General features: G+C 41.5%; 4 protein-coding genes across 6 annotated transcripts in view; 2 read left to right on the top strand and 2 right to left on the bottom strand.

Moving 5' to 3' along the window:
- The window catches only part of WARS (tryptophanyl-tRNA synthetase), a 24,054-nt gene extending 6,651 nt beyond the window's left edge, over positions 1-17,403 (top strand). For both annotated transcript variants that reach the window (XM_027673967.1, XM_027673968.1), the window contains 8 exons: positions 6,443-6,551; positions 7,018-7,137; positions 7,736-7,918; positions 9,240-9,340; positions 10,585-10,697; positions 11,777-11,950; positions 15,114-15,254; positions 16,939-17,403. In XM_027673967.1, the coding sequence (XP_027529768.1) occupies positions 6,443-6,551; positions 7,018-7,137; positions 7,736-7,918; positions 9,240-9,340; positions 10,585-10,697; positions 11,777-11,950; positions 15,114-15,254; positions 16,939-17,097 (1,100 nt within the window). In that variant the 3' untranslated portion in view covers positions 17,098-17,403. The remainder of the gene's footprint in view (positions 1-6,442; positions 6,552-7,017; positions 7,138-7,735; positions 7,919-9,239; positions 9,341-10,584; positions 10,698-11,776; positions 11,951-15,113; positions 15,255-16,938) is intronic.
- A 1,129-nt stretch (positions 17,404-18,532) lies between these two features.
- On the bottom strand, positions 18,533-32,192 carry SLC25A47 (solute carrier family 25 member 47). The gene is made up of 6 exons (XM_027673973.1): positions 31,996-32,192; positions 26,215-26,258; positions 25,865-25,936; positions 25,369-25,551; positions 23,999-24,269; positions 18,533-23,204 (listed from the first exon to the last, which is right to left on the bottom strand). Exons 1-6 carry the CDS (start codon positions 32,021-32,023, stop codon positions 22,918-22,920), a joined length of 885 nt encoding a protein of 294 aa, XP_027529774.1. The 5' UTR covers positions 32,024-32,192; the 3' UTR covers positions 18,533-22,917.
- A 15,044-nt stretch (positions 32,193-47,236) lies between these two features.
- SLC25A29 (solute carrier family 25 member 29) lies at positions 47,237-56,691 on the top strand. 2 transcript variants are annotated; one of them, XM_027673971.1, is made up of 5 exons: positions 47,279-47,330; positions 48,947-48,990; positions 51,030-51,064; positions 53,607-53,690; positions 54,338-56,691. In XM_027673971.1, the coding sequence occupies exon 5, from the start codon at positions 54,371-54,373 to the stop codon at positions 55,085-55,087; it is 717 nt and encodes a 238-aa protein (XP_027529772.1). In that variant the 5' UTR covers positions 47,279-47,330; positions 48,947-48,990; positions 51,030-51,064; positions 53,607-53,690; positions 54,338-54,370; the 3' UTR covers positions 55,088-56,691. The 2 variants fall into 2 exon arrangements, with proteins under 2 accessions (XP_027529771.1, XP_027529772.1); XM_027673970.1 differs by lacking the exon at positions 51,030-51,064 and having other exon boundaries at positions 47,237-47,330.
- Positions 56,692-64,786: 8,095 nt separating this feature from the next.
- YY1 (YY1 transcription factor) overlaps positions 64,787-71,032 on the bottom strand; it is a 25,261-nt gene continuing 19,015 nt past the window's right edge. The window contains exons 3-5 of the mRNA XM_027673969.1: positions 70,445-70,505; positions 67,830-67,988; positions 64,787-66,693 (exon numbers count right to left, since the gene is read on the bottom strand). Of these exons, the coding sequence (XP_027529770.1) occupies positions 66,511-66,693; positions 67,830-67,988; positions 70,445-70,505 (403 nt within the window). The 3' untranslated portion in view covers positions 64,787-66,510. The remainder of the gene's footprint in view (positions 66,694-67,829; positions 67,989-70,444; positions 70,506-71,032) is intronic.

Here is a 71,032-nt window from a genome sequence, read left to right as displayed (position 1 = left end):
GGCACAATCTCACGATCTTCCTGCAAATGGCCAACATGACTTCACTGTAAATCAGTTCATGCCCTTTTTTAACTGTGTATGTGTGTATGTATTTTGATATTCCCTAGAATGGTGGGTTAGCCTAAAGAGTTTTTACTGATTTTTTGCTTATTTGGGGAATTTGGTGGATGAGTCATTTAGCTTCTTCTAAGTGATGTGTTGGAAATTTTTCAGAGTAGAATGCTAGCCTAGCCACTTCATGAAGTGAAGCAGTTGCTGCTTGTTATTCATAAAGTTCCTCCTCTTCTTTCCCCATTTTAAAAATAATAATAAAAAAGTCTTGTCCAAGAACTCAACATCTCATAGTTCCTACTGTAAAGGAAACTTTTGTGCAACCTACAATCTGTTTATTTACTAGTGGTGCCAGACAAGTTGCCAGTGTGCTTGTGTTTAATCAAAATAGAAGAAGGGAAAGTGCTAAAAGCACTGTTTTAATTACTATTTGATTAATTAACTACTATTTAATTAATAACTCCTCAAATGATTGTTAAATGTATGGTAACACAACAAAAGACCCTGAAGATATTCTGGGAAGAAAGGTTCTGTTAGCTGAGTACTAGACGTGAACATCCCCAGAAACTTGTCTTTTTTTTAGTGAGCAAAGAGCAGAAGGATGAGTGAAAAAGAGCTTTGCATGCTAACCGTGCTGATAATCCAGTGAGCTGAACATTGCCAAGTGATACAAAATGGTTGAAGTTGGTGGACATTTTTGCAAATCATGTAGTCGGCCCCCTCCTCAAAGCGTAGTCAGCTAGAGCAGGTTGCTCAGGACCTTGTCCAGTAGGATTTTTTTATCTCCAAGGATGGAGGTCACATGACCTTGCTGGGCAGCACATTCCAATATTTGACCAGGTGCACACTACGAAGGTTTTTTGCATATTTAAATGGAATTTCCTCTTTTTTCCGAGTTGTGCTCATTGCCTCTTGTCCTTTCACTGGGCATCAGTGAGAAAAGTCTGGTGTTGTCTTTTTTATTTCTCCTTCACCTTCCCTAATCACATGTTTATATACATTGATAGGATCCCGCCTGAGCCTTCTCTTCCCGAAGCTCAGCAATCCCAGCTCTCTCATCCTCTCCTCCTATGACAGGTGCTCTAAGCCCTTCATCTTTGTGGCCCTCTGCTGAATTCAGACATATGTCCATGTCCTTGTCATGCTGGAGCCCAGGACTTGACCCAATATTCCTCAGTGTGTAATAAAGGGAAAGGATCACCTCCCTTGACATTCCGGCAGCACTCTTCCTTGTTCAACCCATAAGACCTTTGACCTTCCAATGCCACAAAAGTACATTACAGGCTTATAATCAATTCCTTGTCTGTCAGGACCCTGGGACACCGAGGTCCTTCTGCTTTCCTGCCAGTTGGCCCCCTGCCTGTACCAGCGTACAGAGTTATTCCTCCCTAGATTCAGGACTTTGCATTCTCTTTTGTTGAACTTCATGAGATTCTTGTCAGCCTATTTCTCCAGCCTGCAGAGATCCCCCTGAATAGCACCACAGCCATCTGTTGTCTCAGCCACCCCTCCCAGGATTGTTTCAGTTGTGAACATGCTGAGGCTGTACTTTGGGCTCCAGCTGGACTTTGTGCTGTTGATCACAGCCCTTTGAGCTTGGCAGTTCAGCCAGTTTTCAGTTCACCTTGCTGTCTACTTATCCAGTCCAGACTTCATCAATTATCACAGAATCACAGAATATGCCAAGTTGGAAGGGACACACAAGGATCATCGAGTCCAACCCTTAGCCCTGCACAGGACCATCCCCAAGAGTCGCATCATGTGCCCAAGAGAATCATCCAAACGCCTCTTGAACTCTGTCAGGCTTAGTCCTGTGACTATTTCCCTGGGAAGCCTGTTCCAGCACCCAGCCACCCTCTGGGGGAAGAACCTTTTTCTAATATCCAACCTAAACCTCCCCTGACATAACTTGAGGTCATTCCCTTAGTTTCTGTCACTGGTCACCACAGAGAAGAGATCAGTGCCTGCCCCTCCTCTTCCCCTCACAAGGAAGTTGTAGACTGCAATGAGGTTTCCCCTCAGTCTCCTCTTTTCCAGGCAGAACAGACCAAGTGCCCTCAGCTGCTCCTCATACAGCTTCCCCTCAAGCCCTTCACCATCTTTGTTGCCCTCCTTTGGACACTCTCTAATAGTTTAATATCTTTCCTGTATTGTGGTGCCCAAAGCTGCCACAATATTCAAGGTGAGGCCGCTGCAAAGCAGAGCAGGACAATCCCCTCCCTCAACTGGCTGGTGACGCTTTGCCTGATGCCCCCCAGGACATAGCTGGCCCTCCTGGCTGCCAGGGTACTGCTGACTCATATTCAACTTGCCATTGACCAGGACCCCCAGGTCCTTTTCCATGGCACTGCTTTCCAGCATCTCATTCCCCAGTCTGTATGAACATCCAGGGTTGCCCCATCCCAGGTGCAGAATCTGGCACTTTCCCTTGTTAAACTTCATATGTTTGGTGATTGCCCAGTTCTCTGGTTTGTCAAGGTCTCTCTGCAGGGCCTCCCTGCCTTTGAGGGAGTCAACAGCTCCTCCCACTTTTGTGTCATCTGCAAACTTGCTCAGTATCCCTTCCAGTCCTGTATCCAAATAATTTATGAAGATGTTGCAGAGCACAGGGCCTAAGGTGGAGCCCTGTGGAACTCCACTACTGACAGGTCACCAGTCTGATGTTCCCCCATTCACTATTACCCCCTGTGCTCAACCCATGAGCCAATTGCTCACTAACCACATGATGTATTTACCCTGTGAGAGACAGTATCGAAAGCTTTACTGAAATCCAGAAAGATTACATCTGTTGGCTTCCCTTGATCAACTAGGTGGGTTACCTTGTCATGAAAGGAAATCAGGTTTGATAAGCAGGACTTTCCTCTCATGAAGCTGTGGTGGCTGTGACCAGTGACTGTGTTGTCTTTCAGGTGTTTTTCAGTACTTTCCAGAATAATCTTCTCCATAACTTTACCAGGCACTGAAGTGAGACTGACAGGCCTGTAGTTTCTAGGGCCCTCCTTCTTGCCCTTCTTGAAAATTGGGACAACATTCACCAGCTTCCAGTCAGTGGGACCTCTCTGGATTCCCAAGACCACTCAAAAATCATCGAGGAAGTTTTGTGATGACATCAGCTTACCTATGAGATGAGATGGGAGACAGTGTCAAAATCTTTCCTAAAACCTTCCATTCTTGCCTCAGTCATATCATCATAATCCATAATTCCGTCTTCTAGCCTTTCTTCAAGGTAGGATTGGCATTTGCTTTCTTCCAGCCTCCAAGAACCTTTCCCAGTTATCATAACTGGCCTGGGTATTCATTTTCTGTGTGCAAAAAGAACATGCCAATGGCAAAGAGGAAAAATACACAATGAATTTTCAGCAAATGCAAATATGCTTTTGAAAATGGCAGTTCTCAGTGCTTCTTATGTACAGTGAGTTGAAAGCTGTCTTTTGGTAAAAGTTGGAACACCAGAGATGAAAAGCACACTAGGAAATTCTTAAAAGCTTGTTAGGGAGTGGAGATTGTGTCCTTGTCAGAAGCTGTTTAGGAAGGCAGATTCTTTGTGAATAGAGAGCCTAAAATGTTTTGAACATTCAAATAGGAGGAAATAGGTCGGGGAAAACTACCCATTTTCTTAACAGGAAAAAGGAAGATGGGCAAAGAAAAGGGAGTTGTGCAATCTGGGAATGTTTAATAAAGTTATTTAGGCATTTCCAGTTAAGTGTTCTATATATCAGAGAGCTTTTAATCGCTCTTTACAACAGTACGCAAAGATTTCTGGGATGGCTAGTCCCAGTTAATCTGGGATATTCTTGTTTTTCTGTTTCTGTAAGATTAGCCTCTTAGCACAGTTGCTATTGTGCTGAATCAAACATTTTCATGCTCATTTGGTCTCTTTTTAGCATTCATTCAGATTATAATTATTTTTTCCATTTTTGTAATGCATTTTATTTGATTGGAAGAACCATTCAGTAATTAAGGCTTACTTAGGAGAAACACTCGGAAAACATAGGGATTAAAATTGTCTTTGCTGAATCGTGTATCAACATTTATGTTTTTTAGTGACATTTATTTTAATGGCTCCATGGATGAGCCAGTGCTTCCCTTTTATGATGTCCTGCTTGATTCACCTGGAGTGAATGAAAAGCTGTAAGCAGGAACTTGTTTCCCATTGCATAATAGTGTAGACACCATGATGAGTGGTATGGTTGACACACCTGAGGGACAGGATGCTATCCAGAGGAGGCTGGACAAATTTGAGAAGTGGGTCCATGTGAACCTTATGAGGTTCAATGCAGCCAAGTGTAAGGCCCTTGCACCTGAGTCAGGGCAATCCCAAGCACAAATACAGGCTGGGTAAAGAATAGATTGAGAGCAGTCCTGAGGAAAAGGATTTGAGGGTGTTGGTAGATGAAAAGCTGGACATGACCTGGCACTGTGCACTCACAGCCTAGAAAGCCCAACAGCATCCTGGGCTACATCAAAACCAGCGTGGCCAGGAGGTTGAGGGAGGTGACTCTGCCCCTCTGCTCCTTGTGAGACTCCACCTGGGGTACTACATCCACCTCTGGAGCCCTCAGCATAAGAAAGACATGGACCTGTTGGAGCAGGGCTGATCAGAGGACTGGAGCACCACTTCTGTGAAGACAGGCTGAGAGAGTTGGGGTTGTTCAGCCTGGAGGAGGCTCCAAGGAGACCTTATAGCCCCTTCCAGTACCAAAAAGGGCTACAAGAGAGATGGAGAGGGACTGTTTACAAGAGCTTAGAGTAACAGGACAAAGGGAAATGGTTTCAAACTGAAAAAGGTTAGATATTGGGAAGAAATGCATTACTGTGGGGGTGGTGAGGCACTGGCACAGGTTGCCCAAAGAAGCTGTGGGTGCCCCATCTGTGGAAGTGTTCAAAGCCAGGCTGGATGGGGCTTTGCACAACCTGATCTAGTGAAAGGTTGAAGGTTGGACTAGATGACATTCAAAGGTCATACAATCACAGAATGGTTTGTGTTGGAAGGGACCTTAAAGATCATTTCTAGCCTCCCTGACATGGGCAGGGACACCTTCCACTAGACCAGGTTGCTCAAAGCCCCATCCAACCTGGGCTTGAAGGCTTCCAGGAATGGGGCATCCACAACTTCTCTGGTCCATTCCAACACAAACCATTCAGTGGTTCTATGATAATATGCCCAATTTTACCTCGCATTTAGTAATTAATTCCTACTAACTTCAAGTTTAATGACTATATACAAAGCCTTGTAATAACAAGCACTTCTCAAATAAATTGAAACGGGCATAGAGGGTCTGGAACAGCAGAAATGCTTATGTCCAAGTTGATCTTCAAATTAGATGCATCACCACTCCTCTGTCAAGACTGAGCCAGTCTTTCAGTGTGGGTTTCGGTTTTTTGTTTGTGAAAGGCTGCAGTGAATAGTTTAAATAACAAAACAAAAACCGGTTCACATAACAAATATAAACACACATCCCCATTTTCAGCCAGAGTCTAGGAGAGGAACTGCTTCTTCCATGAAGATATGTGTCTTATAACCATGAAATTTGCCAGTGTAATCTGTCTTTAATAAGGTAGTTGGAATAGATGGATCTGGGTATTCGTCTTTATGTCCAGAGTCTCTGTTTTGTTCTCTTGAATACTTTGGCATTTCCAATAATTATTAGTGCAATGTTGAATAGAGCAGAATAGTAGCAAAGAGTAGATTTTTGTATGGATTTTTTTGAACAAGTCTAAGTCATAGAGCATTGACCCGCTTATTAGGGTCCAGGAATTATGGAGAATAGGAAAAATACTGCTATTTCACTCTATCACAACCTTTCCTCAACCACCAAGTTGTCTTACTTCATTGCCATGAAGAGCATTATTGCAAGCCTCTTGAGGGGACCAGTGTCTGTAATCATATACATATTAAAGAAGAATTGAGTTTGCAGAAGGGTTTGGGGTTAGGAAGTGAAAGACCATGTGGTCTGAGCAGAAAATTTAGACATCAAGAGAAAAATATTCAGAGCCTCAAAGGCATTTTCATCCCATGGCTTAGAGAGGCCAAGTTATTGACCTAAATGTGTTTCTTTAGCACAGTTTTTTGCTTGGAATATCAATACTTCTGCTGTAAGGACACTACAGTTGCAATAATGCATGGATGGAGCAATATTACATGTGAATGGACTGGGCCTCCTAGCATAGAGTTAGTACTGGAGATGTCTGTTGGGACTTCAGGCAAGAGTCAGGAAAATCTAGCCATTACCTGAGGCTTGAAGAAGGAGATGTGTTTTTAGCCATTACCTGAGACTTGAAGAAGGAGATGTGTTTTTAACTTAACCTGCATTGGTGTGCCCTTGGTAATCCAAAATCTGTAGCTATGCTGTGCTTATTTTTTTTTTTTTTTAACATTTTATGATTATAGTTCGGTTTGGCAGCAGTAAAATCAACACAGATCTGATCAATCGAATAGAAAGAGCTACTGGGCAAAAACCTCACCATTTTCTACGTAGAGGAATCTTTTTTTCTCACAGGTAAGTTTTTCTTGTATTAAAATTGTGGCCTGTGGCAGGTAGCACATTTCAGATAAGTGCATGAGCATGGTTTGGGGCACAGCCTCCACCAGAGGTCAGCCAAGTTGGTTGTTTGGACCTATCTGGGAAATGATTCCTAGCTGTTTTACTAGGCCTTAGAGGTTATTATCCAATGAAGTGATTTTAAAACTTGCACAATTTTCGTTTTAATTTCCAAAATTAAATTTTAATTTTTAATTTAATTTTTCTTTGAGGACTTTTTCCCCCGTGGGGACTGAAGGAGACAATGCTTTTCTGAAATTAAAAATGAGGAAACTTGAACTTTATTTCTAGGACACTTAACATACTATATTTTATTTATAAAAGTGTTTGGCTTTGAAAGCACTCAGATTTTGAGTAGAAGCTTTTTGCTGTGGGTGTTTTCTTCCTAAACAGTTGAATCATGTTTTCTCTATTCCTTCTTTAGAGATATGGACCAAATACTCGATGCTTATGAAAATAAGAAGTCCTTTTACCTCTATACAGGCAGAGGACCATCATCTCAGGCAATGCATGTTGGTCATCTTATCCCATTTATGTTCACAAAGTAAGCCATTTCTACCATTTGTATTAATCAAAGTATTTTTTTCCGAAGGAAACACTGAACATGGTTTAGGAAACTGCCAATAGGATACATTGCAAGGAGTTCTGATTATGTGAGGTGAATATTAATAAACTTAATTCAGTCTTACTCTTTCACTAAAATGATCATAATCCCTGCATCACCATGCAGCCCCTTTCCTTGTTCCATTAGCCCCGTGGCACTCCTTAGAATTTTTGTTGTTCTCAAAAACAAGATGAGACTCAGTAACATTACTCTGTAATGTGGTGCCTGCAGCAGCAGGACACAGAGAGTGGGGCTCAAAAAGCTAAAGCCTCTTTGAATTCTGGTTCCATGACAACTGGTGACTGCTGTCATATGTACAGGAAACAATAAGTGCGAGGCTTTTTTCCAGGTAAAATGTAATTATAATCTCTATAAAATGTTATATCTGCTCACATAAACATAATTGCATATGCATACAAAGGAAAGAGAAGCAGATCTCTTCATATATTTTTATTTAAATACATAAAAATGTTTTATCTGTGTGACTTACATCTTCATATTAACTTATTTTGAGATAAAATCTCTCTTCTTCTATTAGGTGGCTGCAAGAAGTATTTGATGTTCCCTTAGTTATACAGTTAACTGATGATGAGAAATACCTTTGGAAGGACATGACAGTTGAGAAGGCATATGAATATGCTAAAGAAAATGCAAAAGACATCATTGCATGTGGTTTTGACATCAATAAAACCTTTATATTTTCGGATTTAGACTATTTAGGGTAAGTATAAATTTCTTTAGGATATTTTTATGAAAACAAAGGTGTCTGGATTTTCTCTCCAATTCTGACAGCTGACAATGTTTTAATGAATGTATCTAAATTTGAAAGCTTCAAGACAAGTCTTATAACACTTAAAATAGAAACATATTACTTTTTCTGCTGTCTTAACTTTTTAAATGTACTATTGTCATTCTCCTGAATAACATATGAACAAATACTTGTGTGTGCAGTGCTTAAATTATGAAAAATATATTAAACCAGTTAAAGTGAAAATACCTAAACAACCAAGAAACTTCCAGATTGTTGTTTGGTTGGGGTTTTTTTTTAAGATGGCATCAAAATCTTTCAGGTGCATTTACACTTTGTCTGCATTAACAGAAGGCATTGCAGAAACTTGTTGTGGTCAGTTATTTTAATAATACAGCATAAGAATTATTCAGTTAAGTTTAAAGAAGACTTAAGAAAAATAAATTGTTATTGAAAACTGCCATCTCAGAAGGAAGAAGTTTTATGGCAGAGTTCAGAACTGAATCTGTGGGCTTTGCTCTTCCATGTGGGGTGATGAGCTTCCTTAAAGACTTGGATGAGAGAATATATGTTTTAGAGACAAACAGTGTAATGTACAGCACCAGAACATGGAGCCTACAAAACAGTTTTGCATCTTTTCACCCCCCTGAGTTTCCTGTCTTAGCAAAGTTGTGTTAACACTGACCCAGTGGCTGAAGGAGGGCAGGTGAGAACTCCTGTTTCTTTTGCTTCAGCTCCTCAACAGAAGTTAAAAAGGAAGAAGTTGCAGAGCTACTTTTGATTTGGAAATGCTGCTGCTGTGTTTAGTGACAGAGAAAGTCCAACTAGGGAACTTATCCTGTAGAAAATTAGAATCTGGAAGATTTGAGCTACCATTCCTTCAGGAAACAGCAGTGTCCTGTGTGGGATACACACTGAGGATACCAAGCAACACAGAAGACATGATCTCCTTCAGTTGCCTGAGTTCACAGAGAAAAATAAGTAAACTTCAGGCTCCATGAGGCATTTTGGCACCATTTCCAAATATAAATATTTCTGGATTTAGACAGTTACTCATGAAAAAAAATATTTGTAGTAAATGTTGGGGAAAGGGAAGAACAAATTAAACTTTCAAGGGTTAAAATTCCTGTTTGTAAAAAATTCTCTAATTATTATCTTAATGGGCCACGAGAAGTCTGAAACTATGAGATTTAATCCTGTAGTGTTTTTGACATTCTCATCTTTTGTAGTCAAAGTTTCTACATCCACTTTTTTGCTCTTCTCATTTGATTTTTCCACTTTTTTTTCCTCATAGGGCAAGTCCTGGATTCTACAAAAACATTGTCAAGGTTCAGAAGCATGTTACCTTTAACCAAGTAAAAGGAATCTTTGGCTTTACAGACAGTGATTGCATTGGTAGGAAATCAAATGAATTACGAGAAGCAATGCTTACTTTCACTTTTGATGGAGCTATTTTAAGTAATAGTTTAAGGAGATTAGTACTGCATTCATGGAACAGGCAGAAAAAGCAAGAAGATCATGTTTCTAGGCTGATTCTGATTCTATGATATTATTGTGGTTCCTTCAGAATAGAAAATCTTTACAGTGAAATTTCTAGCATGATATTTACCTTTTTGGCCTTAGCAACAGCAAAGTACAAAACACTGATGTCGAAGGGTTTGAAATAGAGAGCTACTTTTTCTTTTTTGTTTTTTTTTCTTACAGTGACTGCAGCTATAGTCAGTTATGTCTCCTAGAAATTTCTATGCCAAATTTTCAGAAAAAGTTTCATTAATACACATAGGCATTTACACAGATGAAAAAGTGTTAGGGAGCACTGAAAAGCCTAATTATCAAGGTGCTGGGTAACTACTGTCTTCCATTTACTTCACTACAATTACAGATTTCTGTCACATTGGCAAAAAAAAAGATTCTATGTAAAGATGTCATTAAATCCTTGGTGTTCCTGAGCACTAACATCATTTTTGTCCAGTAGTTATGCCAGTGACAGCTTTTCAGCCTTCCCTGTAACCAAGGATCAGATTTCTACTTGTTTTAACAGTTCTCATAAAAGTCAGTATTGTGATAATGACTTCATTACATGCTTGCAAAGTCTACTATTTGCTCTCTCTTCTGACAGGATTTTGTTCAGGGAAGGATATTGGCCATCCTGTGATTAAGCACTATATAAAAAAGAAAACTAGACACATCTGAGATGCTTCCTGAGTCCAATGTGAACATAGCAATGATTCTAAGGTCTTAGAGGGAAGCTTGCCTGATAAATGACTCTGTAACCATTCTCTCACAAAGAGGAAAAAAAGCAGGTCTGAGTGATGACATAGTCAATTGTATTTCTGGAAAGGGTAGATAGTTCAATGATGAAGAGAGTATGCAGTGAGGAACTATTTCTGAAATCTTTGTGGTCACATCTTGCCTTTTGTCATTGGTTTCTATGTCAGTTGAAGGTTTGTTGACATCACAAAAGGTAAAGAGGAGAAAGTTTCCTCATGTAAGGCAACATTGCTTGATAAAGATAGATCTTGGTCATGAAGTGAGTATGCAGATGGTTCACTTGTGCATTTTAGATGTTTCAAAAAGCTCTCTCTATTTATCACAACTTACGTTGGCTGATTAGCTTTTCCAAACATGCTGTTTTCTAGGTAAGATCAGCTTTCCTGCTATTCAAGCTGCCCCATCCTTCAGTTCATCATTTCCACAGATCTTCAATGGCAAGGAGAACATTCAGTGTCTTATCCCATGTGCTATTGATCAGGTAAGAAAACCATATTACTTTTTTAGGTTTTCATGGATTTGGTTTTGTAATGTACCATTCAAGCTTCGTGGTGATATCTCAAAGCATCTGTAAAACATTCCTGCAAGCACCTTTCTGGGATAGAAACTGGAAGACCTAAAAGATGAGAAGACAAAGGCTTAACCCAACATTCATGTATTCATGCATTACTACTTTTTGCCACTCTTGGATCTCTCAATCTCTACTCAATTCACACTGAGCTGACATCTATGAAAGCAAAGACAGTAACATCTATGCAAAAACATACTAACATGGTGGTAGGAAGAAACTTTTGTTTCCTAGTCTCCATGGTAACTAGGACAAGATGGAATGAGCTCAACTGGCAGCATAAGAGATTTCTGTTGAACCATGGGGGAAAAACCTTCTCTCAGTAAGAATAAGGAAGCATTGAAGTAGTTTGCCAGAAAGGCTGCAGAACCTTAACAATTCAGATCTGGAAGATCTGGGGAGCTGGAAGAACATCAGACACAAATGACAGTAATAGAGTCTTTACTTTAAATAAGTACTGTTTCTAGGAATCAAATCCTGCACTGTCTGACTCTTTAGCTATGTTAGTCACAGGGAAGTCACTGGAAGATGATGTAAGCATATTCACCAGCCGCAATATTATGTAGTAATATCACAGTTGATTTAAGTCACATCACTGTGACAGAGCACAGCACTGCCAGCTTCATCACTGATTTAGTTCAGATTCTCTACTGGTTATTAAAATGCTTTGGGAGGAAGCTTGCATCTTAGTCTGCATCCATCTCCAGGCATACTAAGCATAGTTTCCACAACTATTTGAATTCATGTAAAACTTTGTAAATATGCCTATTACTTGAAGGAATCAGAGTGTACAGCAAAACTACGGAAAAGAAAAAAAGGGATTTTGTTTGTTGTTCCTCTGAATGAACTAGATTGGAAGTAGGTTCTGAAACATTTCATGGCTTGGTCAGTTTTTCGTTTTTTGACGTCACCTCTTAAGGCATGAATGAGTCATCACTAATCAGTTTTCAAAGTATGTTTTTCAACTTTATTCTGTGCTTTTATTGTTTTAGGATCCTTATTTTAGAATGACACGGGATGTAGCACCTAGAATTGGACAGCCTAAACCAGCCTTACTTCACTCAGTCTTCTTCCCAGCCTTACAAGGAGCCCAGACCAAAATGAGTGCTAGTGACCCAAACTCCTCCATCTTCCTCACTGATACACCCAAACAAATCAAGACAAAGGTAAGGACCTGGAAAACCTGATAGCACAAAGCTTTTTAACAAAAAGGAGTGGTGGTCATAGAATCATTTAGGTTCAACCATAAACCTAACACTGCCAAGTCCACCACTAAACCATGTCTCTAGGTACTGTATAAATATAAATAGTCTTCAGTTTCATCCAAAAAAAGTGCTGCAGATTTTGGCCCACATGTCCCAGAGACAATGCTCTCCTTGCCTGACACTCCCTTCATATCCTTGCCAGTTGTCTGACATTACCTTCAGTGGTCCTCACAGTTACAGCAGTTTTTTAGTGTTTTATTTGAACATATCTGGATCCTTTTTCCCATACATTTCATGGCAAAACATCTTCAGGAATTGGCCAAGTTATGCAAATTTAGCTAGACTATCAAATATGATCTTTTGCCTTGCCAGCTAGTCTGACAGTACAAACATTATGTTTGTTTTTCTGGTATCTGCAGAGCAGTGGTGTAAGAATAAGAGCTGTGGAGGCTCCTGCTCTTAATATAAATATTATGTTGCCATAGTTTTGAAATCTTAACAGGCCATAATGTAAACCTAATAAACAGCTCTTTCTCTTGACTTCCTCTCCATGCTGGGAGCACCAAACCTTGCACAGTGTCAGTTACAACACAGGTCAGACCTTTCCTGCTGCTTGGGAATCTACTTCTGCCAATTCACAAATAAATATTATGTTGAATTGAGTTTTAGAAGGGATATTTTTTCCTATCTGAGTGTATTCCTAATGCCTTTTCAAGTTCAAAGGAAGATCCCTCTTATCTGGTGTCAGAGGATTAGTTTGTAAAAGATTCATCTGTGGTTTGGTATTTAAAGAAAAGGAAAATCAGTCTTTGGGAAAGGATTTATAGGCATGATACCCAGACATGAAATAACTGTCAAAACAAGAAGAAAATATGTATATGTAGTTTCTGCTGGGGAAGCTTGGATTAATTCTTTTATGGTTGACAAACCTGTGTATAGGTCAGATTCTTCTACAGCCATCTATAATGATTCATTCTCTTTTGTAGAAACTGATTAAACAGTATTGTTGTTCTTCATGTGTTTGGATTATAATAATTCCAGTTTATTTGCACAGTTACAGAGTTGCTTTAAAAAAAAAGCTGTGATTTCAGAATATAGTTAATATGGTTAATGGTTATATTGGTAATGTTCTTCCATGTGTTTTTTCCTGGCAAGTAGCTTGTAATCTGCAAAGAGATCCAAGATGCTTCATGTCCAGTTCATAAGTCCTAATTCTGCTGTCTTTAAACTACTTGAAAATATAACAAAATAATCCTAGCTACTTAGATTATGAAAGGTATAAAGAAAAATCGTGAACGTGATGAAAACTGTTGAGTAATAAAGGACAAACTGAGATTTATTTCAGCCTCTGAAGCCCATGAGAAACAAGTCTTTTGGAAATAGAGCTTGAGTGAAAGACCAAATATTGTTACAGGCAATAAATAAAAAAATAGAGTATGAAAGATGACTTCTGGTCATGGATGACGGTTGAAAAGAGAGTGGTACTGCTGCATAAAAAAAATTTACTGCATACAGCGTTTTTCGGGTTACTGGTACATTGCTAAGTAATGAAGTTCAGAACTTACAGGTAATATAAGATGAAAAATCACTATATATTGGGAAAGATTGGGAAGCTTCTGGGTAATCCAAGGAGATGAATGGCAACATTTTAATAAACTATTCTTATTCCACCTATCAGCAAATTACAGCTCAATTACTTGTTAGTTTTCCTGGAAAGTGCTATTTAGATTCTACATCTGTAGATGTATTCAAGCATTCAGGGAAATTACGTGCAAAAAAAATCGGTAAAATCACTGTAGATAACTCATTGAAACCCTCAGCCAATTAGTAGGTGCCAGAATATGTAAAAAAAAAATGAACTTGAGATTACTATGGGAAACATTTTGTGTAAAACAACAATGTGCGTTCACCTGATCGAGAGGAAAAACTGTAGAGATGAGGAACATTGAAAAAAGTTCATACAGACTTAAAATCTACTAAGGAGAGAGGTCAATTCAGAACAGTATGTAAAAACTTAGTTTTATAGATGCTGAGACAGCTATTCAGGCTGTCCTACAACATAAGAATAGATGTAATGTGGCAGATGGCAGTTCACTTTCTTAAAATATTCATCAGTGCATTATTTTTGATTGTAATTTGTTGCCACAAGACATCATCTGTAACATGGTGGTTAGAGAGATTCAAAAAAGTGCAAAAAATCACTAGACAGTCACACAGATAGTAGGAATATTCATAAACTGTAAATATATAGCAGCTCCTAGATACCAGAACTAAAAACAAAATCTACTTCGTATGCAAATGTGTTTCTTGGCAGGTTGATTATGCTATCTGAAAAGATACAAGAGCCAAATTGAAAGCTCAGCATATGTTCAAAAAATACTTTTTGCCCTCCTCTTAGCAATTTATTCTCTTTGAATTTGTAGGAAGATTAGCATCCTCAGAATTCTACATATGTATAAATATATAAAATAGGCTGGTGTCCTCAGAATTTACTGGGAATGGGATTAGCAAGTACATCTGTTCACAGTACAGTTCATCTGCCTATAGGAAACTGCTTAAAAAGACAGGGAGGATGTCAGCAAATATTCCATTTTTAGGCTGAACAACTGGGCATTGGTCTGATTTTAGGCATTCTAGACGGTTTTGTAATCTTTGCTTTCTCTTGTTTTCCTTTTATAGCAAAAGAGGAGATTAGGTTCTCTTTAGGATTTCTTCAGAATTTTCCATGCCTCCTTCATCCTTTCAAAATTAATTTCTTGATGAAGTAAATATCTTTTCTTACATGAAGTACATTTCCTGCAAGCACAAATTCTGTCCAACGGACAACAGCTTCAGCAAAAGGGACTTAAAACTTTTTAGACTGAATCTTGAGTGGATTATTTTTAATTTTCGCTTCATTTTTGTACTGATTATTCAGTCTGAGGTATATGTGTGTAGCCATTTTTCCCTGATGGGTTCTGATGATCTCCTTTTTTCAGTCCTGAGGCTCTGCATTATCTTGTCCCACTCACCCTTCAGTTAGTCCTTAATACAGTATCTGGAGGATCATGATACACCTCTGTTTACAGTAAAGTAATCCAGCATTTAATAGAAATTATACCATAGCATCATCATATTGTTTCAGATTAACAAGCACGCCTTCTCTGGAGGCAGAGATACTATTGAGGAGCACAGGAAGTACGGAGGGAACTGTGACGTTGACGTGTCTTTTATGTACCTGACATTCTTCCTGGAAGATGATGACAGGCTCGAACAACTGAAGCAGGTAAGTAGCCAAATTGGAGTGTTGTTCATTCCCTACTGTGAGGACAAAGCTGTAACTCAGCCCTCAACAAAGCTGTGACTGAGTCCTCCTGGGAACCTTCTCCAGGAAGGTAATTCTGGTGTTATTGTTGTTCTCTCTATCCCTTGCCAAGCTTCAGTATTAGTATTTGTTTGTTTGCAGTGTTCTTTCTCACAGGCCAATCTATCTCTTCTTAAAAAAAAAAAAAAATCCCTAGTATTTTCATAAGCATCTCCAACACTGTATAGGACAATATCTTCCCTACCTTTCAAGTTAGGCCACCTTAGGATAAGTGTTGTTTTAATTGTATAATACGCTCTGCCTGTTCTTTATTGCAAGGCACTCAGCAAAACTAGAAAAGCTCATGTCTAAAGCTTGCTGGTTTATTATTTTTTCTTATCATCACAGGAAATGGGATAGCTCTGAGGAATTGATTCATTGATCCCAAGAAAAAACTGCTTCATATAAGTTGCATTTTCCTTAAACCTATCTGGCAGACTTCTGTCCCCAGGGTTTGATAGCAAGACATTTCACTTCTCTTCATCACCAATACTAGATGATGTGTGTTCTCTGGAAGGCAGTAGATAACACCCATGTCACATTGGTTTGTCGGCTTTCTCCTGCTGGGAACAGCTGCAACAAAGTTGAGAGCTGCAGATTCTTCTCCAGCCTCCTACTCTTACCCACACAAGAGCAGGGTTGGATAGGTACTAATTCCCATGCAGGCTGTTGTAAATTCCTTATGGAAATCTGGAGCACATTTGACTTAACAAGCTTCTTTTCATTAGTCTCCAGCCACTGCAACAGTATCAGCCTAACTCTGCTGCAGAGCACAAAGCCTGGCCCACAGCTTGCAGCTCACTGCAGTGGTGCCTCAGAACCTGATTAGAAAATGTGAACTCGCTGATTATGGTGGCATTAGTGGAGCAGTTTCAGTTATGGCACCAGAGGAAGCTTTCAGGCCCAAAAACACACTGAAATTGCAATTCATTTAATTCTGGTTAAAAGACTTTACTGTTGCTGAGTAGCACCTTGAATAGGTGTTACAAATTACTTGATGACATGGGGATGTAAGATTATCATGTTTATTGTCATTTCAAATCATGGTTTAACTGCCTCAGCCGTGGTTTCTAGCTCTTAGTCTGTGCTTCTAGCTAAAGCATTTCAGTATCAGAGCAATGGAATGAATTCCCAGCTGTGAATATGACTATTGGTGTGAACATAGATTCTGAGTGTCTTTGCTGTAAAAAGGATATTTCAATCACATCTAATCTCTTATCCAAATGTAATGAGGAAAAAAAATAAGAATTTGTACCTCACATTGCAAAAAACAGCTTAGAGTGACTGTTTATTTGAACTGGGATTCTGGGGAGGAAAATAAGCAGTTTCCTGCAAGTAATTACAGGATTTCCGAGTTAAACTTGTGAAAGAAGCTTATTCAGTCCATATAATAACTTATGAAAATGCCCAGCTGCCTTAATCTTTTCAAAGGCAACAAGCAATTTTGCAAGTTGCATCTTCAGAGTGATACCACATAATCCTCTAAGGCATGTGCTTATTTTTAAGACATCCATCTATTTGCTGGGATGAGGCTTTTAAAGAAATACTGGTCACTGAGTCTTTTTGTGAATAGCACCATGTTTAGCCACCAACACTTTCTTGACAGGCCTACACCAGTGGGGAATTGCTCACAGGGGAGCTGAAGAAGGTACTTATTGAAACAATGCAGCCCTTGATAGCAGCTCATCAAGAAAGGAGGAAGCAGGTCACAGATGAAGTTGTGAAGCAATTCATGACTCCACGGAAGCTAGCCTTTGAATTTTGAAGAAGTGTGTATGTAATTTAGCACTTGATAATGCAAAACCAAGTAACTGTTGTCTTCTGTTGTATGTCACGACCCTCTAGTTATGTACAGCCTGTAATCAGTGTTATAAATAGTGCTTTTAATGAGTTAATTATCATGAACAGCAAAGTACAGAAAAAGCTTAAAATTGTACCTATTTAAAATCAGAATATACAAGACAGAATTGATCAGTCTTGCAGAAAAGCATGTATGTCAGCACAGCATTGTATTTAAATGTATTTCATGTTGAAAATATAAATAAAATTTCCATTTGATGATAAAGGCTAACTTGGAAATTGTTTTAAATGTGTTAGTAAGAGGTCATATCTCAAACTAGTAAGTAGTAGCTCCATTTTCTTTTGTACTGTGTACCTTGGTTTACTAGACTGCATGTTCTTTTGGGCTACTGGGAACGTGCTGCACACAAAAAGCTAGTTAATGTTACAAAGTGGGATGAGTACAGAAAGAATGGACATCTGTGAGTTGAACACAGGAGAAAGAATATCAGTCTTGTTCTGCTGTTATCTTCCTCTTTGATCTTGGGCAAGTTGCAGAAATCTCACTTTACTTTTGTTTCTGCTGCTGTTTACTGATCTGAGTGCCTCTGGAGAGAGGAGGTTATCATGAGGTTGCAAAGTTCCTTCGTATTCTCAGGTGGAAGATAGTGTAGAAATGCAAATTTTAGTGTCTAGTTATAAATACCAAGTGTTAAATCATGCTTTGAAAATTAAGTGACACTGGACACAGGGATACTTCTTGTACTGTCTGTTCTCTTTTACTGCACCTGTTTAAACTAGGGATAATTATTTTAGGATGTATTGCAGTGACAAAATATACTTTGTTAAAATACCTCAAGTAATATTTAATTATATTCTTTCTTCAAAAGAACTCTTTGGTACTACTTATAGAAGAAAATTTCCAATTATTAGCTTGTTTTGATATGTTCAGTGCTGAATGCAAACTGTTAGATCTGTCTTATATTTATAAAGAACAGAAAGTTCCTAGCCCAGACATAGTCTTATCAAGGGTATTTTTATTTAATGCAGATAACACATGTGGGTATTGATGTGTGGTATTTTGTAAATCATTTAAAAATACAAGGAAGGCACTTGAATGAGGTGTCAAAGATTTCAACTTAACAGGTTCTCTGTGGTGGAGTATAGCGAACATAAATTGACTGTAGTATTCCTAAAAAAAAAAAAAAAAAAAACAACTAAAAACAAAACAAGCCGCTTCTAATTTCACTGCAAATCTTTGAAATCAGCTGATTACACTTGAGTTGAGGGAGATGTTTCAAGGATGAGACTTGTCACTGACTTCAGTAGTCCTTGGATCAGGCTGTTAGTACCTGAGAACGTGCTGGGTGTTTGTGCTGCCCGGAGCTGGTGCCGCTGCCTTCCCCGCAGCAGCAGTTCTGTCACACAGCACACGCCCTCTGCAGCGTGACCCTGCCTTGCTGAGATGGAAGTGCCAAGGTGTACATGAAGTAAACCTGTTCATTTATGTTTGTGCAAGGAACCAAGGAAAGATAGAAGTGCAAGGGAAATGTAGTCCTACTGCGTGAGTTTCAAACTTGTGCTGAAAATAGCAAGGCTTAGCTTTTGTCTTTTTCTTTACAGTTTGTGTGAGCTGGCATCACTAATGCCATTTACTTTAATGTATTCATGAAAATGGTTCACAGAGACTGTCTTTATAACTCACACGCAAATCATCTCAATACCAGCAAGGGCTTAACAACCAGTAGAAAAAATTTTATTTTTTAAGAGTAGTGGAGCAATTCTTAGGGAAAAAAATTGCTTCTTAAATCCAGTACTAAATAAGCTAACTCTTTACTTTAGACTTTGATGATGACCTTCCTGTTCTTGCAGTCTATTCTTTGTCGTCTTTAAGCCATACATAAAAGATAAGACTTAAATTGAATTTAAAAGGGCTTTTACAAATTCATAATGCAAATTTCTCGTTTAAAATATTAAATGCAGATTTATCCTGCAAGATTTATTTCATTAACTAAGAATTAATTTAGTTATTCATGAAAGGAAAATATGCTGTAGGAGAAACAGTACTCTATTCTAAGCAGATAGATTAATTTTATAACAATTAAAATCTGTTTTGAAAGTTCTAGAAAGGAAAGCGATAGCAAAACTATTTAGTATTTGTTTACAGAGCAAGCACTGTTTTCAAGTACTCTGAATTCATACCAGCATGCCTCTGAAATGACACTGTTTCTCAGAAGAGCCTTGGTGAATTCCTACATCTGTTGTAATTACAATTCATCTCCCAGAGGCATTTAGAAGAAGGCAGTTGTCAAAAGCACATGTGAAATGTCTAAGAATGCTATCAGGCAATGTTCATTACATTTTACTCAATTTGCTTATTTTGTTCATCTCACTGTAATAAAAATGTAGATAAAAGTCTGTATCAAACTTCTTTGGTTTTACTTTTTTATTATTATTTTCTAAAACCTTAATTGAAACTGGTTTTGACCTCTCTTCCTACCCTTTTAGATGTTGACTTTAATCATCTGATGTAGCTGGTCCTTGTTTTGATGAAACAAGGTGCCTTATAACCCCCTTCCAGGTAGACTTCAGATTGCTCCCAGAGTGAGCTAGTAAGGGTCAGTTGTCCAAAATTACCTGTTTGCCAGTCAGTCTGACTGACATCCAGTCTGGATGTTGAATGTCCCTGTGTACAGCAGCCAGCTCTGAAATGGGGGAAGGTCAATGTGACCTCTTTACAGGTAGGTTTGGTATAAAACTGGTACTTCAGTGGAAACATGGTGCGCCACAGTTGCTATGCAAGAGCACAGATTCTGAATAGGTTCCTGCAGCTCTTCTAAAGTCACCAAAAAGCATGCTGAAACCTACTTGGATAGTCACAAACATTGTCAGAGGAAACAGGAACTGTCAGCAACATGAAACTTGAAGCAGAATGTGCCTTCTAAGAAAATTCTCTTTTTTTCAAGGCCACCAACTTTGTTACTGAAAGAAATCATCTGTACAACAAGCTGCAGTCCCTATTGCAAAGTAAACCCAATATCAGCACAGCAAATGTGGCATCTTCTTTCTGTTAGCTGGCCTTCAGCTGGCTAATTTATCAGAATAAATAGTTCTGTGATTGTTAGAGTAGCTAAAGGTCATGATAATACAAAGAAATCAGAAAATAAAGCAGTCAAGTGCTGAAAACCAGAAGCCAGAGACCCAACTTGGTGTGTGTGTGTAGTGAAGTACCTAATATGTGTCATGTCAGAAAACACAAATTGGTTGATATTTATGTGCCTGTGTTTACAGCACTTGCAGTCAGTTTCTGTACCTGGTGGTGTTTTTATCAGCGTAAATTAGCTGAGAGTGAGTTCTTACTCTAGGGCAGGTTTTCACCCATGCATTGTATACAAATTTTTCCCAGTAAAGGGCTGTGAACAGGATGGATTGCAAAGGCCTTACCTTCCTGAAATAAGCTGCCTGGAGATGCAATTTGCTTCTCATGTAGCATTTGTTCAGGCCACATGGCTTACATATGGTGCTGAATGCCCCAAGGCTTACAGTTCTCAGCCCCTCATACTGGCTTCCGCAATTATTCCCACTCATATTTACAACTCATCTGTAATTCGTGTCTCAAAATCAGCTGTTCAGTTCCACTGACAGGAGACATTTTTAGTCATTTGAATGCGTGAGCCTATCAAGAAAGATGAGCTGGTTAATATTCAAACCTGGGGCTGGCCATGGGTGGTATCAGTGCTGCCTAACAATAAGTGGTTGTTTAGTCTGTTTTGCAGGCATTCTTTTACTAGCTCTGCTCAGGGGATGTAATGCCTGGAACAAGGTCAGCTGAGAATAAAGCAGCATAAAGGAGTTTGATTCCAAACATCCAGGCAGAGCTGGGATAAATCACTGCCCAGCTGGGACAGGGACAGCACTCAGTTAAATGTGTCCCTTGTATAAAAACGTGAGGGTAGTAGACTCTTAAGAGGTATCTTAAGAGGATTTCCAGACCTTGAGAACTTAATTAAATCTTCAGTTGTAAGGACATTCTGACTAAAGGTAGTTTGGTGCTGACACTCAAAGCTGTAAGCAGGGGTGGTAGGTTGCTGGGGCCATAAGCACTGTGGAGAGAATCCAGTTCAGTGCTGGGTCTTTAATTTCACTCCCCCTTAAGGTGACATACTGTGCACCTGCCTGGTCTTTTAACTCTGCTCTTGGACCAACTGCAAGAGCTGGGTAGACTTGAGAGAAGAATTATGATGCTTGTTTGATAGCAAGGCTGTAAACATGTTTAAAAGGCCAGTTGAAGGCTTAGATTTCAGGAGTACAGTTGTGGACCTTTTTAGTGGTCTCTGTCTGGAGTGGAAGAGGTCCCCTTTATTCTTGACTAGTAGCACCTGAAATCTTTAAAATTGTCATTCTAGTACAAGATCATTTTCTGTGTCCAGGGCAGCTGTCAAGTCTGCTGCAAAATTACTGTCGGTGTAGTCAAAGCCATGCCATCAACTGGTGAAAGTGGCTGTGGACCAAAAGGGTCCTGAATATGAGTACTCCTTTTAAAATATAGTACTCCTCTTCCCCTCCAAGAAACGCATTTTTAGCTGAATGTGAGAGGGGTTGGATCCAGTCCACTCCAAGTGTCATCATGCAGGGATTAAAACAGAGAAAGAAAGCATGTATGTGGCCCCTGAAGCAGGATGAGCAAACTAAAGTATTTCTGGGATTAGGGGTTTTCCTTCTGAAGCAATAACATGGGTGTTCTTTTTTTCAATTCACATGTTAATGAAAAGTAGGAAAAAGTAATGAAAAAGAAGTAATAGGAAGATGAGAAAGAAGTAATAAATTCTTTCAAAATATACCTTTGACAAAATAACATTTGGCTGCTCCTAACAGCATCATTTAAAGGGAGAAGAGTATGCACTTTTGAAAGCTGTAAATCTTAATTATGCTCTACAACTTTGCAACTCTCCTTTAACTTGCCTAACCCCACTAGTGCGCAGATTTTACAGCAGCCTTTCCTTTGAGAAAGCAAAGAGGCTTTGCATCTATTCCCACCCTCCCTGCAGGATGAGAACAGATTGCCTCCAAAGCTGTGCCAAGCTCAGAGAGATGCTGTTCCATAGGCCTCCGTGAGAGGCCTGATGCTGCGTAGGGCTCTGGGAGAAAATCACGTGGCTGCCGGGAACCCGTGCCTGGCGTCACTGCAGTGAGGCCATTAGCTGGTTATGTAAACAAGACCATGCCTGCCACTCATTAAATAGCAACAGGGAAAAGCAAGGACATTCATATTTCAGCTGCTGCCAAGGGGATATAATTGTAGAGTACTCTGAGAAAATTACAGCTGGGAAAGAGAAGTTACAGCCTGAAGCACAAATATGTAAGTCACTCAGTGAATGCAGTGCAGGCATTACATGTAAAGAGCGCAGGCTGGATAGTGTTAAATCTTACACAAACTCCCCCCAGCTCTTGCTTTGGTCGTGAGGATCATTTTCTGGGCCAGTAGAAAACAAAATTAAGTGCTTTACCAAAACCTCTGATCAGACAAGCAGCTCGTTAGAACATAAATATTCCCAAATGTTTCAAGGGCCAAAGCAGCAGCTGCAGTCTAAATACTTTAACGAGATAAAAGGGAGGTTGTATATGAATCCAAGACTCCCTGATGGGTTTGTAATCTTATTGGAATGAAACAAAGCCATCAGTCATCAGCTTTGTGCTGAAATGTCCGTGCTTCTTATGCTGTCCATCAATTCAGCAGTTGATTGTGGATGTTGTATTACAAAAAAGAATAACAAACAAGATACACCTCTGAAAAGAATAGAACAAGCTATTTTTTGCTTATATAACGATCTGCAAATCTCAGTACAGCTTCATACGTTACAAACACTACCATGTTCACAGGAAAGGCACGAATGCAGTTTAAACCCAGTCCTTTGAAAAGCACTTTTGCACCCTCCTTTCTCACACTTTCCCTAACACAGTGGATCAGGCCTTTGTACTTGTGCTGGTCCGATTCATCTATTTGCATCCGTGATTTGATGACATCCATGGGAGTAGCTAATCCCCAGGCCAGGACTCCAGCAAAACCCCCAGAAAGCAGCACAACGAGGAAACCTGTGGGAGAGAGTGAAAGGAGGAGGAATTCACTTGAGTCTCACATAGCTACAAGCATCTCAGATTTGTCAATGAACTTGGGTAACTTTCATGTTTTTTTGGAAGTTATTTTGTCCAGCTCTTGCAATTGTGTGTTTCCAGTGATCTCACAAAAAACTCGTTTTTGCACACATGGCACTTTGAACACCACGCAAACTAGATGTGGTGCAGCCTGAGAGCACTTACACCCTCTTCTGATAGATCTACTTATTTTTATAATTCCTGGGGAGATGCTCTTTGCTGAATGTTACCTATTCAATCTTTTCTCAAAGAGGATAGTTGCTTTTTGGAGCAAAATCACAACTAAGAACCTGAAATGTCTTTACGTTCTGCAACTGGACTTTATTTTCACGCTCTGGACTGACCCTTATCTGTGCTCTGTGATGGCTCCCAGGAGGCTTGTCCATGTTTCATTTCTAGTTACATATCCTGTTTCTGCATTAACAGGATTTCATATCCACATACGAGGCACCAGAGCATGCTGTAAAAACCCCTCCTGCAGGAGGAGGAGTAGCTGCTCAGGGACAAGGTTGTGCCAGTGAAGTCCTCACAGGGAGGCTGCTGGCACCCACACTTGGGGCCCAAAACTAGCCCTGCAGCACCAGAAAACACACACACAGCAGCCCTGCTTGGGGATCAGATCTGGGTGAGGTTTTATAGGTACTGGGTGATGTTTGCCAAGAGCCATTTCCCTCTTAGAGTGGTGTTAAATAAGCCATTTTTGCAGGTAATGCCAGATGCTTTCTGATACCTACCTGGTTTATTTTCCCCATCTGGTGTGAACCAGTCACAGAGAGCAGAATAGGAAAGGAAATATACTGCAGAAGCAGAGCAATCCCTCCAGAGTAATGCAGAGCAGCCCTTGTAGAGACCCCCAAAACCTTCCTCCTTGGTGATCACCTTCAGACAGTGCAGAGACCCTTGGTACTTTGGTTTGGAAACAGGCTGAGATGTGACAGAAGGGTGTGGGTTTCTCTGAGTCTGCATCCGAACTTTAGCCACTTCACTAGGGTTTGTCAACACAACCTGTAACATCAGAGGGTGGTGTTTTAACCCTTCTTATTTAAACAGTGTATTATCCCCCTCCTGAAAACTTGTCTCCCAAATTTTCAGGCAGCAATATTGTCTGCAAAGTCCAGCAAGTTCCAGCCTCCTCCCCTCTGCCTGTGCCATTCCACCCAGCAGCAGCAGGACACGTGTGTGAGCTGCACTGGGCAGAGTGAAAGGCAAGGCAAAAATCAACACCAGATATTAAATACCTGTGACTACTTGCTAAACCAGATGGGCACGAAAAGGGTATGTCCTCAGCTATAGGGAAGCATACATCAGGGCTCTTGTTTGTATATGCATTTGAACCAAGACCATAAAGACTTTAAAAAAATTAGCCTGCGCTGAGTCACTGACTGCTAGGAAACACCTAGAAACCTGACCATCTAGACTGCTCTGTAAGAGGATTGTGACCCAGCATACATTTCTGCCCAGCATGCCATCGGGGTGATGGGGTGAGCTCCACCACATTCACTGCACTTTTGGATGCTCACAGAGATCCATCTGCTTGTGGGAAACTGCTCCTGGATTCAGCCTCACCTCCCCGTCCCAGCATCATACACATTTGCCAGGCAGCATCAGTTCTCAGTGGTGCCCTGTTGAGTTTTAAGTCCTGGCAAGGCAACATTGTCCACTGCCCACTTCAGCAGCAATACCATGCTGGGCTTGTGCAGCCGCTGGGAAAGGACCAACCTGTGCTTTAACTCAGAGTTATCTCTCTTCTTACATAAACACACCATCAGAGCCACTTGGGGAGTTTACTGCCTAAGTTGTTTTCTCTTCCTTGTTCTGTGTTTGCTGCCAAGGTCCATGTCATTCTAAGAGCATGTTCTCAAGTATTTTGATGCTCTAAACCAAATCCAGCATCAGCTGCCCAGCAGGACTTGGCCATCCCACGGACCAACCAGTGAGGGGGCAGCGCGGGCAAAGTATGACCTCCCCTGCAAAAACAAACTCACCAGACTTGTTGCATGTTCCCCTGTGGCCTCCCGGACCAAAAACATTCCCAGCCTTTCCAGCCTCCTGTGTTTGTGAACAAGATCTCTTGTTGTGCTTTCCCTGACGGCTGTTTACCTACCCGGACAGCACCGGCAACAGCTCCAGCAAGGGAAACATCCAGCTTGGATGGCTTTGCATCTGCAGCCCCGTATCGCAGCTTGCAGATTGTACAGAGGAAGTTCTTGTATGTGCCAAAGGAAACAGAAGAAACTGCTGATACGGCAAGGACTGATGCAGACACACCTTTGTAAAATCCCCAAATCTAGTGGGAAACAGAGGAGAAAAAACTTTTAAGAGTGAATGGCATGGAAAAGCATTTGCTTGAAAGCACTGGCTTGTGGAAAACTGCTCCTGGGTTCAGCCTCACCTCCCTGTCCCAGGATCATGCACGTTTGCCAGGCAGCATCATTTTCTATCTTACAGCTCGTCAGCAAAGCTAAATTTCACCCTCTTCCAACAAATGGTTGTGTGCAACTCGTGCATGCCCACCCTCCCCAAACTGACAGAAGCAGCTCTGCTTCCCTGAAACAAGGCATCCACAATGGGTATCAGCAATTCTGATGAAAGGTACCTACTTTTTCTGTCCTGTATGTTTCTTGAACACAGTGCCAAAACCCTTTGTAATGCTTCTCAGTCTGAATTCTCACCTAGGAATACAGGAGCAACTTTAAAATGCAGATATCAGATTTTAAAAGAAATAAATCAACAAATGCCATAGCAGCAAACCAGAAATTAATCATAAAAGAGCATCACCAAACAATTTAATTTTTCTTTGAAGGAGACAACACAACCAAATACGGTGAAATATGTAGATGTAATGAAGATAAAGCATTCTCATGGAACTAGTATTCTGGAAAGGAGGGGGAAAGCAAAAGGGCCTACTTGTTTTTGTTCTACAGCCAAGAAATAAAGCTCCAACAGGTACCTTCACTGTGTCCAGCGGATAACCCACGGCTGTGCTTAGGCCACCTGAAACAGAGAATGCGTCAGAGATGGTTACAACACATGTCACGACAGAAAGTTTTCACACATCACAGAAGGGCATTGGTCAATAGCAGAAAACACGGCTTCAGAGTCCTGCCATGCTTGGCACCAAACCTCTCTTGAGCTCCAGTAATGTTGTTTGAGCCAAGAATGACAGAGAAAAACATGCACATTCCTCTGTGTTACCAAGACACACTCAGAGGAGGAATCATAACATCAGGAGAAACTTGCCAGGGAGGAATAACACCACAATGCAAGATGGGACAATGAGAAACACTGAGAGCACTGCTCCAGGAAGACTGAAGGGATGATATTGGACTGTTTTTGTTTCCCCTTTCAGCTTAGGCAGTAAGGCATCTTTGGACTATGACCAAGCACCCTCATGTGCGGTGTAAGCATCCCCACTCACTTAAGTGAGTGGAGCAATTTTGGTTCTCCATGCTTGACTTGGAAATATTAAGGAATAAAAACAGTGCTCACAAGGATATATATATAAGAGTGGTCCTCACACATTAGAGGTTCTCAGCAATCTGTCTTGAAGACAGGAGAGCTGCTCCTGCTGCCTCCAAGGACTAACATGTCCTGGCTGAAGCTTGCAAAGCACATCTACATGGGTGAGGAATTATTGAAGCATTTAGGTCCACAGCACCATGCTGCACTAAGCCTCTGAAGTGCATTTCCTACCTGCACCAAGCACTGCTGCAAAATCAGGGTAAGGAGCAAAAGCACAGGAATCTTGGAGTCCTGGCAGGCTGGTGTGGTGCTGGGGCACAGCACAACCAGCAGTGCTGCTCTGCAGTGAGACCACCCTCCAGCTGCCCCTTGGGGCACAGCAGAATTTGGGGAAAGCGAGGGTGTGCTCAAAGCCAGGGCTCCACAGCCCTCCCCACACACCAGCTGACTGTGATTCCCCGCCTGCTGCTGTGACAGCATGTCCAGAGTGTGGGGGGAGCTGCCAATCCTCTCTCAACACCCAGGCTCACTCAAAGACCTTAAAATAGCCACTGGAGTTGGAAATGTAATAATCCTATGAGACAGTTACTGCCTTAATGTCACGTAAGGAGGGCTAAAGAGCTCCAACAAGAATTTCTGTTGGTTGCAGTAACAAATAGATCATCCCCATGCCTGTCCTCACCTCACTGCATTTCCCAGCTCTGATATAAGTGGTGGCAGATACAGCAAGTGATAAAGGTGCTGACCAGCTAACTTCCTCCCAGTACATCTAATGCCAAGTCACCTGAGAGGAAATCAGGCTGGAGGATCATGGAGCTGTATCCACGTGACTTATTTAGACAGAGACTGAGTTCATACAAGTGCTGGATGAGCCCTTCGGAGAGCCAGGCAGTCAGAGGTATAGGGCACATCTGGTGGCTCACAGGTTGTAAACTGCCTCTTATCGAGTCCTTCTTTAAAAAGACTTTAAAACCAAGCTACTTAAATATGTATTAGTTGCTGTGGGCATGTTCACCTGTGATTACATGGCTGCCTGGGAGCTCTGGAAAGCTCTCCGATGTTCTGCAGAAAAGCAGCTGCTGCTACTATGATTCACCAGGAGACAATCCCAAAGTGCATTACTCAGAAGAAAACAGCCAACAGCATCTCACTCACAGAAAAATGAGGTTTGTTCTTCAAAAATATCTATCAAATCTGACATCAGCTAAACAGAAACGAAGGTGAAAAATGGGCCAAGATGGAAGAGATGGAAGGATGGAAGAGAGAGGGCAAGGGGGAATACACAGGCAATATTATGGCTTGAAGAAGCAACACCTTTGATTCAAGCAAAACGTGACAATGCACAAAGTCACCTGGGGACACCTGCACTGTCCTGGCCACTGGCCAGAGTAAACATGGACACTGCCAGACAGAGAAGAGCAACATGTAGGTCAATGCCAACATGACAATGCTGACCTCAGAGCTGCAGTCCCCTGTCCCAAGAACCCCATCCCGCCTGGGAGGATTTGGCATCACATCGGTTTCAGAGTTCCTGAACCTTAGAGGCAGTGGCCATAGGCTGACTGGATGCTATCGACACAGGGATGCAGCAAGCACAGCTAAGTTCTGGCTTGCTCCACCGGCTCAGGAATGTAGGAGCTCATGCAGATCATGTACCAAGGCTTATTTGGGTCAGTGTTTGACAAGAACTGACCTCCCTTCTGGAGAAATTGCCCTGTTCACAATTTAAATGCAAGACAAGAGCATAGCAGATTGCCCCAAAACAGGTTGTTTCCCACGGTTTCTCAGTCCTAAGGGCTCCCAGTCAAGTTGATTCCAACAAGGACCAAGCACCTCCACTTGGGAGGGGGACATAAAGGTAAATTTTTCACTGCTCCCACCAGAGATGTGAATCCCCCAAACCTCCAAATAAATACAGCCTACCATGAACTGCACTCCTTAGGAGCCAAAACACTCCAAGCAGTTGTCAGAGCTGAGGAGCTCAGCCAAGTCCGTCAAAGGCCGAAGAAGCAGGGTACACTGTCACACAATATAAATAGCCTGGGACTAAGATAGCATGACCCACACGTGCCCTGTTTGCACCGCAGAATCTAAGAAGGCCAGCAATGTATAGCATGCATACAGGAGAGGATTCCTGTGGGACTACTGCTGAGTAACACTGCATCAGTTGTGACAAAAATAAATAGCCAAACCAGCTGAATGACCTTTTTTGATTTTAGTGAGCTGTTCTGTATGCCTGCTTTATCTGAGGTGTTCCCAGGTATTGTGCAGAGGTTGTGGCATCGCATCCTACACACACGCACAGAGTGCAGGTACAAAAGGGATTACTCACAGTCTCTTCACAAGTCAGGGTACTCTGACCAGGCAATTTAACTAAGGAGGGATGCTGGTGGGATGACAATCACCAGAAAGCAAGATGTACAGAGCCCACCAGGCTGCAACAGCTCCAAGCTGTTGGCAAACCCTTGGCTGAGAGACCCAGGGAGAAGCAGGGGTCATTGTCTATACACTGCATGAGTAGAAAACAACTTCTGAAGACCTTTGTTTTGTGTAGTGTCCCATCCCCTAAACAAGCTGAGCTTTATTCAGTAACATGACCCTGGAAGTGGTCAGCAGGAGCTGCTTTATCTGTGAGAACAAGTTGACAGCATGTTCCTTCTGTAGAGGGACTATTTTATCTACCCTTGGATTGTCTGTGGCCTCACAGTTGTGGAAAAGCCCAGGCATGCTGCAGACCCTGCTGCTCTACCCCTGCTGAGTGAATCTCAGCCTCCCCATCCAAAATCTTTATGGCTGATGTAAGAGTCAAGTCATCCCCCAGTCATCAATAGCCCTATTTGTCAATCCCCATCCCCTGCCATGGCCCAGGCTGCTGCTGTAGCAAGGCTAGAAAGCATACATGGGATCATAGGAAAATTCAAGTTGGAAGGGACCTCAGGAGGTCTCTAATCCAACCTCCTGCTCAGCTTTACTGGTCAGGAAAGACATCCTTACAGATGAGCTACTTCCCAAATCATCCAGCCACATTTTGTGGTTATTGAAAATCTCCACAATCATTAAGCATCTTTCTCTCATGTTTTTTCCATCTGGAGTCACAGCAGATCACTGTTTCCTGGGCTGAAGATGATGAGCTTACCCCATGGCCACAGAAGCCATAGCCCAGAGGACATGCACAATATCTGCAGCCACCTGAGGCAGCCTGAGGATGGATCATTACATGGAATTCGAATGAGCAACACCTCTACTGTTTTTCAGAGGTACTTAAGCCATGCTTTCTCCAAAACATTCTGAAAACAGATCAAGATTACAAGAATGTAATTTACTAAACAGAAATTCTGTTATTTTTTATTCTGTTATGTTTATTGAGTTACTTGATGCTCCTCAGCTGGGTTTGTAGCCTCCTTAGGAACATGAAAACTGCTTCAGCTCCAACAAACATAAGTCAAGAAACAAGCTCAGCACAAAAATCCATCCCATTCTTGCAGAAAAGCTGTCCCATCCTGGAAGCTGTCCCATGTGAGGGTAGGGATGTTGGCCCTGAAGCCCTACCCAAGTAACTTGCACATGTCTATGTGCAAGCCTCCAGCAGGGAACAGCCTGCCAGAACACACCTCTGTCACCAGTGAGAAGTTGCATTATCCCTTCTAGATAAAGCCCTGAGATGGACGTAGATTACAGGATGGAAAATCTTGCTCTCTGTCACCATGAGGTCAGTGAAGTGTCTTAAAACAAGCAAAGACTTTTATGGTCTGAGCTGGATCCAGGCTGAGCCTGTATCCAGGGCACTCATGGGGGATCCCTGCTTCATGGTCGGACAGCTCACAATGCTGGTGCCTGCCCAGGGGGTTACAGCACAAACCACGGCTTTTCATGGGAGCCGGGGCAGAATGCTGAGGTGAACAGTCATGTTGAAACTATGTTTTCAGCTCTTCATTTCTCTCGCAAAAGAAGTTTGTCCTTAAGTGGCCTATCTCAAACTGCATCAAAAAAGCAAAGGAGTCCAAGCAACAAATGCAATCATCTTTACCCTACCATGAATATGAAGTCTTAGAGGAGGTTTGGTGAATCCAATGGGATGGACATCCCATTGCCAGCCCCAGCACAGGACTCCCTTCTCTACAGGAGAGAAAGAGGAGGAGAAAAACAAGCTGTCATGGAGGGTTGGTTATACCCTCCTCTCCCATGAAGGGTCTTTTCCAAGCAGGGTCTCTCAACACCCAGGAAGACCAACACTGCCAGAAACAGGCACGTCCTGGTCCAGCTGGATGCTGCTGAGATACCAAACCTCTCCCCACTCGCACATTTTGCATGATGAGCAATTAAAAGGTGCAGGGTAAAACTCATCATGGCCCTCCCCAGGACAAGCACATCTGCAGTGGTGCCACAGGGTGCTCCTGGTAAGGGAAAATGCCAAATTTCAGCAAATCTCAAAGTGAGATCTGATGCGCAGGCTTGGGCTGGATATCTCAGCCACCTGGTAGGTTTATGCGGCCTTACTGTCAGTTGTGACCCCAAGGCTTTTCTCTTGCTATTTATTGGTATATATTATCTTGGATACTCCACTAAATCTTATAAGATTTCAGCAAAGAAATGAGACTGATGGGTATATTTTGTTGTTTAAAACAAAGCTGAGTTTGAGCAGTACATGATCTAAAAACGTCTCAATTTAATCACACTTCTCTCCTGTTTCTTTTTTTATGTACAGCTAACCTACTTTCTCCCAGATCATAGCCTGCTGTAGCACGCCTGCGCTGAGATCACCCTTACAACTGCAAATACATCTTAACCTCAAATAATGCAAAGGTCGTTCATTCAGACATTCTTCACTGCAACAACACCATGCTTCCTCCCCTCCTGTCTCACAAATCACATCCTCAGCCCCCCAGAGCCACGATTCCAGCAGGTTGCTGGGACCCCCAGACACCAGGCACGTGAGGGTTTGCTGTCCGGGCAGTATGAGCTGGTTTGTATCAGCACACAAGGTATTACAGTCTGTCTCTTCCTATTAGAGTTCTACCGTGTCCCGCTGCAATCAGATCAGAGGAGATTGCAAGCAGTGACCTCAGATGACCAAGCTGCAGCACTGCCTCTCCAGCAGTTCTGTGAACCTGCTCCGATGACATTTTCCGTTTAATAAAAAAGAATACACTGTTATCAAGCAGACCCCATTGAAAGGCTCAGCTCTGCTATTGAGACTTTGCCCTTTAGCTGAACAAGAGGGAAACACAGCAATCTGCTCTCGTCAACAACCACTAATTTATGTATTTACCTCCAATGGCCCCAGCAATGAAATCCATCCAGAGTGCGTCTGCTGCCTTAATCACCCTGAATTAGTGTTAGGGAGGTAGAAGGAAGGAGTTCTGTCTTCCCAGAGCCCTGCAGGTCCTGCGGAGACAGTGTGATTTGCAATATGAATAACCTTCCTACAGTCTTCTCTTGCCTCTGGGGATTGTGAGCCCTGTGGATACTTGATGAATCTGTACACTGGAGGCAGAGCCGGGTAGCCTGGAACTGATCCAGGAACACAGTGAATAAGTAATCCCATGAAGCCCTGAAATGCTGTGCCAAAGCTGCTGTTCCCAGTGCCCTTCTGCTTGGAAAGTCACGAGGGGTGGTGACTGGCAGGGTAATACTGGCTGTGAAGGGGCCATTCCCCGCTGTACTTATTAACTCCAGAAGACAGCTTTGCACACTTGTTTGCCACAGGAGAATTTCCACGCTTGCCACACTTGTTTGCACCACAGAGAATTTCATGACACCCTTTCCATCAATGAAAATTCCTTGTGCCTTTCCTAAGCAATTTTTCTTGACTGTCCTAACCCACGAAGCTGATCCCAAACCTCTACCCAGATCCTCATGGATTATTACCTGCTCATTATATATACATGTGGCGAAGCCCAGAAATTAATCCAACCACAACCAGAGTATTTGCTTCTATTCCAGACAACAGCATAGATTTCCCAGCCCCTGGAGCGGCTCTGCTTTATCACTTTCTGCTCAGTTTTTCAATCCCCTTTCCAATGTCATCTCCTTTCTGACTTCAGTGGCAGAGCAGGAATCACAATTGCTGCTGACCGCACTCCAGTGCTTTGTCCTGATGGGGTGATGCCTCTAGCAGCACAATACGAATGCCCCCAGTCATACCTCTTAATCATGGGCCTGTTTCTGAAAACCAACAAAATAGAACCGGAGTCCTACTCCATTATTCCTATCTGCACTTTGCCAGCGGCTGGCCTGCTTTGAACACCCTAATTTTCTTGAAGTAAACACTTCAGGCCCCATGGGACACACAGCTAAGAGCATCAAGGGGGCTCCAAGAGGCAGGGGCTGGGCCAGACTCACCCCACGGCAACCCACGCTCAACTGCCGTTCACACGGAACCCTGCTCCACTTCGGCCTGCAAAGCTCTCCTTTCAATATTTGCTAGTACCACCAAGATCTGCACCTGCGGTGGCTCCTCCCGGGCCCACACCCCAGACTTGGAGGAACACTGCAGGGACCCTCCTACGCGTGGCGGCCTGGCCCCCATGGGCTTCACACTGCCGGCGACAGCTGGGTGCGGGCCTGACGCTCCAGCGCCATCCATTTCCAGGGCTAGTTGATTCGGCAGGTGAGTTGCTACACACTCCTTAGCAGATTCCGACTTCCGTGGCCAGCGTCCTGCTCGGCCTCGGGAGCAGACATGTTCTCACCTGGTGGTTCAGCTGTATTTGTCTCTTTGCCATCTTGTGGTATAGGGTTCTCTGGGCTTCTGCATCAGCACCTGAAGTTACGGCGGTACCGACGTTGAGGTGGTTGCTGACTTCAGATCTCATCCCCTTGGTTCTCTTTACCTTCTTCATCCTCTCTAGGTTGTCTTTGACAAGGAGGACCCCTGCAAAATCATGGTCCATAACCCCTGTACATGTTCTGCCTGACTGGTCTGCTGTCTCCCACACCTTGGTTGTCAGCACCCTCCACTATCTCTCCCTGTATGGGAGAGTTGGAATATTGTGGATGATGCCCGTAGGGCCTATGCATATAGTAAGGTGGGTACCACTGCCTGCAACAGGGACAGCATTGCTAGGGAGATGGGAGATGGATTTTGCCAGGAGACTGGTCCAAAACCTATTGTTTCCTTCATAATTTACCCCCCACTCAGGGTGGTGAACTCATCAGGGGAAAGAGGAGAGCACAGAGAAAGACCTGCTGGTCGACGGGAACCAAGTGCTCAAGGAAATGCCCTATTGCCTATTTTTGCACAAGTCTTGTTACCAGAGAGTGTCACATCTACGTGTGAGAGATTAATCTTTGCCCAGAGTGAACCTGGAAACCAAAGTCCTGATGCAGTGAAGGGCTTGCCAAGCCGTGACCTGAAATGTACTCCTCTTGAAGAGGTTTCCCCGGGTCAGAGCCAAGGCACATTGGCAGCAATGGGAAAAGAAAATTTCATGGTTGCTGTCCCTCTGGGATTGGCTTTACAGGGGAGCTGAGGTCTTCAGTACACAATGCTATTTCCTGCATATTTCATAAGAACCTATTTCTCACTGAAGTTCCCGTTTTGGGTCTGATGTGCCAGTGACATATAGCACAGGTTGGTGTGAGGGCTCAGAGTTTCTGGGAACTGAAAATGAAAGGATTTTTATTAAATTGTTTCCCCTTAATTTCCTATGCTTTGTTCCCTGAATGTTTTCTGCACTGGAGAGAACAGATTATTCCAGTGTAACATCCTGCAAGGACAGCAAATACTTGAAACCAGAAGTAAAATATTATCTAGAGAGATAGCAATGTAGCGGCTAAAACACACTGGGTTATTCAGTAGCTCTTCCTTGTTACACCTGGTGTCCGTAGGGGAGTTATTAATGGTTCATCAACAGTCTGCACATGCCAAATGTGGAGAAAGGTGCTGTTTCCTCTTCTCCCATCATCCATTTCTGCTTCTGTCCTTGCAGGACCCCTCCAGCAGTGGAGCTGGGAGTGGGATCTGGTGTGTCGGTGACACACAGGGGCAAGGACACAGTCGTCTGTGGAAGGGCAGCCCTGGAGCCTACAACCTCCTGGTTCCTGCAGGGATCAGGCAACCTGCTGACCTCCTTCAGCCCAAGCTGCTGCAGCCATAGCTACCTTTGGAGTCACGATTGGGACATCACTGTTCAATATTGTTCTTCTGGGAACTACTTCCAGGCAAAGTGACAAGATTCACTACATTCTCGAAATGAAAGTCACACCATGGATGAGGGTGTCACGTGGGGGGAAATTTTTCTACATGTTGAAGTGACTGCTGTCATACCAGCAAGAAAATAGAGGCTGGCTGTCATGTCACACTGGCTGACTAAAGCATCAGGGCTAGTAAATATTTCCCATGAAATATCACAAGATAAACAAAATTCCTACCTTCTTTAGCTGAGCTGAACAGCTCAAAGGGAATCTTCCTCATGAAATCTTCTGAGACTGTAAAAAAAAAACCCCAACCAACCCAAACCCCCCCTTTGCAACAGAAAAGTAATCCTGTATTTATTATTTTAACCTCCATTCACAATAACACTTCTATCAAAATGTTAGTTTGTTTTATACAGCAGAAGGATGACTCCAGATTCAAACATTTTGATAACCTTCTGATAATGGTTTTGATCTCTTCAATGAGGTATACTGGGTTTTCTATTTCACTGGAGTTCCTCTGCAAACAGAGGTCATTCAGAAGGCATCTATCTGAAAGAAGAATATTTTTGGGGCTCGAAACATTTCACCTTGTCCCATGAAGGTATCAGTGGGACAACCATCTCTGGAGAAATGCACACCACTGCTTTAGGGACTTCTGCCCCAAAAGGGGTTTAGCAGAGTAACATGGGCCCCAGGCAACACAGTCGCCACTGTGGTGGTCTCTAGTTCGTTGCTTCTGATGTCTCCTCAGGACTTAGGGGAAAATAGGATCCACTGCCACACATATCCCAGCCATCATGTGATGGGAGCAAGGCAAGAGCCTTCTGGAAGAGAGCCCCACACAAGTTCCAGTGTTCACACAAAAGCATGTACTGAGGAAAGTGTAATTCTGCATGAAGGAAACCCCACGTGAGAAATGAAGCCTTTGGTACTGTGTTTGCTGTTACTTGCTGGCACACTCCAGACAGTACAGACCAACTCCATGCTGACACTCAAGGCAGCAATTCAGCCTCCCATACCAGGAGTCCTCCCAGAGACATGGAGTCATTGAGGTCTCATTTTTCTTCACACTTTGCTGAAGGAGCTTTCTCCTTCATCCCCTCTTCACTAGTTTTCAGAGATATAACATTAACTTACCAGAATCCAGCCCCGCAATGCTACAGGTCAATAGAGACAGTAAAAAAATCCATCCCAAAGAAATCTTGAGTTATCAGGAAGATTTTGATGAAATGTGAGTCATTCCTGTCACCCTTTGACACAATGTCCAAGGACTGCAGATCCAGAGATCACTGCTAGTCCAGCTTGCAAATAAACACCATCTATGCACGGGTGAGAGAAAGTGCCTAGTCCCAACCCAGGTGGTCTTCTCAAAGCATGCCCTAGGAAATGACACAGAAAATGCATGCTTTGAGCCTCCCCAGAGATAGCATTCCACAAAAAATAACTCACAAGTCCTTTTCTCCAGTAGTAAACTGTTTAAGAGTGATTTGTTCAAAATGGGTGAACTTCATGGGTGATTTTGAGAAAGCAGAGCATGGGAGGTGCTGTCAGAGAAAAAGACAGATCTGGCTATATGAAACAATCTGCAGGAAATCATGACACTGAGTGATAAAAATTGAGGAAGGCCGTAATTTTGCACAGTGTGTGATGGATGAAACACTCCATTTGCTTCACAGGAGGAGGCAGCTGTCTGCCTACCCAGGCAGAGAGAACCGCTCCATAGTAAAGTGGCATTGGGTCCAGAGGACTGGTACAAGTGATGGAGTAAAAGGAAAGGTGGAGAGGGAGACTTTAGGTAGGTAATCAGTGTTAAATAGCATCATTTAGATGAGACAAAACAGTAGGGGCATCCCTTTACCCCTCTTATTTCACAGCTCATTCCCAAGATATTACCAACTCCATCCACCCTGAAAAGCAAGAGAAGCTTGTCCTCTTTTGACTCTGTAACTACCTGCTGGTTCGCCATTCCAGATTTGCTGAGAAAACAATCCTTCCTCATTTCCTGCCATAACATGCTGCATTTTCTATCCCGGCAGCACTAGGCTATATCACACTCACATGCATAACCATTAATTTCTATCCAATTTATTTTGGAAAAATCCTTAACTGAATAGACCGTTCAAACAGCATTACCCCACTGTGCCACCAGGCTGTTTGCACATTGCAGAACAGGAAAGAGTGACACCAGCAATGCTGAGCTGGCAGAGTCTGGCACTTGGGTTACGTGGTAGGGGGTGGAAGTGGGGGTGGAGCCTCCCGGCTCCAGCTGTGTTATGGATTTTCAAATCAAAGCAGCTCATTGTCCTTTCTCTCAGGTACTAGCAAAAACCCAATAATTACAAGGACTTAAGCTTTCACAGCAGGAATTTCACAGAGAAACAAATAGAAGCAGTAAGGAAACCACTCTGAGCATTGAGAACAGCATCAGCTTTAGCCAGGTGTAATGATCAGTGATTTCACCTCTGGAAAGCTGATATAAGGTTGTAATGTTTCTACACACATTCCCAAGGGAAAGGAAAATAATACATTTCCAAGACAACTGAAAATTATTGCAGTAATTTAAAAAGTGACAGATTTTCTGGCTCGGGACAAGTCACTGAATCTCCCTATACCTTATCTTCTCATCAGCACAACTTGCATGTCCACTGCCATGAAGCCGTTGCAAGGATCCAGACACTTCTCAGAGAGCAACAAGCCTCTGTTAAGGAGTAAATCACAGGAAAATATGGAATTAGCAACACTAGCACTCACCCTACACAAACACCCCTCTGAAAATATATAATATATATTAAGAATTTAGACTGTTACATAAATCTTCCTGCAAAATCATAAAATCATAGAGTGTTTTGGGTTGAAAGGACCCTAAGATCTAGTTCCAAACCCCCTGCCATGGGCAAGGATACCTTCCACTAGACCAGGTTTGTCAGGGCTCCATCCAGCCTGTCTTTGAACACCTCCAGGGATGGGGCATCCACAACCTCGCTGGGCAACCTGTTCCAGTGCCTCACCACCCTCACAGCAAAGAACATTCTCCTAATATCCAAACTTACTCTCTTTTAGTTTGAAGTCATTCCCCTTTCTCCTGTCACTGCATATTCTTGTAAAAAGTCCCTCTCCATCTTTCTTGTAAGCTCCCTGCAGATACTAGAAGGCCACAATTAGATCCTGATCTTTACAATAAGAAAGAGGAAATTTGACTGTACCACCACAGCGAGCTCTGAGAAAGTTTTCTATGCCAGCCTGCATCACTAGCACTTCAGAAGGACTCCTGGCTGTGATGGAGGGAGGGGATGTCAGGACTGTTATTGACTTTCTGATTGCACTTTGAGCTGCTTTCCAACCTCTTGCACATTTTTGGCACTTTAATGAACAGAAGATATAGTCAGTGACTTGGCAGCAGGCTTGGAGCAGAGGGAGGCATTCACCTTCCTGGCCTCTTTTTCTCTACCACCAAGCAATAATGTACTCTTTATTTGTCATGATGATGTTAATGTGCAAGCCTCAACCTTTTCTTCAGGGGTAGTTCGGGAGTTATTATTTGGGACTTTGATATCAGCTGCTAAAATCACATGGGAAAGTTACTTAACTGACAAACCTGGCATTAATGAGTTCAGAAAAGAGAACTTTTTCTAAATACCAGCATTATTATGAGCTTATGTTAAGAGGGGATATATACAAAGGAATTTAAAACTTTTCATCTTGCAGAAGTGGAAAACAAGTGAAACTACAGTGAATTAATTAAAGGCTTCAAACAAAACCAAAGAATCTCCCTTAAAAATTCATCTACAAAGTGAGTTTAATGCCAGAGAAGAACCCCATGTTGTTTGGAGGCAGAGAGCCTCTGACACCAATCCTGTCTTGATCAATACTAATTTAGGAATCTCTGCCAAAAACCTCTGCAAGCAGTGTGCGCTGTCCTAGTGCAAATACACACCCAATTCAGCAGTAAGTGTTCAGTCCTGTGCCTTCAACATTAACCTGACTTCTTCCATTGGCTCAAACTGGAGAAAAATTGAGGTGAAAGCCAGAAGTTTCCATAGCTTTTTCAGGAGCATCACCAGCCTTATCAAAGAATACTCAGACACCAGTACTAACAGTGCCAGTCTCTGAATATCATATGAGGTCCACAGGCTCACTTGTCACTCCTGTCTTTTCCCTGGCATTAGTTCAGGAATCATATGAGCGTCCATCTCACAGATTTCTTCGGAAGTTTCTGCAGAGGCACATTAGTCATCCTGCTTAGCCTGTTTCAGTTTTTAAAGAATGGGTGTCTTTACCGTAAGACTATTGCAACAGAAATTCCACATGACAGCTGGAAACCCACATATAACCTACCAGGAAGCTACCTCAAAGTCTGTACATAAACCTTAGTGGCATTGCCTCACAACACATTATCATTTTTTTTTGCTGTCTCTCATTCATTACTGGCTGGTGCATAATGCTGTGTGTCTATGCTGTTAAAACAGCTTAGCATTTAGATTTGTCTGGAGACCTGGTCTCCCAGGCATTAACTTAGTCTGTGAATACAAATTGTGCCAGAGGGTTTCAAGTACATGATGTTGATATTTGTATTCGTATACCTGCTGGCGGTGAAGAACCATTAACCTCACAGAAATATTGCTGTAAGAACATGGTAGCTTAAAGGCAAAGCCACAAGGCAGGTAGAGGAGGTTGTCCTCCTAGTTCTGCCTCCTGTTCCCTGAGGACAAATCAGTGTTACCAGTTTCCTTATCTGTAAAACAGGCATAATTGCACCTTTTTACTTCACGAAAACAGCCTGAGGCTTAGGTTATATTGTCTGCAAATTTAGACTGGAAAAATGCTATAAAGATGCCAGCTACTGAGCTTTTATCTTCCTTTCCTGAATGATTTCCCAACAGTTTTCGCTCACTGTCACCAACCACAGAATCAGAATCACAGAATAGTCTGAGCTGGAAGGGACCAACAAGAATCATCAAGTCCAACTCTTCAGTGAATGGCCTATGCAGGGATCAGACCCACAACCTTGGCCTAATTAGCACCATACTCTAACCAAATGAGCTAATCTCAGGGTCACAAATGTACTTTTTGAGTGACTCAGTAACGTGCAGAGGGACAGATGGGTAAAACTGCTGGGCTGATAGATAGTTATTAATTCAGGTAACTGGATTCAGTGCCCACCCTCTTGTCTCAACTTGCCTCTTTGTGGTCCCTGGCATCTTAAAAATGTGTTGCTAAATAGCATTTGGGTTCTGCTGGAGACCTGCTCTCCATATTACTGACTGCATGCGCATGCAAAGCCTTCTGGTCTTCTCAAAGTAAGGCCAGCAGCAAAGAAACTTGCTCCACCTGCAGCAAGTGTAAGAGAACATAGTCCTTGTATTTCAGGTACTTTGGACTCAAAGCTCCTTCCCCAAATATACAAAAAAGAGGAATTATCATTTCTTAGCCATATAGCACAGGCCAGAAATAAAGATGGGACCTATGACAAGAGAAGACAACACCCAGCATGGGGATGTGTTTGTGTAGGTCTGCTCTGTCTTAGCCTTTTTGCTGACAAGAAAGAGGATAGAAAAGGAAAAGACTCAGTAGTTTAGTTAACAAAACCCAAAGTATATGTGATCTTCAAAATTAAAGACAATGCAAATAAGAGACTTTGGACTAACGCCTGTAGGCAGCTTTTTATGATTTTTTGGTCTGTTCATTTCTCATCTACTTGAAGGGAAACACGCAGGGGTTGGCTGTGTATTGTATTTCAAACAAAGCACAAGACAACTGACTATGAACAGGGATAGATTCTTCCTCAGAGTGAACATAAATGTTGTGGACTGTTTAGTGTGCACATTATGCTTCTTTCTCCTGCCTTCTCCAACAAACCAGTAACCCAAGCTAAACATATACATGATATCACGTGGAGCAGAGGCCGAGACAAACAGCAGAAGGTGCATGTCAGAACTTGGCCACTTCTGCTTAAAATAGCAAGAGGCAAGCTTTCCAGAAGATATGTTTGCCCAGTAATAAAAACGTTTCCATTTTACCAGGATAAGGCATGGAAAATTGGAGCTGCACCAAACTTTTCAGGGCACTTCACAATTTAGAGCACACTAAGCCACTCCCCTTCTGCAGCACCTCTCGCAAGCTCAGTATTTCAGATAGTAGCTTGGGCAGTTGTTCATCTGCATTGATTTAACTGGGAGCAGAAGGGATCTCACATCCCAGGATGCTGACCAGGACATTTGGGGGGGATCACAAAGCCCCTACCCATCAGCAGATCTGTAAGCAAGGCAGCCCTGTTTCAGCAGCACTCCACTCTTGTACAACGGCATCAGTTACATTTCATGCTTTGAAACATCAGTCTTATCAAGGGATTTTATCAGGCTGGGAAGTTTCAACACTTGATATACAGTACCTTTGAAGCCAGTAGGATAATGACGTCAGAGAATACCCTAAAGCCACCCAAGGTTATAAAGTTAATGGATAATAAAGGCATCTAGTCCCCTAAGAATAATGCCTTAGCTGCTCTGTCTTCATTTAGAGATGCATCCTGAGGATCTGGAGAATCCCAATGACCTGACTCAATGACAGTGGGACAGCATGTGTACAGCATGCAGGGCAGCAAATACAGCGGTGTTTAGGAAAACAAAGAAAATGGACCCAAATCCACACAAAGGTACTCAGTGAATTTACCTAGAGAAGATTATTTTTCAGACAAAGGGGTGTTTTCATAGAGCAGCGCAGCACCTAGTTCTTTCTTATGTACATTGTGTCCCAACATTTCTCTCATTTCACCATTTGGGTTTATTAGTCACTGCTTTAGATGTCAAGTATTCTGTAAAGCACTAGATGATCATCAAGCCTAGTCGTGCTGGACTGCAGTCTCTGGAAAATGCAAGGTTTTCCTTGCAAGCAGTTTGCTGCTGTAAATGCAGTGTTCACATGGCTGCATGCATGTGGTCTGAATGCCACCCAGGTCCACATAATAGACAGGTCATAGAGAGAAAGCTGCTGCCCCAGAGTCTTTGAAGAGTGATTCAGGGAGCCAAAGCAGGTGATAGGAAGGAGAAGTTCAAAATCCAGTCACAGCTCAAAATAGAAAGAGAAACTGATGCATTTTTCTGGGTAACACAGTGAGTACTGAAGTTGTGATGATGTACCAGTGCTCAAAATGCAGTCACAGATCAAAACAGAAAGAGAAACTGATGCATTTCTCTGGGTAACATGGTGAGTACTGAAGTTGTGATGATGCAGCTGTGCACTACCTTAGAAGATAAGGAAGGGGTTGCGGGCAGAAGGCTATATAAAAAAGAATTCTCCTGCAGGGTAGTCCCAGAGCTGGCCAAGCCCCAGTGAAGCTCTAGGGAGCAAAGGGGAAACTCCCTCATCCACCACCCTCCACATTCTAGTGGGACGTTTCTACTGGGACATGGGCAATTGTTGGCACCAAATTCACAAGCAAACAGAAAGATTTTGAAACACCTGAGCCAACAATGTATATTTGATCACATGTCATTGCCAACAGATTTTCTGAGTTTATCACAACTCCACATTTCTGTTCCCTTCCTACTTCATTCTGCCTTTGCCCTTTCACTTCATGTTTTGTTTACCTGAAGTGTTTATTCTGCCCTGCTGCTTATTCTCTGCCTTATTATGCTCCCTTCCCTAGTCTCCTGATTCCCTTTCCCAGGTTTCCATTTGGGGTTACCCTCTCCCAGGTCTTTTCTGGGTGCCATCAAGGGCAGCAGACAGCTGACAGGGTCACTTCCTGCCACAGGAATGAAGTGAAACCTTCTCGGCTATCTCACCCCTCCAGCATCCTCTGCAAAGCCTCTTCCACCTGAATTGTCACCCCTCAGACCTAAAAGACAAGGGGAACAAAAGGAAGAGGTTCTTTGAAGGATAATATTAAGTTATAAGCTTTTCTCTCAGACCTGTGGTAGTGCATTTGCCGCACGTGTTGGTAGACTGTACGTTTCCCAAGCTGCCATTAGCTCTTTCTTTTCTGCCTTCTTTATTTGAGGAGCCCACACATTTCACCATCCAACAGGGAAGCTAAATGCTCCAAAGAAGAAGAAAGCAGGGAAAGCACAACCCCTCACTCCAGCACTCTAGGAGATGCATCCCAGCAGTTGTAAGTTGTACTTGGAACAGCCTCAGCAGAATGAAAAGAAAGGCAGTCACAGCTGAGCCAAATTTATGGAGCCTGAAGGGCACAAGAGTCCCAACAGGCATCTGAGTCACGCTCTGACACAGAGATATCACACATCAACAGAGTGGACACAAGATCAGACACAGCTTTTGAAATATCTAGAAAAAACAGCCTCAGTGAAGAGAAGAACCATTAAATCTGTGTGTCCTTCCATGTCAGGTTAGGTCTCCTATCTCCAAAAGCATATCTGTACTGCACACATAAGGCCTTGGATCAACAGGAAAAATGCCTGGTCTGAGAAATACTACCAAACTGTAAGAGCTCTATGACTTCCTTTCCTTAATCACAAAGCTCCTATGGAAGCCACACACAAATACAAACATCTATATTGACTCACTGTCCCACCCCACACACAAACTTAATAAACTCCTCCACATTTACACAACATTGCCTCACAAGTGTAACTTGAACTGAAAACAAAACAAAACCCCAAGCAAGAAAAAATAAACAAAAGAGAAACACTCCCCAGTGAGACTAAAGCCATTCTCATTTGTTAGTGAAACAGCCTTGGACATCTCAGACTTTATACCAACGAGCCCTTGATGTTCTCTGCACTAGTATATAAGTACCCTGTCTGAAGCACTCCAATGCTCAGTAGCATTGAAAAAAACCCATTCCATAACATTGAATAAAGCTTATTAGGAACAGCTCAAGCATACAGGAACAAGACAGGCCTTAGGAGATTGCAGCAACCTGGGAGGGGCTGCACAAATGTCAACAGCAGGATTAGAATTCAAGTGATCTTGACAAACTGGAAATACAATCTGGAAAAAACAATTTAGCGTGAACAGCTAGGAATGACTATAGAAAAAAACTGAAAGATCAAAGTAGGGAATATTGTGGCACACAGCTGTTCTACTGGAAAGGATCTGGAGCACATCATGTGTCAGGCTGCCCATAAGTGAACAATGTCATGTTATAGGATGTTATGTTATGTTATGCTATGCTATGCTATGCTATGTTATGTTATGCTATGTTATGACTCCTGCAAATATCTTATCTCATATTCCGTGTTGTCTGCAAATACCCAGGGTAATCTCCCAGCACTCACTTAGCAAGGCCTTAGGGCTCGGTTCAAGGGACTCCAGCTGAAGAAAGAGAGGGGTAAGAGGATTCAGAGATCAAAGGATATTAATATCATTCAGAGAAAAAAAGACTAAGATTAAAACTATCTTCAGATAACCTAAGAAGTGCCTACAAAGAGTGAGAAAGTGTTTTCCCTGACCATTGTGGGCAAACATTGATTACAAAAACACTTCTGATGGAGAAGGTAATTCCTCTGAGGCAGACTGCTTGTGAGTTCAGAGAATCTGAATAACAGATAAAAACCACTTTGTCCAGGAATATTTTAGTCCAAGCTGATCCTTCCAAGACTTGTGCTGCAAGGCAGATGCATATAACATCCGGATTTTCACCTGTAGGGCTCTGCACATGGGAGGTAGTAGTTCCTCCCATGGATACCAGAGCGGACAAAATGCAGTGAGAGAAAGTCACTTCCACTTATACTTGGATAAAATATTTAAGAAAAACAGACTGATAAGGACTTCTTGTCTGATCTGAAGTACTGGGTGCAGGAGTATGAGTTCAGTGCGATCTAAGTTTCCTGTTAGGAGGTGGATGATAGAGTAGGAGTGGGCAGCCCCCAAGGCCATTTGGCTGTGGCAAAGGGCAGGACCAGCCTACCTGCCTGCTCCCTGATACCAGCTGGTTGTTCCCAGGTAGGACAGGCGTGTGAATCAGGAAACTCAAAGCACCCTGGAGACACCTTAGTGCTTGATTTGATTTGACAGCTTTTAGGGACGAGAAGGAACCTATAGGAGCACTGGGTTGGAAGAAGATATGGGGAAGGTTAGGGATTCATTGAGTGCCTTGAATTTCCATCTTGTCTGCTTATTTATTGTAATGATGGTCTAAGAGCTGCTAAATATGGGACAGGTTCTCAGGTTTTTTTCTGTAGTAGTTTCAGACCACTTTGTAAGCTTCCTTGTCTTTGTTCGTTTGTTTGTGTGCTTTCATTGCACAGAAGGTAAAAGCTGGCTTGATTTTTAATATACTATTCCACTGCAAGATTTTATTGACTTTGTATTGAGCTGCTACACCTAGAAAATAACTGCCATACCATGGGAAGCAATTTAAAAAAAATCCATATGCTTTTCCATTCTGTTTCTGGAATTTACCCTCTAAAAACTGACTATGCAGGCCCTGAAGATCATGTTACTCTAAGCAAAGCTGGAATAGGCTACTTATTGTTCTAGGCCACTGGTATTCCCCTTTCTCAGACATTGCCTGCAGAAATAACGAGCAGCTTAAACAGGGCTCCCTTTTCGAAACTGTCAACAACTTGAGTTCCCCATTTAAAGGCTCTGGCACTGGGGCACCCTGAAGCCAGGCAATGTTAGCAGGAAAACAGAGTTAATAAAGAACAAGAAAAGCCTGTGGGAAGGGGAGAGGCCTCTTCTGCAGGGTGAAGTGCAGCAGTGTTGTATAAGACCGAGATCCGGGGCTCTGCCAAGCTCCACGGGCAGCAAGATACTGATTTGTGGCTTTGACTATGAGAGATAAGGTCTCATGCCCACACTTCCCATTGTGCCATGGGGGCAACAGTTAGCTCAAAGCCCATATCTGTTAGTGCAACCCTTCCTTCCCTCTCTGGCACAACACTGGAGGGAGGAGGAGCCTGGTTATATAATCCCAGAATGGTTTGGATTGGAAGGGACCTTAAAGATCATCTCATTCCAACCCCTCTGCATGGGCAGGGACACCTCTCACTAGACCAGGTGGGTCAAAACCCCATTCAATTCGGCCTTGAACACTTCCAGGGATGGGGTAGCCACAACTTCTCTGAGCAACCTGTTCCAGCACCTCCCCACCTTCCCAGTAAAGAATTTCTTCCTAATATCTAATCTAAACCTGCCCTCTTCTAGCTTAAATGGTTAGTCCTTGTTGTATCACAACAGGCCCTGGGTAACAAATCTCTCTCCAGCTTTATAAACCCCCTCTAAGTGTTGAAAGGCCACAATAAATGAGATGCATTAGGAAGAGCATTGCCAGCAGGTTGAAGGAAGTGATCCTACCCCTCTACTCAGCCCTGCTGATACCATATCTGGATTACTGTGTCCAGTTCTGGGCTCCTCAGTACAAGAGAGACATGGAGCTCCTGGAGCGGGTCCAGCCAAGAGCTACAAATTTGATCAAAGGACTGGAGCATCTCTCTTATGAGGAAAGGCTGAGGGAGCTGGGCCTGTTCAGTCTTGAGAAGAGATAACTGATAGGGGACCTCATCAATGTCTATAAGTATCTGAAGGGAGGGTGTCAAGAAAATGGAACCAGGCTCTTCTTAGTGGCCACAAGAAATAGGTCGAGTCAATGGGCAGAAACTGATGCACAGGAAGTTCCTCCTAAATATGAGGAAGAATTTCTTTACTGAGTGGGTGACTAACCACGCACTGGAACTGATTGACCAGAGAGGGTGTGGGGTCTCCCTCACTGGAGATTTCCAAGAACTGTCTGGACACAATCCTGTGCCATGTGCTCTGGGATGACCTTACCTGAGCAGGAGGTTTAGGCCAGATGACCCACTGTGGTTCCTTCCAGCCTGACCCATTCTGTGATTCTGTGAACAAGGTCTCCCCAAGAGCCTTCTCTTCTGAACAGCTCTGACTCTCTCATCCTTTCCTCATAGCAGGGATGCTACAGGCATTTCACCCTTATTAAAAGGTAGCCCCTTCCAAAGTCCTCACGACATCAGCTCCACAGGATTTCCAACCACCAGTGCCTCCCCAAATTACCCAAAACAACTCTGGCGATATTGATGCTCTGCAGGAGGGATACTCTGTCCCCTCTACCCCCCCAGTCACCACCTCTGCAGGCTCCTAAATTTTTTTCCAGCCTTTACTTCTGGTTAGTAACGCAGCTGCTGCTGAAAAAGAAGTGACAGGTTGTAGGCTGGAGGGGAGGGAAAGGGTCAGACATGCAGAGGGGGCGCGCAGCGCTGGACCGCCCCCATTCCCTGCAGCCGCAGCCGCATCCCCGTCCCGCCCTTTGGCCGGAGCCGCCCCCGCGCGGCCGCCAGTGGATGGGGGCGGCGGGGGGGGAGTTGTCCCATCGCTCCCGCCCCTGTTGGCGGGGCCCGGCCCCTCTCGGGCGGGGGGGCGGACGATAGAAAGGGCGGGCGGCGGGCAGGCGAAGGCAGAGCGCGGAGTAGCGGCGCGCACGGCTGGACCCCGCCGGGACACACCGTGCCGGCATGGCTCTGGATTTCCTGGCGGGGTGCGTCGGCGGTGAGTGGCGGCGCCGGGGGGGGGCTGCAGGAAAAAAAAATTGTGGGGAAGGGGGAAAAGGGATGAAAAAGGAAAAGAAAGGACAAGGGGGTGAAGAAAATAAAAATTAGCGCAAAAGGAAAAGGGGAGTATGATGCGAAAAATAAAAAGGTGGCAAAGGGAGAAAAGGTGGAGAATGGGGAAAAAGCGAATTTTTTTCTTTAATGCGGAAGAAAGGGAAGCAGGTTGGAGGGGAGGGCTGGGCGCGGCGCTGTTATTTTGGGAGCGGAGGATGGTGCCGGGCGCGGGGCGATGAGCGCGGCCGCCCCGCTGCAGGTGGGGGCCGAGCATGGGGGATTCCCCTGTGGTTCCCCTGTGGCCGGGGGGGCGCGGGCCGTCCCCTGCGCGGCCGCGCCGCAGCACCGGCGTTTGCCCAAAGGAGCGGGGGTGGGAAGGGGGGCCTGGGGTGAGCGCGGGGGCAGCGGCGCGGTCGGGAGCCCTGACCTGGACACACGGACAGCGGGGAGCTTTAAGATGGAGAGGAGGAGAGAACGCGTACGGCGCGTTCTGCGCTTCCCGGTGCATCTGCTGCCGGCCTGCTGCCTGCTATTTTTAGCAGCTGTTAAATTGTGTTCAGGAGATTTATTCTCGCTTCTTTTCGGGTATTTGAGCTTGCTCTTCTTCTTGCCAACCTGGCGAAGAGTTTTTTGTATTTTTAATTTCTTTTTTTCAGCCTCTCTCTGACTTCATCCTAGTGATCCTTGCCTTGCCGGGGATCCTGCGGGGTCGGTTGTACCAGTGGCCTTTCCATGCCGAACAGAGTGCACAGCGCTGTTTTTCTATCTTGGGCTATCTTGCCGCTATGCTGGCCTTGAACAACCTGGACTGCACCATCCTGGGGTGGGCACTGTATTGTTGCCACATCTTCCTCGGGAGAGGGAAGACATCTATTTTTCTGCAAACGTGGGAAGGCTCACTAAAGCTGTTGTACTTCTCCCTATTGTCAGTGGTCATTAAGGATTGCTGGGTCACAGAAATACAGAGCTAGAGGATTCATTGCTTCAGCCTGTGTGCAAAATGCCTGTATTCAGATTGGTGTAACTAATAGGCCTGCATGTGACTTCTGTAAAGTCCTTTAGTGCTAGAATAAAGCAAAGGTTTTTGGTAATGCTTGGTCCTGCTGCAGGTGCTGCTGTCACATCTGGAAAGGCTGAGAGCAGGAATGTTCTTCTGCCTTTAGAGAAGCTTACATATTTTCTGTGCCTGCAAAGAGTGACATGTACCTGAAACATTGTGCTTCAGAGGAAACCTGCATTTTCTGCCTGCTGGACTTGCCTCGGGCTGAGGCCAGGAGTCACAGCTGCACATTCCTTATGATGTGGCATGCTCTGTAGTCACACACCTCAACCCCTGCCTGGGGCTCAGAAGCTTGAAGAGAAACATAAAGGCACCTAATACTGGCCTGAAGGATTGAATTGTAGATTTCTTATCTTCTGACTTGATAGGATGCTCTTTACCTGGTCTGTCAACAATGCTGTGCACTCACACCTCAGGCTGGTGGTCCTGCTTGTGCTACTGTAGCCCCAGACCCAGGAAGAAAACTCAGAGTAATAACCATGGCATTTGTTTTGTTTCAGGTGCTGCTGGAGTGCTGGTAGGACACCCCTTTGACACTGTTAAGGTGGGTTGATTATGAAACATTTTTGCCTTTAAGTAGAAAACTTAAAGTTTCTCCAAGGAGTGGGAGAGGAAAAAAATTCCTCAGACACCGTAGGAGCATAAATCTGTGTGGGAAAGCTTGGAACAAGCCTCCACAACCTGTTCATAGATTTTTTCAATCTACAGCTCCTCAGAAATGAAAACCCAGTAACATGACAAGCCTTGACCTAAACTGCAAGTTCATCAGTGCAGTAACAATATTGTATTTGGAAATATAATCTTATATTTAACCAAATTTTGTTCTAAGCTTGCTCCTCTGCAGCTGATCAACACTAATTGCTAGAACTGCCTCTCCGTTCATTTGGAACTCAAACATACTTTGTTACTAGGTTGAAAGATTGTATTTTGTTGTCCCCTCAAGCTCTGCTACTTACTCCTTATTTGTAGCACTAGCCAAAGGGTGTAAGTGAACAAAAATCCAAGTATGAAGCTTGTCTGGGGGCTTTTTCCTCCAAGTATTATTTTTATAACTTTCCAAGTTCGAATTGATTTTCTGATGATCTCTTGGTTGTGTGTGTTATGCATACTTCAGCTACTTCAAATATAAGATTCGAGATCTTCTGGAGGGTCCTCCAACTAGGGCTCCTGGGAATCCAAACCCATCTTTCAGAATGGAATGACAATTTAAGTCACCGTTTGGTAGCCTTGTCCAAAGTTCCCTGCTGGAGGAATAGAAAAAGGGATATCAACATATTCCCTGCTAAATTAATATACCCGATCACTTAACTTCAGCAGACAGCCTGCTGTGCACTAGACCTATATTTGGAATACCTTTACCCTGCTGAATTTAGATATGCAAAGGTTGTGGGCTGATGAAAGCCATCACCATGTTCTGTATCCTAGCACATGGTTAATTCAATACAGAATTCCCGAGCTAGTGGTCACTAGTTCTCTTTGCAATCTTGCAGTGGAAGCTGCTCAAGTAGTAAAGTCTGTCTTTTTGTCTCTCAGAATATGGTAAATTTGACTGTTAAGTAATTCAGCTGAATTCTAGCATATATTTTCGAGAATGGTATTATCCAGACTTGCACAATTTTTCTTATGATGGTACAGGGCCAGCTGTCTTTTTCTCTCACCATCAACCTGCCAAGTTTCACATGCTTAGCTGAAGGTGATGGGTCATTTCACTGAATCCTGCAAAACTGCTAAAATTCTATGCTCAGATTAAAGTTAATTTTGTGTAGGGTTTTGGGGGGGTTTTTTGTGGGTTGTTTTTTTTGTTTTGTTTTTGTTTTTTGAAGTGGAACAGCTTCTACTGCATGAAACTAAACATTTAACTGTCTGCAAAAACTGTGGCTCCCATGCTAGTTTCAGCAGATGTATTATTGCAAAATAGATGTACTGGCTTTGGAAAAAGCATCTTACTTTACAATAGAGCAAATCGTTTGTTTCTGGATGACACTCCATGTTTTGTGAAATCTAGTGTGGTACATGATATTTTCATATCCATTTGAAGGTATTATAAGCAATCTATTTTTTGTTAGAGCAGATACTAATGTTTGTGTTATTAGCTGGCACAGTCACCACTGTATGTGGGAAAACTAACCAGCCTTTAAGGGGAAAAAAAAAAACCAAAACATTGCGTTAACTTATGTATGTATATGTGTTAAAAATTAACTCTTGTTATAGTTCTGCAGTGTTTAAAGGGCTAGCTGGTAGTCAGCTTAGACTGTACATTTTTAATATAACTGAACAATGGAAAAGCTGCTTAGATAAGCCAGAATATTACTTCTGTCTTGGCATTTAAGCTCTTTTTTGGTTTTTTTGGCTGGTGCTCACGTTTCACAGAGCGGGGAGGGGGATGGTGGGACACACAGGGAGAAAATTAAGCCGGTGAAGTCACCCTGCGAAACCTGCAACTGAGCTGATCTCAGAACTGGCAAACTGCTTATCCCTGGTTTGTTGATGTAATGTATAAAATTGCTTTTTTGCTTTTAACTGCCTTTACTTTCTGAGCTAGGGGCTGTCTTCATTAACAGCAAAAGTGTTACTTTGTTGTAGATGACAGATAAGCCTCATCACGGGAGAGTTACCTAGTAAGTATAGCCCAGGTGAACACTTCTGTTTCTCTCAGTCTTAATTTATTCCCAAATGTATTAGTTCAAGTAAAGATTTGAAAGACTTATGAAGCTTTTTCCCTTTTTAGTTTTAAACTGATGTGTCCCTCTTCTACAGCTATGGCATGGAGGGAGCGGGGTTTGAATATCCCTTTTTTTTTTTTTTAATGTAGTTTTATTCTGAACTTTCTTTCTGCTATGCATTTCTGGCTGTATACAGTTACACACACAGTGCCTCTAAAACTGAATCTCAGGCACACTGTTGTTGAGGTCTTACCCACTACACATCTTTGGAGGACGTTTTCATTGCTAAAACACTTCTGAAGTCACTTATTTCCCACATTATTAAACTCTTGAACTGTTTGGGGGATGTAGTGGTTTGGGGTTTTTTTGTTTAGTCTTCAGTACCTTTATGCAAGTCTTAAATAATGTGAAATTAGTGTGGGTTACTATTCAACCTAAAACCTTAGAAATGGTGGTTTCCAATAAAAAGGAAGCAAGAATATAGGCCAATGAATGGAATAGAAGGCTAAACTTTGCACATGATTGATTCTTCCTATAGTTGTACACACTAAAGAGCTTGTTGAATATGACATTAATATGCATGAAATAAAGTTTATGTGCACTCACTGCCTTACACAGCAGCTTGCTAATGAGAGTACCCCAATTTGACCAGCACTGTGCTCAAGAGAAAGAGACATTTTTCATTCTTAGACCTGGAGAGTCAGTACTCTCTAAATATTTCATCCTACAACAGGGCTTAATTTGTTAATATTTCACAAATTATTTGGGCAAAAGTGGGAGCTATATGCCACTAGGAAATTCAACCCATATATAGAATATGACTAATTCTAAACTACTAAACACAAGTGTGTAGAAAAGATGAAGTAAGAAGGTTCATAAGCTGCAAATCTCCCCAAGCATATCCATGTGGAAGTCCACTAACTTCACAGATGGGGTTTGAAACAATAGTAGTAAATTATAAATGGAGTAAAACCTTCATTTGTGCAATTGTGACAGCTTGTTAAGATTTATGACTTTGTTTGTGGACCTGCTTCTTTAACAGTTTTGACAATCTGCCCATCCCCCAAACGTCCCTTTAAATAACAAAGGATTTATTTTCTTTGAATCCTACCATAAGACTGCTTTTAACCCTAAGATGTTGTAAGACCTGCGATGATCTCAGCCTCCCAGTATGCCACCATACACTAATGTGTATACTAAAAAGATACTGAAAATTAACGTTTTGATTTACAAAGCATAAAATGACATGTGTAAGAATATTTTAAAAAAAATAATTTATTTTTCCTTCGAAGAAAGCTAACATGAATATAGCATTCTGGAAAACCACCTCCACAATCCTTTTCTAGACACACATCTTACAGGTCTTTCATTGTTATGGTGGTGGTTTTCATTACCTTAGGCAAAAACAGATAAAAAGATCTTAAGTTCAGGAATCTTTCACACAGATATGATAATCTTCTTTTTTTGCTCAGAATAACAGTCTTGAAGTTCTTTTGCCCTGGAGTTGCAGCAGCATTAAATGGTTGATAAGCATCTTCTGAAGAACATTGCAACCCTCCATGCTGGAGATCAAAGACAGATTTATAACTTTATCAATGCAGTGAAACCAATTTATTGAGTTTATTGCAGTGTAGAGCTTTGCATAAGCTAAGTACAATTGACACTTTTTTAACCATACTGAGGGCAAATTAGCATGAAAAAACAGAATTGGACTTTTCCATTAAAGGTTTAAAAACATCCAGAAAAGGGCCTGTCTCCTAAGACCACCAGTTACAGCAGCATCTATCTGTCCAGTAGAACATACTATTTCAGCTTTGGAAAAGTTAATTGATTACTAGCATTAAAGGTTTGAAGCAGCCACACCTTCATCAATTACTTGTATTCAGCAGGTTTAAAAAAAAAAAAACAAACTAAAATTTAAAAGGACTAGTGGCTTTTTATTCCTTCTCTTATGCAAAGACAAACATCTTAAGAGTCACTGCCCAGCTACCCTCTGAATAAAAAAAAAAATCAGATCTCAATGAATGGCCCAAATCTGGTAACCAGAAACACCATGGGTGTTATTGAAAGTTTCCATTCTTTTAAAACTATCCTTATTTCATGACTGACTTGCAAATAATTTATTTTTATAAAATTCCATCAGGTTTGTACAGATATTCCTTACTGTGAACAGAATTATTCCTGGCAGCTAAAGAAAGTCCCTATCATAGCCCGTACTGGAAAACTTCTATTTGAAATTCTAGATAACAATGCACCTTTCCACATACTGGTTTTCTGATATTCACAAGTTAATAATCCTCTTACTTTAATGTTTTCACCCTCCAAATTAATTCAAAACACACAAGATTTTGAAATGATTTTGCCACATATCTAGTGTCCAGCCCGTGTTTTTGCATATCCATTGCAATAGCAAATTTCCACATAGGTACAAGACACTAGTTTACCCACTAGGCTGCTCCTGATGTACAAATTGGTGTCTCACACAACTTTTTTATAGGTTCGTCTACAAGTTCAAAATGTAGAGAAGCCTCTCTACCGTGGGACTTTCCATTGCTTTCAGTCCATCATAAAGCAAGAATCTGTAAGTTTTGCATATTTTTTTATCTTTGTATATTTTGACTCAAAAGGGTGGGAAAGCTGTTTAAAAAAAACAAAGAAACAAAAAAAACCCAAACAAAAAAACCCCTACAGATGTTGAAGATCAAGAGATAAAGCATACTCTGAACCTCACCTAGGGCAGATATTGTAATCAGAAGTTTGCCAGAAACTTTGTCAAGTGTGTTACTAAGTTGGTATTTTGAAGTTAATTTTTTAAATAAAATAATAAGTTATTTATATAACTAATTTTCTGAGAATCCAAGCAATCAGAGCAATGAGTGAAGAGATTAGTGGGGTGTTGCTGAAGCTTTAAGACCTCAGCTAAAAGGGTGGCTTCAGGCTTTAAGATACTTTAAAAAAAAAGTATAAAATTTGCCATAAAACTTTTCTCTTGATGGACTAAGATTATTTTATGGATATGTTCAACTATATATTCGTACTGCTAAGTTATTTAGTTGTTTGTGTCCTAGGCAGAGATGAAATTTTTATTACGAAGCAAGGTGGTTCTGATCTTCTGGCCACTGCTAGAAAGTTAGGTCACAATGGAGAGCCAGAAAGGCCACATTCTGCAGTTTCAGAAGGTTATCAACACCACTGTTAAAAAGCATTTTTCCTTCCTTTTTCCATCAGGCTTTTGGACTCTATAAAGGTATTGGGTCACCAATGATGGGACTTACATTCATTAACGCGCTTGTGTTCGGTGTACAAGGAAACACACTTCGTGCTCTTGGAAAAGACACTCCTTTAAACCAGTTCCTTGCAGGGTCAGCAGCAGGGGCTATCCAGTGCATCATCTGCTGTCCCATGGAGTTGGCAAAGACAAGAATGCAGCTTCAAGGAACAGGAGAATACAAACAGAAAACGAAGAACTACAAAAATTCTCTGGATTGTTTGATCAAAATCTATCAGAAGGAGGGGCTGAGGGGTATCAACAGGGGCATGGTCTCTACATTCATAAGAGAAACTCCAAGCTTTGGCTTTTACTTCCTGACCTATGACTGCATGACTAGGTATTTAGGCTGTGAAGCTGAAGACAGTTACGTTATTCCCAAACTGCTGTTTTCTGGAGGAATGTCGGGAATTGTGTCCTGGCTCTCAACCTATCCCATGGATGTGATCAAATCCCGACTTCAGGCTGATGGGGTTGGAGGCGTTACACAATACAAGGGCATTATGGACTGTGTCAGAAAGAGTTACCATGAAGAAGGCTGGAGGGTGTTCACGAGAGGTCTCACTTCCACACTTCTCCGCGCTTTTCCTGTCAATGCAGCTACCTTTGCTACTGTCACTGTGTTCCTAATGTACATGAGGTCAGACGACAACATTCCTGAATGTGAACCAGATCTAGTAATCCATCAGCCTTCCAATTTGCAAACTTAATCTGTTTGTTCTCCTCATCCAAAGCCCGGCTGGTTGGGTTTTGTTGAACATGAACACTTGACCTGCACAAGTAGTGTAGATGTATGCTATCTGTATAAAGAATTCCTAAATGTCAAATTAGGATTTCATCTCACTACCTGTATAAACAGCATCTTGCCTTATTCAGGACTCCATATCTAGTAGTGTTCAAGTCAGACGGGGACCTGCCTTTAGAAAGTTACTGCTGTGGCTCCAGAAGAGGATCTGGAGAATGCCATAGTACCAGAAATTGTTTTCTTCCACTCATGTTCTGAATGAATGAGTTGAGTTGAATGCAGAAATATTTTCATGAAAGAAATACTCATTTTGTATGTGACAGGAGTTAAGTATACTTAAGGGGAAGTAGGGGGAATAAATTAAATGTTGGAGGCATTTTGCAGGTAACCCCGAACTGTTTAAGACATGGACTAGCATTTAGCTAGTCATGTGTTTTACTTATCCTCTGCTTTTATACGTCAGTGGTTTTAGTAGCAACTTTGTTCATAATGATTTACAAAAAAAAAAAAGAGAGAGAAAATATTTGTATTTAAGCTACTCTCTTACCTTTCAGCTTTGAATAAATATCTTAAGCACAAAGTTAGCATCTGCACTCAAATGCACTTGTTCCTTTAAATGTCAAGGCTTGTAAGGATTTAGGGAAACTCAAATCTAGTAAGATTGATGTTGTTTGCCTTTACCTCTGTTTCTCCTTTGGTGGGTGCACGGACTGTATTAAGTTAGTTCAGCTCATGTAGACTTTGTTTTCCAAAGTTAATGCAACTTTGCACCACTTCTCCCAACATGCCCCATAGCAGCCAGTGATGTACAGATGTCAAAGTCCTGCCTGTGGTATTGCACAAAATGTTTGTGGGTGCAATGTTAGCTTAGCAGCTCCAAGTACCATAGAAATACATATTTAGAACTAGAGGTTTTATATCTCTTCAGAAAATAGAGGTGTAAGTGTCTGAAATGGTTGCTGTTCAATACACTTGCATTATGAATTGAAACAATACTGATTTTTATGTATTTAGTTACAGTGCTACTGGAAAGAAGACTGGAAAGGGGTTTGGAGAATTTTCTTGTTACATTAATCTGCTGTGATTATTTTTTTTTAGCAGTCTGTTCAAGAAGGATTGTATTAGTCAAAGAGCTATAAACAGTTATTTAAGATTTGAAAAAAAAACTACACATATTTGGCACAAATAGCCAGAAGGAAGGAGTGCATGTGTGTGAACAATGTTTTAAAAAATATCAAAGTAGTTCAGTAAGTACAATTTGTTAACACTTTTGGTTGGGACAAGTGCAATATGTGTTTAATTTATATGAATTTTCTAAAGAAACCTTATGTCATAGCATTTTGCACTGTAACAAAATATGCTGGAGAAACCTGTAAAACTGGTATGTCTCTTTATACCTTGGAGGTATGATGGATGTTCTAGTGCCTACTTGCACTGAGATTCAAATTGAATGTTAAATCTATCTACTAAGCTGCATATGCACAACAACTCACAGTAAAGACCATTTACACCTTTGTACAGTAGACTGTAATTATTGTATATAAAATTGAGGAAATAAATTTTTTTAAAATTTTTACTTTGGTTCTCTAAAGTTTTTTTTATGTTTTACTCAGATGCTTCTCTGTGTCAAATAGAGCTTGCAAGAGGGTGGGGTTTCTGCTTTTTCCCAGTAGAAACTTGTTCCCATCTGCCTTCCATTCACTATCAGGAAGGGCAGGGTCTTGCTCTGGCTTGGAGTCAATCAGTTCACTGGAGCAAAGAAAGGAAACTGCCTGGCCTCACTTCTTCAAACTGACCTTTCTGCTGCTAAGAGAACAGTCCCGCTTTTAAAGCCAAAGAGCTGGTGCTATGCTTAAACCCTCATATTCTGCATTTCTTTGATTTAAGCAGTGCTGATCAGCACCAAGGCTGCACAACTGCTGAAGACAAGTCTTGGGTCTCTGAGGGGTCACATCAGAATCAAGTACTGTTCATACCTGACTCAGAAGAATACTTGGCTCTGTCACGCACAGTTTAGCAAAAAGTTTTGTAGGTTGTAGCTTTTTGTTTTTAGACAGTGTAGCTAGCCCAGAAAGACCATCAGTATTTCAAATGAAAAGCCACACAGGAAAAGCAGGATGATGATGAAAAAGACCTCTCCTTGCTGATCATAGAATGGTTTGGGTTGAGATCTTAAAGATCATCTAGTTCCAACCCCTTTGCCAAGGACACCTTCCCCTAGACCAGGTTGGTCAAAGCGCCATTCAATTTGTCCTTGAACACTTCCAGGGATAGGGCAGCCACAACTTCTCTGGGCAACCTGTGCCAGTGCCTCACCACCCTCACAGTCAAGAATTTCTTCCTGATATCTAATCTGAACCTACTCTTTTTCAGTTTTAAACTGTTATCCCTCATCACTCCATGTCCTTGCAAAAAGTCCCTGTCCAGATTTACAGTAGGCCCCTTTTAGGTAGTGGAAGGTCCTCTAAGGTCTCCCCAGAGTCTTCTCTGCTCCAGGATGAACAGCCCCAATTCTCTCAGCCTGTCTTCATAGGACAGGTGCTCCAACCCCCCTGAGCATCTTTGTGGCCTCCTCTGAACTCACTCCAGCCTCACTGTTGAGAGGTTACTTCAGGTCCTGCTTCTGCTACTTCGTCTTCTTGTGACCAACACAAACCCTGTCAAGCATCACTTTGCCAGATCATAAAAGGAAAGGCCAACACCTCTGCAACTGACCGTGACCAGGGTCAGTTCTAGTCAAGTACTTTTTGTTCTCTCAGCAGGAACAACAACACTGAACTATGGAACAGACACAAATACCTGAAAAAAGCAAACAGCGTATCCCTAAAAGACTAATGTTATTAAAACAGAAAAGGGCTATACAACATTTTACTTGTAGTGTTTACTAAAGCATTCTCTCCAGAAATTCATCCATCTGGAACTTAAGACATAATCAGTAGCAGACACTGGATGTTACTCAACAAGCATGAGAGGAGGGTAAAGCCAGCTTTCAGCCTAGTCTGATGTCACTTGCTTGGAATCTGTGCAGCTCCTAACTCTTAAATCAAGCTAGACAATAGTCTCAGCCTTTTTAAACATGATACAGTTCCTTCCTGTTAGATTTTTGAGATGTCAGACAATTCAGACAGAACTATGTCCTGCCTCTTCAGATACTTCTTCCCACAGCATCATCAAGCATCATGATCCTAGGCAGTAGATGCTCTATTAATTTCCCAACAATTGAAGGGACTAAGAAGGTAAAACTCACTGAAAGTAAAACCCACTATCAAGAGCTCTACTCTTTCTTAAACTGGATGGGTCATGACACTGTTACAAGTTACAGCCACAAACATGCCCAATTACGACAAGAGGGGAGAAAAGCACCCAGGCATAGTACTTCTTACAGAAGTTACTTAGTAGAACTAGCAGCATGAAATTCAGTTCACCATGCCTGCAACTGTAACACAACCATATTTTTTCTGTCCCCTCTTTATCTTTCTCTGCATATATGCAGTGATAGGACAAGGGGTAATGGCTTTGAGTTGAGAGTCGGTTTAGATAAGGTATTAGGAAAAAATTCTATACTATAAGGGTGGTGAGGCTCTGGAAGAGGTTGCCCAGAGAAGCAGATGTCCCGTCCCTGGAAGCGTTTGAGGCCAGGCTGGATGGAGCTCTGAGCAACCTGGTCTAGTGGAAGGTGTCCCTGCCCATGGCAGAGAGGTTGGAATTAGATGATCTTTGCGTTGGCTCCATCCAACCCAAGCCATTCTAGGATTCTATGATACAGCTCTTTATACAGTTTACATGAGAAAGTAGCAAGACATTCAAGGGATGAAAACCTGTCCATTGCAGCTGCAGTACAGGTAGCATCCTGGGAAAGTGGCTAAGACACAAACGTAAAAAATTGACCTTGCAAAGAAGAAATGTGCTTGTTCTTTGAAATTAAATATATTTATTATTATGCTGGAAAACAGGTATTAACAACTGCTGTTAGCCAGACCTTTAATCCATGGACAGCTAAAGAACAATTTAAAGCCCAAAAGTGTGCCAAACACCATTGGATTAGCAGAATGTGCAATTAAAACAGAAAAACAGGCAGAGAAAATAGAAGCTTACCCAAGGCAACATGCCCTACCCAACATCACAGCCATGGAAACAGATGAAGGATCTGAGGGACTATATGACTCTGGGAGGCACAACAAGAGAGTAGGGAAGCAGAGAACTTGCTGGGCCAAACCTAGTGGAGACAGGCTTTGAAATCAAGAGGAAGCAAACTGTTCCTTTCAATGTTCAGGAATTTATGCATATCCATGGGCAGCAGGGGAGCAAAGCAGAGCCATTTTTATCTTCCTAGTGCAACTATTTTGCAATTTTTATATTAGTGTTGTCCTCGCTAATTGCAAAAATGGTTATTGCTAACAGAAAAATAAAGGTGACATAATATGCACAATAATACATATGATATACAGTAAAAGCTTTTCTATTTATAGTTTACTACCAGTTTTAATTGATTTGACCTAGAAAGTGATTTAAAGCTATACTGATTCATCAATAAATAAAGTGAGAGCAAGGCAAGGTCTGCAGTGAAAACTAATACCCTATAGATTGATATAAATTGAAGAAAGGCAAGTTCTGATGTTCACAAAATGGTCCTTCAGCCTATAAAACCTAACAACTAACAAAGTCAAATTGCTTCTTTGTATCATTCACACTTCATTATGACTGCTTTTTCTCACTGAAACACTCTGTGTTTTTTATTAACAGTAAAATAGACTTGTACCATTTTAGCTGTAACCATGTGTCAATTGATAAAATACTAAAGCCACAATGAAGCCTGACCTCATGGTCTGCACTGTTTGCTAAATATATCAAAATAGAAAGAGGTGTTGCTAGAGTAATTTGACTTGGCTAAATTAATGTTGGTATGAAATGAGTATTTCTTTTCTAGGACCTGATATAGTTCTCTTAAGCAGAGATTTATCGTTGATCAGGAGTACTTAAGTGTTGCAATCAACCAGGCCATATACGTTATCCCTTGTGCACTGAGGTATTTTCACTTAAAGAAAAATCTCTAACAGGCATTTTCACTTAAGAAAGAATCTGTAACAGGCACTTTTCAAATAGCCCAGTAATAAAGTTGAAGCTTTTTAACTGCAATTAAAGGAGGTAAATGTAAAAGTAACTTCTACCCTTAATTTAATCCAGGCAGATACCTGCTTCCCTGCCAGTTCATAACTCAGAGACTCTGCACATTTTTATTTCTCACTCTAGAAAAATCCAGATGAAATCCCTTACCCCTAACCTATGCAAGAAAAAAGAATAAAAATCAGTCAACCAACCACACAAGAGGTAAACCTGAAGACCTGACATTATTCCTTACGATCTGTTTCCAAACCATGAACATTTGTATGCCTTTTGAAGCTATGGGAGTCATTGGATTCATATAAATCCATTGGAGGTTCAGTCAAAGCACCAGTTAAAATTGAAAACTGAAGGACTCTAAATTAAAAAGCCAAATCTTCTGTTTTGCTGAGAAAAAATAAATGGGTTGAAAAATAAGTCAAAACATGAGTTGCATGATGCCTCACATGTGAGGCAGTCAAAACCTTTGCAAGCCGAAATGGCAGCTGGCAACACTACTGAGGTCCTTGGCAAGCATCTTGCAGCTGTGAAGGACACCTGACTTTATCAGCCCTTAAATCAAAACACTAACCAACAAGGCAGTTTTCCACAGATTTGTCTTGCAACCAATTGCTGATATGAACTTTAGCTGAAGCACATTAGGACATATCTGGTCACCGAGATTTTTTGTGTATGGATTTTCCACTATGTAACAAGGAGTACATCTTACGCCTCAGTCTTCATAAGCTCTGTGATTTATCTCAAAACTACTCCTGTTATTCGCAGCATTCTTCTGAAATACACCTTTTCTGTGGGCCTGCTCCAGAAGAGAAACAGCTTACTTGAGATCTTTGATTCCCTAAAGAGCAGCAGTGCAAGACTCCAGTGCAACATCTGTCCAGTTCTACAGTCTCTGCAATGATCTTGCAGCAACAGACTGAAGCAAAGGCCCCAACTGCCTCAGGCAAGCTTGCACTTTCCAGGAAGCCACCATATGAGAGAAGCAGTGGTGTTTTACAGGTCTATCAGCTAACCAAAATAGCCACTCACAGCTGAAAGTACATTCATTAACACCACGTTAGATTTCCACATTTCTCTCTAAAGATATTTAGTATTAATATTTGATGTATGCATGCATATATGACCCTTGTCACACTTGACAGTTTTTATTTACAGTCTTTATTTCCACTGCCTTGCTGGTGCTTTTGATGAATGCACAAGTACACCCGGGACGCTCAGAAATCAGCTCAGAATTGTACTCCTTATTCTTCTGCACTGGTGTGTGGGGAATCTGCTCTTTGACACTGGCACGCTCCAATTCTGTCAGGGTCCACTGAACACCCCAGGACACCCTACACACACTTGACCTCGCAGGGGCACCCCGACACTGCCACTCTGTCTGCCGGTCACGCTGTGCAAACAGGTAATTCACTGCCATCTCCTGGCAAACTGCGACTAGGGAGTTTCTGCACAGACTGAGAGGAAGCACTGACATAGATGTCACCCAGTATCAGCCTGATTAGAGAGAAATCACATTTAAACCTGCAACAACACTTAATAAGTGGTGGCAAGAGAAGCACACAGAAGTTCTGCGAGGGACACCACTGCCTCTCTGTCCCTTTCTCTCCCTCCCTAAACCAATATTGGACAGAACTTCAGGCTTGCTCCTGAAGAGAGCTTCCAGCATTCACAGGAACCTGGTGAGAACAGCAGCTCACAAGAGGGTTATCACGTCCACACCTTAACACACAATAGAAAGTGTGGTACCCAACCAGTACTCAATCTTAGCGTTTTCGGTTAGAAAAATGTAACAGAGGATTTAAAAAACCCTGAAATGGAAGTTGTCTAAAACCCAGTTGCTGCTTTAAGTGATCTTATCCATTTACCTAGAGCAAAACTGTTTCTCTTCTACTTCAGGGGAAGCCAGGACCTGAAAAGTTCACATTAACTCTTACACAGAATCTGATGTGCTTGCTGCAGAAGGAAATTCTACTCTCCAGACTACTTCCAGAGAGAAAGACTGGAAAAATTCTAAGCAAAACTGCCTTAATGACATAGGATGATTGAGAATACACATAAACTTACTTAAGCTGGTTTATTTTAGGCAAAGAGAATGAAACTGAGAAAAGGACCACTGATTAAATTACAGAATTAAGCCAGTAGTCATCCACTTGGCATTTAAGCACTGCTGTAAAGCCATCTTCACACTAGACGAATTCATATGATCAAATGGAATACTCAATCTCATTACACAAGCACATACATTCCTGCTCCATTTTGTTTCTGCCTTTATGGAACACTGCAGATGTTTCTGCTCCATGTGTTCAACAGAAAGGTCGCACACCCTCTGTCCCTACTTCACTCTCCCATTCTTTTGTCCTGGGATTCTTTCCAAGTGCTACTTTTTAACTATTCCATTTACACAGCCATGAAAAAGCATATGGATCTGAAATCCAACTCTTATTTTTATTCTTGCCTGCAAAATTCACACCCAAAATTCAGTTTTGAAATCCACCCCAGGTTCTTCTCAACAGCTTCAAGCACTACAGGAACATTAGTGCAGTCAAGCTCAGTGCTTACACAGTGTTTAACAGTGTTTACCTCCCTCCTCTGGCCACTGTACACAGCAGACTTTAGAAGGGTGCTGTACAGATGAAAAAATTGTTATTCTGAAGTGCCAAAATTATAGATGGTACATTATAGACACACATTATCCATCAACCAATGTCAGTAACAGCTGCCACTTGACTGATTAGACTTCCTAGACTGATTTGTCTAGCAGCCCCAACGAAACCACCAATTTTTCTCAATTTCTTCAAGGCATTAAGGAAACATTTTGAAGAATCCTATTCAGCACATACTGTCCTCGAATTTCTCCATTTTAAGTGAGTAGAAAGACTAATCAAACCGCTTTTCCAAGGCATGCACTGACAAAATATTCTGTGAGTGCCTTGGGAGAGGTGATGACCAAGTGGAAACACCTGTTTACCATCATTGCCATGCCTCTCCATCTTGCACTTTGAAGGGATTAGCTTTCTTCAAACATCCTTAAGTCTCAATAATTTTGCAATTTCTGGTAAATATTGCTACTTTTGCTTTTTACCTACTATGGAATTAGTGGAGGGAAAGGATCTCCACCTGCCTTTAAAACTATATTACTGCTGACAAGCTACATCGTTAAAAAGTGTTTAGTATATGGCTTTGTTAATTGGCAATTTGCAGCCACAAAGCGGAAGAAAAAGAAGTCAAAATGCTCTACCTCAATTCAACAGTGAACCTCTTCAAACAGAAGATAACTAAAATTAAGTGCAAGTTCAGCTGAGGCCCTGATGTTCCATTTCATTAAGAATTTACTCATTTAGCATTTCAAATCTGAACCTATACTCCTCCTACCACCTTTTCAAGAAACATGCTCCCCACGACTAACAGGTATTAAGGTTTAATGTCTTGTATTTACTGACAGACCATAAACAGACACAGCTAGAGAAGTGTAGTCTGTTCTATCATTAAAAAGTTGGTCTGAGTACAAAAGATTCTGAGTACAGAATTTGCCTCCTTGCATTCTGACAGCAGCAGAACCAGGTAAGGTAAATGTACGACCATATGAGCAGTAGAACGTGCAACATGAGTAAGCACTGAAATCTTTTGCCAGTTTTAAAACCACTGGCTACATTTCCACCACCCCTCAGACTCTCCTCCCCTTACCTGAACTTGCTCACAAACTCGTGGTGTAATGCAGGAATAGTAGGCTGGGAAGGGTGGTTTCAAAGTCAAATCTTCCTATTCTCAAAGCCTGTAATTGCTTCACTGAAAAACCTTAAGGAAAACTCTGGGATTAGTTAAGCATGATGTTTCAAGAGCAAAGTGTGGCAATTATACTTCAAAAGCTTAAATAACTTATAGAAGCTGCTTGATGCAAGTATTTATTCATATCCAATATGGAATTAACTACTTACAAAGCAAGACCTTTCAAGCTACTAAGTGTTGCTACTTACACTCAGGAGTATATTGAGTGCTACTGATTTGAGGCCTGGATGATAATTTCTCTCTGTAATCAGATACAATATAACCAGAAATAATAACAGTTACAGTTCCCAGTTGGTCCTCAAACCAATATTTAACATAGTTTAGCCTCAAATATGTGTTCAAGGATGAAGTACTGACACCTTGCAATTCAATAAAACGGGTACCACTTTACAACACGGGAAAGTAAACTTCTGTGCAAGCTTAACCATCATAGACACTGTTTAAGAAAAAATGTAGGGTCAATTAGAACTAGACTGAATTAATTTTATTTCCTTCCAAAAAGAATAGACACTAATTTAACTGTATACAGAATTTAATTTAACTATAACTATACAAGTTTCAGTATATTGTCCTGTTCAAAAACTGCTTATATATAAAAGAAAAAATACTGCCAAAATTCTAACGCATACTTTACAATTAAATGCCCCAACCTTCTTTCTACCCCTAATAACCTCAGACTAGAGTTGCAGTGTTCAGATTGATTTATGTATGGATGAAAATTCCCTTGGTCATAAGTGTAGTTTCTTTATTACCCATGTTTTTTGCACTACCACCAACACTGGACTCAAAATTAAGTTTTACAGTATTAGCAATAAAAACTTTGATGAACCTTGTAAGAAGAGAATTCAGAAAAAGATTAACAACACTTTTTACTGCATTAAAATATGTTACATGTCTCTAAAAAATAACTTATGCATTTCTGTGCATTTTCTCCTGTTTATTAATCTGTCACATTTTACTATAGTCTCTGCTAAGTTCTTTCTTTGAACACTTGAACAAAAGAGTAGTAACCACTCTTATCAGACCATTAAAACTCAACTCTTAGAACACAAGAGTTCTTGTTTTGAAGCAAAAGGCGTCAAATAAGGTTCCAAGAATTTTTATCATTACACTCAGTCAAACAAGTTAGCCAAAAGAAAAAGACAACTTTTTTTTTCCGGTATGACCACTCAAACCCTACCATTCCTCCACTTTCTATTGTTACTGCATTTAAACCTCCAACATTCTTTACCTTGACTAAATAAAGGTTTCCATTTAGTTATTTACTGTACTGTTTTACCTAGTTGCTGTCCAGGCACACTGAAAACTCCCCACTACACTGCCAAGTCTCCAAATCCACCGTTCCAGTTAATGGAAGTCTAGGTCACTCAAAACCAGAATTACAGTCGGCAATTCTGTTTAGATATACTACTTGACGTGGCATTACGTAATTGCATCACAAATCACTGTAATTGAATGCAAAGTAAATGAAACTTGAGTTTATTAAGCTTCCAATTTCTGGGAGGTCAAGAGGAACTAGAACTGCTCTGGACAACAAAAGAAAATAGACTGTGCTTACAGATCATTTTCTGCCAGATTCTTTCTTTAGGACCACTGTTTTATTGTTGCCCTTTCTATTACATGGGGGGATGTACACATTATCAGGTGTTAATAAACGGTCAGTGCCTGTACAATACATTCTACAACTGAGCACCACTTTCCGTAACTGAACAGGCAAAGAAATTACACTGAACATCAGCATCTGGCAGTATTTCTCCAAAAAAAGTGACTAAAATGGGTTTAAATTGATTAACACTATTAAATCACATCTAATATTTGATACTACATGATTTCATTACAGCTATACGATACAATTATACAAAATGTGTTAACATCAAAGAATACAACCAAAATTAAGATAGCAAACAAAACCTATATAACTTTTTTTTCTTTACAGGAAAATACTTTTGAAGTATGCATGTAACTGCCCATTCTTTTAAAGAAAATCTACCGCAAGCAAGTTATCACCCTCCAGAAAATCACACATAGCATTACTACGCATATCCCCAAAAAGTGTACAATATGCACACTTGGAAAATACAAAATTAAAAAAAATTGTAAGCAACAGGTGAGCTTCATATTCATAAGAATGTGAAAAGAAGTCCAATTTTAGCACTGTTGTATAAAGAATTGTCTTTTTTGATGCAAGTTCACGAGCTGACCCGTCCAGTTGGGGACGCACTTTACAAAACACCGTGTTCTTGAAACGGGGTTACATATCAAGGTAGAGCATCTTAACAATGTCACCTTTAAGTTTTTTGTGTGATTTCTCTTTTTTTTTTGCTTTTTATTTACTACTTATCAAAACACGTCCTTTAGTTTGTAAGGTTCTTTTTTTTTAAAATTCTTTCCTAGAAACAATATACAAAGGGGAGGCGTATTTATTTCCAATTCATTTTCCTGCAAGACGCTTTTGAGTTCAAGAATGTTCTCCTCCAACTTTCACTGGTTGTTTTTGGCCTTAGCGTGTGTTAAGATGTGAGATTTCAGGTTAGTTGATTGCGCAAACTTCTTATTGCAGCCGTCAAATGGGCAAACGTAGGGCCTGTCGCCAGTATGAATTCGCACGTGTGTGCGTAAATTGAAGTCCAGTGAAAAACGCTTTCCACATCCTTCAAATGTACACTGTTGAAAGGAAAAGATATACTCCATTAGCTAACAAAACAGCACACGTTTCCATTGTTCATTAGAGCAATATTCTTCTTCAAATCATTAGACTCCACAAACGTGAAGCCAGATGCTGAAGATTATTATAGTGAAGCTGTGAGGATCACCTGTGAACTACACCAAAAACTGCAATACTTAGGTATAGATACTGAAGTATACTATATATATTATATATACAATAGTATATCTATTTTCAAAGAGGAAGATAACTAACTTCCAGCTTACAAGCAAATGCTTTCACTAAAACCACCTGTGCATCTGAAACAGGACTTTGTCACACTGTACTACAAAACAGAAACAAGGTTTCACATCAGCATTTCCCCCTTTCAGTGATAATTTGCAACATTTACTCATTTTACCCACTTTACTTTTAAGATGGGCTTGAAATAAAAAGGAGGACATGTTCAGTAGTAAATACTTATACTGACCACACAGGATATCCAGTGTACACATTTAAGTGAATTCCTGAGGACTGCAAATCAAGTTTCTGAAATAATTTTATTTTAAAAAATAATTAAAAAAATAACATATCCTAAATGTGTATTAGAGAACACAGATATGCTCACGCTTATGAACAGCTGCAAAGAAGATTTATAAGGAGTATCATATGAAGAGGGCAGGGGACCTCTGGTGGCAGAAGCCCACGTGACTTGATATAAACAGAAAGAGATTTAGTGACTCCCATCATTTTGCTGAAAACTGATTAATATCCTCTACTGAAAATTAGTATCCTGAGTCAACTGAACAGGCCCAAGTCTCAGTTGTCCATAAGCAATAAGTTGAAAAGACGATGAGGAGAAAGAGACATTTTCTTAATTCAATAGTAACTGCAACCTTCATTGTTAAAGTAACTTCACATCTTATTTTGAAAGGCATCTCCCACATACATACGATCTGGCAATTTTTAAGAGAAGTCCATGGAAACAGTTACATGACAGACTAATTAGCTGAAGGGGACTTCCAGTTTTTAAGGTGATCATTGCCTCATCTGATTTTAGGAAAGACACAGTACCCCCGAAGTCCTATGGAAGCCAGGTTACAGTTACAGTCTACATGTGTAAATGGTGCTCCTTATGCCTGGTAGTGAACAATACCTGAAAGGGTTTCTCTCCGGTGTGAACTAGCTGATGTCGCTTTAGTTTTGAGCTCTCCACAAAGGCCTTGCCACATTCTGCACATACGTGTACTCGAGGGCCATGAGTGTGCAGATGCTTCCTCATGGCAGAGTTGTCCCTGAACATCTTTGTGCAGCCCTTAAAAAGAAGAGTGAAACTCAATTAGTAGATAAGCTAGTTCTCATGAAGAAGGTTTTATCTGCTACAGTACAAGCATATAAAATGCTTTTATATCCTGAACACTTTTGTATAAGTTGGCCCTGAAAAGAACATCTCTTACATTTATTTTTAAAAAAGCAATACAAGCAAATTAATCATTTGAAAAGCTTATAAAAAAACCTAAACACAATTCCAAACATAAAAATCTCAAACTGTCTCCTCACTTAATACTATGAGCTATGTGCAGTCAAAGGAATAATAGGACAGTCTCATGAAGAAGATGCAGCTCTGATAGAAGCAAATGAATAAACCAAACAAAAGCACACACGGTTTTAGAGGAAAAAACAAACACAAAACAAAAAACCCAACAAAAAAAACCCAAAAAGACAGAATGATAATTCATGGATACCTACAGTGTATTCTTCAATGTGCTATATTCTTAGTACTACTACAACATATTATATAGTATCTAATATACTACAAATTATTCTCTAGTACGAATTTGTATGTGCACCACTCCATCTCCCAACATTCTGTCGTCTTCCTTCTCATTTCTGAGAAGAAATGGAGCAAGAGGGTTGGTTTCCAGCACATAACTTACAGAAACTACCTTGTCCAAACTGGCAGCAGCAGACTGATCACTACCACCTTAAGACAGAGTGCCACTGCTACTACAGTTTAAACCTACAGCGTGATACTGGGCAACTGAATAAGGTGAGAGAATCTGTTGAGTTAGTGCCAACTCAATCTAAAAGCAAACAATACATTAACTCAGCTACACCATCTGAAGTCTTAACCTGGGGTCCATGCTGCATCAACACAGGAATATTGCTTATGGTTCCAGAGTGTGCTTAAGCCAGCAGTGACCTGGGGCTCTCTTTACTTAATCCTTCTACTTGTTTTTTTTTTTTCACCTTTTAGTTACAATCAATAAGTATATCTATCATATGCTTTAGAAATGTCTTCCTCGAGGTTCAAAATGCCTCATAAAATCCTACTAACAACCATAAATTCTATTTGTACTACACGTGATGCTGTTTAGACTTACATAAAACTAGTCTACCAACATCACTGTGTTATGAGGCATAAAATTTAACAACAGAACCTAAAGGAACATTAAATTGCTAATATTAAATTCTGCAGGCTTCTTTTTCAAGATTAATACATTTGAATATGCCTTATTTCTTAAAAAAGGGGAAATGTCACTTTCAAGAAGAGTTCTCCCTTCAGGGACTAGAATTTCTTCGGCTAATTTTGAAGTACTGTGCCATCATTTGTTGCATGTAGCAGAACTGGGTTTGGCAAAGCAGCACCAAAATTAACAGACCATCAACTTTTTTTGTATTTATTTCAAAGTCCCTGCTTCCCTCCAAGAGCAGCAGTTACATCTACAATATATTTCTTTTTTTAACTGCAGCCATAAATGCACAAAGCCTAGGAACACTAGAAGACAGAAAATGGAAAGATAAAACATTCTTTTTTCCCCCCTGTTCAGATGAAGTTGAAGCTATGAAAGAGTAAATCAAAGAAATGAAGGCAACATTCCTTGGTATTGTAAAGAGTAACTGTTCCTGTATTTCTGAATGCTGTATTACGATAAAAACATGACACTTGTATAATGTGGAGAACTGGAAATCAATTTAAGCACAAAGAGGAATTCAGAATTCCTTACACCATGGCAGTCAGAAAGTAGCCCTCTATTCATGCTAATGGGTACTATTAGCTATCTGCCCTGATTATTTGCTTAGGCTCACACTTAATCTAGACCAGAAGTCAGCAAGATTGTATTTGTCTTTTTTTGTGACAAACTAAGTCAGCTAACAGAAGCACTACAAAAGCTGGATAATGCAGTAAAGACAGATGCTACCAATCTAGGTGACTGGCAACATTTATTCAAGACAGAAGCTTCCCTGCTACCAGTGGCTCAGAATCATATCTCCAAGATGCCTGCTTCTCAAGATGATGCACCTTCCAGCTCTGTGGAATGTAATTCAGAGTCTTCCAATAATGCTGACTTTGGCATCTGCACCATAAATTGCTGATTCCTGATCTAGACTCCAAATCTGTCATAGTTTCCAAGCAGAGGATATATAGATCTTAGGAACGTACTTTGAACAGCTTTCAGAACATTCTTTCAAGTATGTATTCTTGGGTGTCGGGAAATCACAACAGTAAAACCAGCATGTTAGGGGCTGTGCATCATGGTTACCAGAAGATTAGGGATGCACTAACCTTAAGACAAGGAATGGGAATAATATATTATTCAGTGAAAGGTTTTTAAGGAAGCCTCTAGAGAATAATAACTAAAATACAGTTAACTGAGTGTAGTCTATTAACAGTAAGATATTTTAGTTTTTTATTCTCAAGAGAAAACATCAATACAAAATTCTGATCTACAAATTACTGTCTACTCATAAGCTGAGCACTTCACTTACTTTGTGAGGACAAGCTATCGTTCGTGGAGCATCATCTTCTTTAATTTTTCTTGGTTTCATTCTTAAAGATAAAAAAGAGAACCAACAAACATCAGTATAAAAACATTAGTAGACAGCTCTTCTCCTCTAAGTGCATATATAATGACCACATTTATCCCTCAGTGTTACATGCATTTGTGGTACTCACTTTAACATTTTCAAAACCTTCATAATAATACTAACAGTATAATTTAGGATTTGCAAAGTTCTGCTTTTCCAGAAGGACCTCTCAAATACAGAATAAGACATTTAATGCTACCTTCTTAATCCTCCATGTGGAAATAGAGGTTTTTTCCCTGACTTATACTAATTGTAATTAGGAGGTTTTGTTTGAAAACTCCATTTTTGTTGTGCCAGTACCCATGTGGCCTGTTTAGCTTCACTTCCTCTCCATCCCTGCAGCTGGACATGAAGGAGAGAGTAGATGCAATCATTCTTCAGAATTTTCACCACACACAAATCTTCAGAAGAAAACTCTACAGATGTGGGGAAAGCAGGAATCAGGCAAGTTGTGGAATCTACACAGACAACGTAGACAACCATTACAAC

Source organism: Neopelma chrysocephalum, unplaced genomic scaffold (assembly GCF_003984885.1).
Source record: "Neopelma chrysocephalum unplaced genomic scaffold, ASM398488v2 Primary Assembly neopelma1_24, whole genome shotgun sequence".
Lineage (NCBI taxonomy): Eukaryota > Metazoa > Chordata > Aves > Passeriformes > Pipridae > Neopelma > Neopelma chrysocephalum.
Note: the sequence above shows the minus strand (reverse complement) of the source record. Positions and strands in the feature narration are given on the sequence as shown.

What these genes read in the sequence shown, in the direction of transcription:
- SLC25A47 (XM_027673973.1), bottom strand. Translation starts at nt 32,023, where the DNA reads ATGGATTTCATTGCTGGGGCCATTGGAG. An exon ending in CATTGCTGGGGCCATTGGAG is followed by an intron (nt 26,259 to 31,995) that starts GTAAATACATAA and finishes TCTCTGTTTCAG; the next exon opens with GTGGCCTAAGCACAGCCGTG. An exon ending in CTGTTGCCGGTGCTGTCCGG is followed by an intron (nt 24,270 to 25,368) that starts GTAGGTAAACAG and finishes CTGATGTTACAG; the next exon opens with GTTGTGTTGACAAACCCTAG.
- SLC25A29 (XM_027673970.1), top strand. Translation starts at nt 47,297, where the DNA reads ATGGCTCTGGATTTCCTGGCGGGGTGCGTCGGCG. An exon ending in CCTGGCGGGGTGCGTCGGCG is followed by an intron (nt 47,331 to 48,946) that starts GTGAGTGGCGGC and finishes GTTTTGTTTCAG; the next exon opens with GTGCTGCTGGAGTGCTGGTA. An exon ending in CCATCATAAAGCAAGAATCT is followed by an intron (nt 53,691 to 54,337) that starts GTAAGTTTTGCA and finishes TTTTTCCATCAG; the next exon opens with GCTTTTGGACTCTATAAAGG.